This window comes from Phoenix dactylifera, chromosome 12 (assembly GCF_051530095.1).
Source record: "Phoenix dactylifera cultivar Ajwa chromosome 12, Ajwa_hap1_PhDact_Kaust_v1.1, whole genome shotgun sequence".
In the NCBI taxonomy this organism is placed as follows: domain Eukaryota; kingdom Viridiplantae; phylum Streptophyta; class Magnoliopsida; order Arecales; family Arecaceae; genus Phoenix; species Phoenix dactylifera.
The window spans coordinates 14,694,483-14,766,571 of NC_143201.1; the positions used below are offsets into that span (position 1 = coordinate 14,694,483).

At 39.1% G+C, this 72,089-nt stretch overlaps 1 protein-coding gene and 2 non-coding genes across 3 annotated transcripts; all 3 read right to left on the bottom strand.

Moving 5' to 3' along the window:
• Positions 1 to 14,964: 14,964 nt before the first annotated feature.
• LOC120112060 (small nucleolar RNA R71) lies at positions 14,965 to 15,070 on the bottom strand. The gene has a single exon (XR_005513565.1). It is a non-coding gene; the product is annotated as a small nucleolar RNA R71 (small nucleolar RNA).
• An 11,978-nt stretch (positions 15,071 to 27,048) lies between these two features.
• LOC120112076 (small nucleolar RNA R71) lies at positions 27,049 to 27,154 on the bottom strand. Its single transcript, XR_005513572.1, has one exon. It is a non-coding gene; the product is annotated as a small nucleolar RNA R71 (small nucleolar RNA).
• A 30,273-nt stretch (positions 27,155 to 57,427) lies between these two features.
• On the bottom strand, positions 57,428 to 59,333 carry LOC103723911 (NAC domain-containing protein 83-like). The gene is made up of 3 exons (XM_008815003.6): positions 58,828 to 59,333; positions 58,027 to 58,313; positions 57,428 to 57,760 (listed from the first exon to the last, which is right to left on the bottom strand). The coding sequence occupies exons 1-3, from the start codon at positions 59,009 to 59,011 to the stop codon at positions 57,503 to 57,505; spliced, it is 729 nt and encodes a 242-aa protein (XP_008813225.2). The 5' UTR covers positions 59,012 to 59,333; the 3' UTR covers positions 57,428 to 57,502.
• Positions 59,334 to 72,089: the final 12,756 nt, after the last annotated feature.

Sequence of the window (72,089 nt, forward strand, 5' to 3'; positions counted from 1 at the left end):
CAAATAGTTGATCTTAAGAGCCTCTAATTTAATGAAAAAGGGGGAGAATAACGTGTTGATTTTTTCTTGAGTATCTCTTAGAAAATCTATTTTGAAATTCACTAATGAGTCCAAATTGGCTTGCTCTTTAGAACTTAAATTGTGTGCCAATTCATATTTTTTATGTATCAAATTGTGCTTATTTTCTAAAAGAACAAAAGAAAGTCTTTAAAAGAGCTCTGAGATGAATCATAAATTGCATGAATTCATATTTTGGTATTTGTGCCCCAATGCTCTTATTATCATAAAAGAACCTTGAAGTCATTAAGAATTAATGATCCAACATGATGATATGTCTTTCAAATATATAAGTTTTGATCTTTTACTCTGAAAATCAATTAAATTGCTCTCATGTTGATAAAATACTTAATAGATTGGGCAAAAGGTCTTAAATGAACAAGCTTCCATACTTATTAAAGAGAGGTTAGATTTCCACTCATGTGTTTCCTTGAATATCATTTGTGGTACTTCTTGTATTAACCTAAGGAAGATTCCACCTATACTTGATTAGAAAACTATCTGTGGTATCAAATTAGAAAACTTCTTGAAATCACATTCGATGTGTTCTGCTCTGAAATTATCTTAATTGGCTCTGATCTATGCTCATTAATCTGATTCTAATATTATTGCCTTGAGTTTTATGATTCATATCCTTGCAATAATTTGACATGCAAATCAGAGTACAATAAGGAAAAGAAATATTTGAGTATTCTTATCTTTGTGCTTAATGTTTCACTATCTTTTTGATGTTGTCAAAAAGGGGGAGAAATATCTAAGTATATGCTCATAATGCTTTGTGTTTTGTATTGAATACAAATCAGCTTAAATTGAAATATGTTGATTGTGTTAAGCTGATTAAATCTAAAGCATTATCATGAAGTATGTTCTTAAATATATATGTTTTTACTTCATGCAACTTAGCTATGCATTACTTCTAGAACACAATATATCTTATATTGCATATACTCCAAGTTTTGTCATCATCAAAAAGGGGGAGACTGATGACCCAAGGATTGATTTAAAGATTGATTTTGATGATCACAAAACCTTGAAGTATAATTACTAATGTTTGTGTTGCAAGAAGAAAGATATTTATTTTGCTAGAAACATAACAAGTTGGAAGAACACAAGAAGGCCTCCAAAGCTCTCAAGAAAAGTTGGAAGAAAGCTACAATTTATTGGCCCAAGTCTCAAGTTCAAAGGATTCAATTTAGAAGAGCAAGTTTTAAGAAAAATTCAAAGGAAGGGCACTCGAGTCGACTCCTACAGTTCCGAGTCGACTCCAAGGAGCAACAGACAGCCGGACAGAAAGATTCATCTCAGAACCTGTCAACGAGTCGACTCCTGAAGAGCGCGAGTCGACTCCGATGTTCACCGAGTCGACTCCAAGGAAGTAAGAGTCGACTCCAAGCAGTCACAGGCAGAAAAGTCAGAGAACAGTTTTCGGGTCTGAGATTCGAGTCGACTCCAGTGGAACGCGAGTCGACTCCGATGGTTGGCAAGTCGACTCCAAAGAAAGTGAGAGTCGACTCTCAGAGGAACACAAGGAAAAAGTCAGAGAACGTTTTTCGGACTCTGAGATTCGAGTCGACTCCCGCAATACGCGAGTCGACTCCTAGACACCGCGACCCCAAAGAAGACAGAAGACCAATCTGCTGTGTCTGAGAGCCGAGTCGACTCCCGCAAAATCCGAGTCGACTCCGAGGCAGCGCAACCCCAAAGACAGAAGACGGTATTTTCGTCTCTGAGAGGCGAGTCGACTCCAAGATAGTTCGAGTCGACTCTAAGGCAGCGCGACCCCAAAATACAGAGGATCAGTTTTCGGGCTCTGAGAGCCGAGTCGACTCCAAGAGAATCTGAGTCGACTCGAGGAAGAAAATCAGAAAATATGTCCTCTGAATTCATGGGATGAGCCGACTCCGAAGATGCCAAGTCAGCTCCAGATGTTGGCGAGTCGACTCCGGGTTAAGACGAGTCGACTCCCAGTCGAGGATGCACAATAATTCAAATTTGGAACAGTGGCCGAGTCGTCTCCAGTAAAGCACGAGTCGACTCCTGCAACAGACGAGTCGACTCCTGATCGCGCGAGTCGACTCCGATCCCAACGGTAATATTGTCAGGAAGTGCAGACTGTGTCCAACGGCTCTATTTTTGTCTCTAACGGCTATATTCTTGTTTCCACGCCATCTAAAGCTATAAAAACAAGAAGAGGGCTAGGGGAGAACTTATGGAAGTGGGAGAAAACATTTAGGAAAGAGATTACAAGAGAAATCTCCCATAAGCACAAAAAGGGCCATTCAAAGTGAAATAGAGAGAAGAAGAGCATCCAAGTGAATCCCAAAGCTTCCTCTTCATCCGTGTGCTGCCTCGGTGATCCTCTACTTCGTGCCAAATCAGAAGAGGGTCAAGTAAAGAAGAAGCCGAGCTCCTTCATCTTCAAAACTCGGTTGAGGGCTTCTCTTTACACTATTTTGTTTATATTGTTATATTTGCTTGTATAAGAAGCTTTGATTTGTTTTAAACTTTGTTTTTAATATCTTGTAACTTGATTCAATCAAGGGATTGAATCAAGGGGTTAAGGTTTGTTGGTGAGCCAAAGGAAAAACCAACGGTGAGAGGTTTGTTGGTGAGCCTAGGTTGAAACCAACGGTGTAAGGGTTTGATTGTGATCCCGGAAAAACAATCGGGGTGGTTCTAGTTGGTGAGCCTGGAAAAACCGACCGAGTTCGTTGTGCGCTCGTAAAACAACAAGTTGGGTTGTGAGCTTGTAAAACAACCGGCTGTAATCTGTAGGATTATAGTGAAATTTCCAAGAGATCTTGGGGAGTGGATGTAGGTGCTGGGGTGCACCGAACCACTATATGTTTGTTGTGTTTGTAATGCCTCTTGTCATTGTCTAACTAACACACTTACTTACTTAGATAGATTGCTTGCTTAACTGTTATCCGCGCATCCTTTAGTTGCAAGCATATTCAATCAAGTCACATTCTATACATCAAACTGTTGCTAAGGTTGACTTTCACTGTGCATCCATACAACTTAGCATAATTAATGAAAAACTTTCAGAAGTAGGTTAAAAGTTTTAAAAGACCCAATTCACCCCCCCTCTTGGGTTGTATCTACTGGGCAACAAAAAAGATAGAGCTTTGTTCTACTTGGAGTAGGAAACCGACTTCTCCTCCATCTTAATTTCTTACAGAGTTAGGAAACCTACCCTCCAATGGCTATTTAATGACCATCATATTCTCTTTCACCTCACTACCGACAAGTTTTGTCGATTACCACCGCTAGATGATCGTTGGTTCCTTCTCCTTCTCCTCTTAACTTCCAACGGTCTTGGCTCACGATGCTTCACAACCAAGAGATCTCCCTCTTTCCCACTCTTTTCTCCTCTTTCTTCCTTCTACTTCATCGTTCCCTTTTCTTGTGCCTACCGGAAGTTGGAACCAGAGAGATCGCTGGAGCTTGACGTAAGCCTTGATTCTTCTTCCTCTTTCTTTTTCTCTATGGTAGGATCCTTTGTCAGCCAGACTCCGCCACTAAATCGGCTATAAATTGACCAAGTTCACATCCCATGTTATTCCGACACTTCTTTCCCCTTTTTCGGGCACCAGCGTTGCCGTCTCTTGATGTTTGACTCTTGTTTGAGTTCTTTGACCTCCCATCAACCCTTGCTAATAGAGCCATGGCAGTCGGTGAGCAGCCAATGGCCAAAAACAAGAAAATATTTCGATTCTCCTATTTTTTTAGTACTTTTCTATTTTATTTCTCGCCGGCCGATCACTGCACCGGCTATCCACCACCTTCGCTCGTCGACCATACCCTTAGGCACGATCCCCAATGATCTTGGCCTCCCTTTCCTCTTCTAAGAGAGATGGTGAAGATTCTCTTCTTCTCTCTCTAATATTTCTCTCTCTTGTTTATCCCTCTTCTCTCTCTTTCTCTCTCTAATCTTTATCTCTATCTCTACATAATCTAGGGGCTCAATGGAAGGCCATATGTCTTTACTTTGTGGACCCCAAATTAGCCCAAATAGGAGGTCCGGGAATGGCTCAGTTGTGACTATCCAACATGTTGACTTTACCCGACCTTTGTTGGCATCCTAGTCATTGTTGGATCCCCACTAGATCTGGCCATCCTCGATCACTATGAGTCACCAATATTTTGATTTGATCTTTGATTGGATAGAATGAACTTGACTGGGCTGACTAGATTGTTGGGCTTTACTGCTCAACTAGCCATATCCTTCTTCATCCTTGTCGAGCATAAAGCCCTATCTCTCTTTATCCGGATCCAAGTTGACCCAAGTTCGGAGGCCCTGAATTGTCTTGGTATCCGAGCAGCATGCCAGTCTAGTACCTCGATCCTTGCTAGATCTCTCTGAAATTCGATCATCATTGATCTTCATTGAGCACTTAAATCATATCTGATCTTGACTAATTGAGTCACCTTGTTCAGATCAACCCGGGCAGTCGGGCATCGCTACCTGGCCAACCCTGTCCTTTCTTTACCTTGGTTTAGATATGAAGCTATACACCTTGCACTATCCCAAATTGAATTAGTTTACCCAATTTTAACTCGTTCTTGGTTTTTTTCCATATTTCGAAGTTGTTGATGTTGTATTTTAGTCGCTTTGAATAGGTGAAGCTGACCTATCCAACTAATGTGAAATTTTGAAGCAAGAAGAGGTAAGTAATGTTTCAAAGTATTTTCTAATGACCTTTGAAAAATTATAATTAGTTTATTAAATTTAATTATGATCTCTATTTTATATTTGATTCAATAGATTAAGCATGCTATTATTATTGTTCTAATTGTTCTAAAATATATATTTTAATACTCTTGTAATTTAGAAATTATGATTAGGTAATTTATATTTTTTTATATATATATTTTTAGCACCACTATGATCTTTTTGCACTAATGAAGATTATTCGTTGGTCCTATCGATTTGTAATCTGAGAAACTAGTTTCGACACTGAGCTACCAATGATTAGTATTTGTTATCCAACACTTTGTCCATATTGTATCTGCTATCTAACCCATGTTACTAGGTTACGTAGCTATAGCCTGATGTTGGGTCTAATACCAGTTTATGAAAAATAACTTTTGAAAAAAAATTATGTGTATTATTCGAGATTCAAATGATTCTATGTCAGTATCATACTATTTGATTATTTATTTGTTTGGTATGCTTAAATCCTACTTTGATATATTATGTTACTTAATAGGTTGGTATGGCTCATAATTCTTTTTTTTTTTAGATTCTGAATCATGATTGTTTGGGCTTGAAAGAGTGCACTAGACCTTCTGGAGATACTCATGATTATTTGTTCGTCTAGATTAGTTCAGTTTAGTTTGGATATTTTATTTGATTTGAATAATAATAATTAGTTAGAATATTTTGATTCATATTATTTTGGACTACTTGTTTATGAGAATAATTAGATTAGATTTTGATTAAATTAATTTTTGAGGATCGAAGAATTATTATTGCTCTGAAGTTAGTATGATTTGATTAGTCATCTTGCATACTTATATGGTCCGCCCTGTAGGTATATGGCATCTGTCACGCTCTAGGTTCGAGGCGTGACAAATATGTTATCTCACTCATCAGGAGCAATTAACGAGATTAAGATGGATGTTATTTTTAATATGGTGAAATAGAACTTGACCCATTTTGTAACTACTATAAATTAACTATATTGTATCACCATGCCAGAGGTTTCTATCTTAAACAAAAAAACACTAATGAAAATAAATAAATAAAACAAATCTTTTATCATACTAGTGTGGGCCACGTCTGGATATATTTAAATCGGATCGAGTCCAACGGTGCCGAGTTGATAAGAGTCCAAGTTTAGGATGTCCATTCCTCTCCTCTTTCTATCTACAAACTCACTTCTTGTTGGCCAAACAAGCGAGGGGACAGCGCAAATATTGGGTTTCAAACAAATAAAGAAAAGTTAATCTAATTTGCTGATGAAGGCTGATTACAAAGAGGTTTACAAGGGCCATCCAGTAGACTATTTGGGGACTCTCATCTATAAAAAGGGATTCAATCACCAAAGGTGTACCAGAATACTCTCTAGTTATTGAATATATGTTCAATTTTAATACCTTCTCATTCATATAAACTGTCTACCTAGAGACCTCCAAAACCTCAAGGTTGGGAGCCCAAAATTGACCATTTGAAGCCTTCTAAAGTTCTTCAATTGATGTTGGCAGGTGAGTAAAGCCGGGCAATTTGGCTTGATAGCTACTGGCTGCATGGGTAGCCAGCTAACTGTTAGCTGGCTGCACCATTTCTCCCACCAATCAAAAGGAACTCTTCCTCGAGTTGAGTTGGTTCTCCATGTTTTGATACAAATCAGACATTTTGAAGGTTGGACTAATTCGCATTCCATTGATAGCTCAACTCAATAAGCATTTGGACCAAGCTACTTAATGGCCCAATCTTCCTGTTCTTGAGCTTGCAATAGGGTCCAATAGACAATTTCTCCTTTCGTAAGTGCACCATCATCAAGTTGTAGAGCCTGGTGTGTCACTCTTCACATGAACCATATGATCGCCACAAGACTATTGGCCGTCGAGACACCTCTTTCTGATTGCGAGAAATTGATGTAGGTTCTTCTTCCTGAGGTCAAAGCATGCTCAGCCCAAGGTGGTCTTCATGGGTGGTTGCAAAAGAAAACAAACCTTTCAGAATTAGACCACAAGGGTGTAGTGTATGTAACATTCAATGCATGCATTGAAAAGAAGGTATTACCATTAGTCAATTTATACACAAAGGGGGAAGAAAGAATTATGAGAAACTTGCTCCTCCCCCTAATTAAAAACCCTTCAACAAAAAGAATAGGTAGATTTAATGCCTACTCTAAATGCACGCATTGGAGGCATGGATAATGGAGTAAAAGATCAAGACGAGAGTAAAAAGAAAGAGAGAGCATAGCCCAGAAGTGGAGGATGCCCACGCAATTCCTGGAGCATCCTCGCAGGCTTAATTACCCTCCCTATAATGCAGCATAACTCTCTCTCAGAGCTTGCTGTCACTCAAGAATCAGAACGAAGCACGAGGGACTGATCATAGCTTGAAAGAGGGGGAGAAGTGGCTAATTATATGGGCCTCAAGGGTGGTAAGTTTGACAAAAGTGAGTCAAAAGTGAAGTAGACTTGTTTTTTGAGCATCATGAAGAATGAAACCCCCCCAAATTGTGTGTAGGTGGTTCAAAAGCGGGTGTCTATATTTACCCCCGCCTCGATTGATTATTCGAGATGAAATTTTAGTCAAGGTTCAAGACAACCCTTGGCTTCGGACCCAATATTAGTAGCGAGCGAAGCAGTGTGGCTTTTGGTGACTTAAATAGGATCGCTATGATGATCTTAAATCACTAATGATCTTCATCCCGGAATAATTTGATCCTTGATGATTTAAGATCGCCACATCTGATATGCTATATTCCAGTGATAAAAGATCTTAAGAGTATCCATGATTAATCAATTTCTATGCCATGAAAATCCATGATCACTGATCATGAAATACCAAAACGATCCTTGATATATATATATATATATATATATATATATATATATATATATATATATATATATATATATATATATATATATATATATAATGAAATAAGTAAAAGCATCAGTTGTGTTGCATCTAAAGTATTGCGTTACTATTCATTTTTGAAGGTAAAAGATCAATATATATACTTTTGAGTATATATATTGACCTCGGCAAAGGCTGAGCAAAAAAGGATGCACAATGACCTAGGTAAAAACCGAGCCAAAGGCAAACTATATCAAGCTTGGTCTATCCGAGCAAAAAGTATAAGAAAAAGAAAAAAGGACTTCATTCTTCGCCGCCACTGCCACTGCTACCTTTGTCGACATCATTATCGCCCTCGCTGAGGCAGGTTAGAGGCCGGAGAAGTCCATCCCTAAGAAGAGCCGCTGAGTTTGAGCTCGGCATTCCTCGAAGCCCTTCCCAAAAGACATTGATCGCATTCTCGATGATCTCCTCCTGGAACTATTCTGAGGCAAGGTACTCCTCGACCGTCTTAGTGGCCTTCTCCTTGGTGCGAGCGACCTGCTCCCTAGCCCCGGCAGCCTCCTTCTCGGCCTTGGCAGCCCACTCCTTAGCCTCAATTGCCTCTTGCTCAGCCTGAGTGAGCTTTGCGGAAAGCTTTGTGACCTTCTCCTCGGTAGCTAGGAAAGCCTCCCTAGCTATGGTTAGGTGACTGTTCGAGATCATTTTTTGAGTCTGCGCAGCTGAGGCCTCTGCTTTTCGTTGACTCGATCTTATCCTCGACTACCTTCGGCCTCTCCTCGGCCTGCTGGGCCTGCTCCTTAGCAGCCTCCAACTTTTTCCCGAGCTCCAAGCCATGCCTCTCAAGTGCCAAGATTGACTCATTCATGTAGCTGATCTCGTGGGTATGCTGAAAAAAAAGAGGAGTTAGTAACCGAAGTGGATGACTTAGCAAAAAAATTTGCTAAGCAGAGACTTACTCGACAACCAATGAGAAGGCCTTGTTGATCCACTCGTGGATGTTGAAAAGCACATGAGCTCGTTGTCGGCTCAGATCTGCATAGCTTGGACCATCTTCTTTGCCACTCTGAGGGTCATCAGGCCTGAGTCGGACTCTTGGACCGACCATCTTAGAACGTAGGTCTTGGAGGCATGGGTCGAGGCTGAAAGACCCTCCTCAACTGGGCGGAGGAACTCGGGCTGGAACGAGCCAAGGCACAAGCCTCAAAGGATGACCGACATGAAGTCGCGGCGAGGACGGAAGATTGAGGATGACCCCTTTGGAGGGGCCGACCTGATCGGCGACACCATCTCAACCCCGAGGCTGAGATTCACACTCTTCGCTTGAGGTATGGGCACCTCAAGAGTGACCTCGGGAATTGAGGCCTCGGCAGCTTCGACAGTGGGGGCAGAGGAGGATTCTACTCTCGCCACCCCCAAATGTGGCGGCTGACCTCTTCCGCATTTTCTTGTGGATCACTGCCAAGTCGGTCTTTATCATTGTGATAGCCGCAAAATCGAAGACAAGGTTACACAAGAATTATGAGGAGAAAAGATAGAAAAAAAATATCCCGAGGGTCGGTTGGGCTCAGACCTATGTTGATCAGCGTCTTCTCAAACAACAATTCTTACAAAGCAGAAATCTTAGATATATACTTAAGAAGTGTGTCCAAGGACTCTTGATCGTTGCTAGACAACCTCGGGGGTCGATTTAGAGACCTTCAAGATGTCCTCTATAGGGTTTCAAACCGCTATGGTTGCTCGGAGGTAACAAAGAAGAATCTCTCTTTTCACCCATGGATGGAAGAGGGGGCTGAAGCATGAGGAGAGTGGTGAAAAAGGCATTGACCTTGGCTCGAACTGAAATATAGTTTGGCCTGGAAAGTGGAAGGTAAGTGATGGAGAAATTATTAGACACCTCGACCTCGGACCAAACCAATGTCATTGACCTCCGTATAAATTGAGGTGAACAACTTCGGCCCTAGTTGAGAAGCCAATCAGTTGAAGAGTTGGTTAGTCGAAGAGCCAATCGGCACGTGTTGATGAGAACTGACAGCCCTGGCCACTGGCAGATCCGACAGTGCTGCAGTCAGCGCATGATCAGCACCATACGTTGTCCACACAGAATGATGCCCACGTCGTAAATATACGGTTGGCCATTACCACACGTTGTATCAACTTAGATAACGACAAAATAAACTACTCTATATAAAGGGGCAGTCCGGGAGACCTGAGGTATGTCATGTTCACCTAGAGCACACTACTCTGCTGAAATTTTTTTCTTCCATATTGTTGCCTCTCTCTCCTAACTTGGGCATTGAAGAGATCTTCTTTCGTAAACTCTCTAGCAAGTGGACTTCTTGCAGGCTAGTTCTTGAGGAGATCCACCCCTCTGCACCTTGGACGCCTTGCCCAGCTCGGTTCCTACCATCCTCAAAGTCATCCGAGCCGCACTTTGACCTCAGTCCGTGATGTAGTGGCAACAACACCTAATGAAAGCTCATCATGAGATGTGCACCAACATTACCATAATGAAGCCAGCTTTTGAGAAACATCTGATTAAAATAGAAACAACCTTTTCATGCATCTATGAATTGAAATTATTTTTTTTCTAGAAATTGCACCCATCTCTCACAATTCCATTCCATGGAGGTGTTATTATGCTCGATGGGATCGTGCCCCTCATGGTCACAAGACCACCGGGCAACCTCTAAACCACCTCTATTTCGGAATAATCAAAAGTGAAGTAGATTTGTTTTTTGAGCATCATGAAGAATGAAACCCCCCTAAATTGTGTGTAGGGGGTTCAACAGTGGGTGTTTATAGTTATCCCCACCTCGATTGATTATTCGACATGAAATTTTAGTCAAGGTTCAGGGCAACCCTTGGCTTCGGACCCAATGTTAGTAGCGAGCGAAGCGGTGTGGCTTTTGGTAACTCAAATGGGATTGCTATGATGATCTTAAATCACTAATGATCTTCATCACATAATAATTTGATACTTGATGATTTAAGATTGCCGCATCTGATATGCTATATTCTAGTGATAAAAGATCTTAAGAGTATCTATGATTAATCAATTTGTATGCCATGAATATCCAAAATCACTCATCATGAAATACCAAAACGATCCTTGATATATATATATTTTTTTATGAAATAAGTAAAAGCATCAATTGTGTTGCAACTAAAGTACTGCATTACTATTCTTTTTGACGGTAAAAGATCAATATATATACTTTTGAGTATATATATTGATCTCAGCAAAGGCCGAGCAAAAAGGGATGCACAATACCTAGGTAAAAACCGAGCCAAAGGCAAAATACATCAAGCTTGGTCTATCCAAGCAAAAAGTATAAGAAAAAGAAAAAAAAGGACTTCATTCTTCACCGCCACTGCCGCTGCTGCCTTTGTCGACGTTGTCATCGCCCTCGCCGAGTCAATGATAACTGCTAAATAATGAATTAATATCTTATTCATAGCACTTATCATTATTTTAATTCAAATATTTTGTAAATTCAACTAAAAAAATTGTGTTACCTTCATCATTGCATTTTAATAAATTATTCAAGTTTGACTGATTTTATTAGTCGAACCTAATCTATGCAGGTCGAATTTAATCTATGCAGGTCGAGTCAAACTTATTTGGGATGATTTCTGAACCCAAATCGCATGCAGCCCCGCAAATCAAGACCCTCTTAGATTCATCCCAATTCCCTTGTTTCTTCCCCATATTTGGCTCAACAAAAATTCCCTGCATCACATTTTAGTCTCCTAATTTTCTTCCCACACATGCTCCCAGCCAAATAGGATTAATTCCATCTTCCCAGCCAAACCAAATTAGAATCTTCAAACAAGCCACGTCATCATGCAAAACCCCTTCATTCCATCTCAACTTCGTGTTCTTCCCAGCTCCCGTAAGAAAGCTATTGATAAGTGCTTAATAATCTATAATTTAGTTATCTTTCCATAGCACTTATCAATGTTTTTAAACTGATAAATATATATTTTACCATAAAATTAAATAAACATTGAAATGAATTTAAAATATGGTAAGAGGTAAATAATTCTTTTCTCAAAATAGACTCTAAACTTGTCTCTCTCCTGGTTATAATCTTTCATGAAAATATATAAGGAGGAGATTGTGTTGACCCGATTTGGTAACCTAATGGAGTTGTAATCAAGCTAAGGCTATAATTAAATGGGTTTTGGTCCTGATTTGATCGAAAGTTATAATTAATTATGTATGGGGCAAAGGTTTGATTAACCCTTTTTATTAGGTCACGGTCCGATTTTTAGTCTTGTCTGGTCGAGTTCGATCTGAAGCAGCTTAGCAAGAATTAAATGACAATGGGCTCAAGGACAAGTCAACCATCATGACCCACCTCAAATCCAAAGTCAATTTCCAACCAATCACTATCTGCCTTCATATAAAATTTATAATAATAATAACTAAAAATTCACGATTCACTGTTCATATAAACAGTGTCCCGTTAAAACACTGTTCATATGAACAGTGTTAAAAAAAATAAATAAAATAAATAAATAAAAACATAAATAAATAAATAAATAAATAAATAAAAATATATATATAAATAGATTCCACTGTTTATCTTCTTCCTCCCGCTGCCAAACCTTCCCGTGATCCCACCTCGCTCCCAACAACTCGATCCCCATCATCCGCGCGCCAAACCAAGAGGGAGATCAGCCGGGCATCTTCCGCATCCGGCCATGGCGTCGTCTTCATTCCCGGATGCTCCGCCGGCGATCACTCCTCCGCTGCAATCAACGAGCCGCTCCAACCGTCGGGAATCAAATGCTCCGCATCAGCCCGTTCCAGCACGAGTTCCACGGGGTGCAGCCAGCGACCGGATCCCCCGCCTCTCCTTCCGATCGTAACGCTTCCAATTCATCATTCGCACATCACCCGGACACCTGCAACATCTTTTCGTCCGGATTCATCCCTAGCACCAAGCCGTGATCGGCTCCCAACCGCCGGAAACCCAGCTCGGCATTCATTTACAGCTCAGTCCCCGGCTTCTCCGAGATCCAGATACTCCACATCAGCACCTCCCATCGATCCCGCGGCTATCTCATCTTCTTCCCTCCACCTCCCGTCGATCCAGCGGTCGGCTTCATTTCCGGCCATTACAATCAAACGCTCCACGGATCCCTCCCAAGATCCAGCCACGCCATTGACGCCATTCATCCACTATAAAAGGAGGAGGGCGTTCGGTGGCAGGGGGAGGGCTCGGTTTGAAGAATAGAGGAGGCTCTGTTCGGGAGAAGAAGAAAGCCGAGAGGGAGAGAAAAAGAAATAAAAAAAAAGAGAAAGGAGGGAGAAAGAGAATGTTTTGTGATATTTTGGGAATGATGGGAGGTGAAGGCTTTCATTTGCAGATGGGAGGTCATCCGGAAGCCATGCTCGGCTAAACATCTAATCTAGGGCTGGATGAAGCCCTATCAATGTATCAGGGCATTGTAGTTCTTATTTTCTTTATTATTTTGGAGCTTGTTTAAATTCTTATCTTCAATGAAATATCTTTTTATGATGTTTAAACTTTAAGCATGCCATTTACTATTCATGTTTGCTAAAGTAGTCTAAGATGATCCATGCCTAGGAAGATGAGGTGTGCTGCATCCTAGATTAGCATACTTAGGTAGACACTTCATGCTATACCAAAGATGGATTTTTCTAACACTCTTTATGTTTTTATTTTAAAAGGCTTGTAGCCAAAATTGCATGCCTCTCCAAAAGATAAAAATTAAGAACACAATCCTTGATGCAATGCTATGTGGTGGATTCCAAACCCTAGATCTATTTATTCTGATAAATTCCAATCCGTACTCATAGTTTAATTTAGTTAAATCAAGTTAGCAAATTCTTCTTTTTGATTTATTTTTTTTAAAAAATAGCCTATTCTTCAATCCCTGTGGACCGACACCCGTAATCACTATCCTACAGGATACGTGCTATTGCGTGGTTTATTTTCAAAATTGAAGGAACCGATCAATTTTTGGCGCCGTTGCCGGGGATTGCTAGCATAGTTATTTTTCCTATCATTAAAAAAAATTAATTAATTAAAAAAAAACTTTCAAAAAAATATATAAATAAAAAAGTTTATTTTCTATTATTGTTACTTTTCTTATCTTTTTTTTTCTCTTCTACTATTTTTTTTAAAAAAATTTTCTTTTGATTTTATTTGATCAGAAATCGAAGGAAAAATCTGGGATGATCAAAAAGAGAACTGCTGGAAAAGAAATGTTGTAGAGGTTTGCCTAAAAAGAAAATTAAATTGCTGGAAAAATTTCCTTTGGTAACCTCTAAACCTTTCTTATTTAAATTAAGTATTAGCTTGAAATTTTGTGGTGATTGTTTGATTTTAATTTCAGCAAAAGTGTGAATGCATGCCTGATACACATACACCAATTCATTTGCACTTAGTAAGGGCAATCACCCCAACAAGATAAGAGCCGGATTTCATCATCGGACTCTTGCCCAACTTAGGTGAACTCAATCTCACATAGTGTCACTTTAATTAAAATCAATTAGCGTTGGCTCCTAGGGACATTTAAGCTCAATAGGATGAAGATCACCGAAAGTTGCACCAATTTCACTCTGTGGCTTAGTTGATGTCTAGGCAAGCTTTGTCCCTATAAGGGAGACAGTTCATCTGTTCGAGGCAAGTGGGTTTTAAGTGGGACCTTTGCGAACGCATCGTGACCCCTCCACTTACCTGGGAGCTTACCTGGTCAACTCGGTTCATTAGACCGGATTGGAGGCTTAGGTGCCCTCTTCAAACCAGTTATGAGCTGTCTAGTGATTTTAGGACAAAGACTAGGATTGATATGCTTTTCTCTTTTATTGCATGCTTGATTGATCGAGTACTAGTGTATGCACGGTAGTCGTTCTAGAGTACGAAACTTATTACCTTTTGACCCTGAAATAGAACGAACCCTTAGGAACATTCGAGCTAAGATTAAAACATTAGGATCATCCCCACCTCTTAAGATGGCTGAAGAACAACCCAAACTCCTGAGGAAGTACTTTACTCCCACTATTTACACTTCCCCATCTTGCATTCGATTACCTGAGGTAGTAGCTGTATAATATGAAATAAAGTCTAGTGTGATCCAAATGCTCCCATCTTTTTATGGGCTCACCAACGAAGACCCCTACAAACATTTAGATGAATTTCTTGAGATTTGCACCACTGTCAAGATTCAGAACTTCACTGATGATGCCTTGAAACTTAGGTTATTCCCCTTCTCCCTTAAAGATAGAGCCAAACAATGGCTGAATTCTTTAGAAGCTAACTCAATTCGTTCTTGGGATCAAATGCAACAAGAATTCCTTAAAAAATACTTTCCCATAGGAAGAACGAACCAGTTTAGACGTGCCATTACAAGCTTCTCCCAAACTGAGGGAGAAGAATTTCATGAAACTTGGGAGAGATTTAGGGACCTAATCCCTAAATGCCCTCATCATCAAATACCTAAGTGGCAACTAGTGCAATGTTTTTATGACGGATTGACAGAACGAAACCGTCAGATGATCGATGCTGCATGCGGGGGCACTTTTATGCTTTAAAATGAGCATGAAGCATGGAAATTATTTGAAAATCTTAATGAAAACTCCCTCCACCATGCTTCATGTTCTCGTCAAGCACCCCCGAGTTCTCAAAGAAAAGGGACCATTTGTGAGATTAGTCATTCTATGGACCTGTCTAGCAAGGTAGATGCTTTGTCCCATAAGATTGACCAACTGATGATAGGTGGGCATTACATGAACTCTTCCCAAGCACAAGTGTGTACTATTTGTTCTAGCCCATCCCACCCTATTCATGAGTGCCCCTCAGCGCCCCAATTCCCCGAACTCGTGCAAGAACACATCAATGCTGCTCAAACACAGCCCAGACCGGGTAATGACCCATTTTTCAATACATATAATCCGGAATGGCGAAATCATCCAAACTTTTCTTGGAAGCAGCAAGCTTCGAACACAGCCCAACCCTAATTCCAAAATTTTCAAAATCCTCAGAATTTTCAAACCCCACAAAATATTCATCCCTACCGTCCCTCGATTCAATTTCAACACACTCCTCCTCCACCCCAAAGAAACACAGCCTTTGAGGAGAAAGTGTTGAACGCCCTTCAAGGTTTGGAAACCATTACACAATTGGTGCACTCTCACACGCAATCAATCGCCAAGCTAGAATCCCAGATGGGGCAACTAGCTAATGCACTGAACAAGCGAGAGGAAGGAAAGCTTCCAAGCCAACCACTAAGTAATCCTAGGGGACAATACATGGCTCAAGAAAATCAATTAAATGCAATTCATCATGAACAAGCCAATGCTTTGACTACCCTAAGGAGTGGACGTATAATAGACAATAAGATTGGGGAGGACAACAATAAGGAAGGTGAAGAAGAGGATAGAAATGTGTCAAATGAAAATCTAAAACCTTCTTCTTCTTCTTCAGCTAGTCCATCTTCTGCCAAAACTCACATCCCAAAGGCCCCATTTCCTGAAGCTCTTACTTCACCCTCTCCATTTGGCAAAAAGGGAACTTCATTAGAAGAGATGATAGAGGTCTTCAAACAAGTTAAAATCAACCTCCCACTCCTTGATGCCATCAGACAAGTTCCCTCCTATGCCAAATTTCTCAAAGACCTTTGTACACAAAAGCGAAAATCTAGGACACATGTGCCTAAAAAGGTCTTCCTAACTGAGCAAGTGAGTTCTATTCTCCAACACAACACCCCTCCAAAATTCAAAGATCCTGGTGCTCCCACGATCTCCTGTGTCTTAGAAAATAATTTCATTGATCGAGCACTCTTAGATCTAGGGGCAAGTGTCAACCTTTTATCTTATTCAGTTTATGAGAAACTTGGTTTAGGTGAGTTAAAACCAACCTCGGTATCCCTTCAATTGGTTGATCGATCTGTAAAAACACCACGTGGAATAATTGAAGATGTTCTTGTCAAGGTAGACAAATTCTATTTTCCAGTAGATTTCATTGTCCTTGATATGGAATATGAGCCCAATCCTAATAAACAAATCCCCGTGATCCTCGGGCGGCCCTTTTTAGCAACAGCCAATGCATGCATCAATTGTAGAACAGGGGTAATGAACATATCATTTGGGAACATGAAGGTAAAATTAAATGTGTTCAATGCGGCCGACCAACCCGCGAGGGAAGTTGAGTATTTTATGATAGACAAAATAGATGACCTCATAAAAGGAGATGCAAAAACTATCTCACTGTGTCTGGCCGAAGACAATAAACTTAGCGCTTGTTGGGAGGCAACCCAATTCTCTTAGATTTCTTTAAACATTGAGGACAATGTTAGGTTTAGATTTGGGGGTATTTTTAAGTATTTTTTCATTTTTTGTTTTGTTTGCATCTCTTGCATTCGTTTTCACTTTATAATGTCAGGTTTATCAAAAAAATAAAAAAATAAAAAAATAAAAATATCTTTTTAAAAAAATGTGTTCATTTTCATTTTTTTATAAAATAATAATAAAAAAATTAAAAAAAAAGAAAAAGTTTTCGTTTTTTTTAAAAAAAAACCTCATTTCTATACATTAATGCGAGAATGCTAAACACACAAGGAATAAAAAATCTAAAAAGCCCAATGACTAGTCGGAAGTAATACAAATTTAAGTTCTTTTTATTAAGTCTCTCTTAGGGAGTTGTAAGCTAATTAATACTTCGAAATTTTACTACACACTGGCCGACACTTCTAAGGTCTAGGCTCGACATTATATTGATAGTATAGTAGAAACCTTGGACCCTGATGAATCATACTTATCTAATCCAAAAAAAAAATAAAAAATAAAAAATCATCAATAATAATGGATTTAGTCAGGAACATCGAAAAGGGTTACCTATTGTCAAAGGTCAAGTGGGCTTGTGATGAGAACTCCGAGCATAAGTCCGTAGGGGAGTCTTGATGCCCGACACCTTATGCCAACTGGTGTGAGAGTTGTCGACTGATTGCTCGTTACACGGAGAAATCACCACAAGAGTAAAAGTGCACAATATATATATAAAAAGGAACAAAAAAAAAACTCTGTATTGACCTTGAAAAAGACAATAGTGTGAAAGCCGTCGTTGTAAAAATTCGAGTAAACTGGAATATTACAGATAAAGCCCGTGAGGTACTAAAGTAAATATCCACAACTCTCGAAATCCTGCAGATAAAATGATTTTGAATCAGTGAACAGGTCCTTTCGACCAATCCTTGGAAACTACTAGTTTGCAATATTTTGTTGATCCGAACCCTTAGCTTGTGTATGGCCCAGATTTCACCAAGCACTCCAGTATAAATAAATCTTACAACTCCCTAACGGAAACTTAATGACTTCAACTTGAATTGCATCTTGACCTAGGATTTGGGCTGACTTAGTAAATAAAACCATGTGTGCTTTGAAATTCTTATCATTTATGTATCTTTTATTATATTTTTTTAAAAAAAAAGAGATTAATAATAACAATAATGATAAATGATTTATTGAAGTTTGTGGGTATCTTCACTGAAAATCCTCACGAGACTACAACTCGTCCACTAGGGTAACCTAGGGGTTTAAAGCCTTGTTACATAGGGTAAATGTAACCGCGATGCCTGCAAAAGTGAGTTAAAATTCTTCTTTTCTAGTTTTATTTTGCTCGAGGACTAGCAAAACATAGGTTTGGGGGTGTGATAAGTGCTTAATAATCTATAATTTAGTTATCTTTCCATAGCACTTATCAATGTTTTTAAACTGATAAATATATATTTTACCATAAAATTAAATAAACATTGAAATGAATTTAAAATATGGTAAGAGGTAAATAATTCTTTTCTCAAAACAGACTCTAAACTTGTCTCTCTCCTGGTTATAATCTTTCATGAAAACATATAAGGAGGAGATTGTGTTGACCCGATTTGGTAACCTAATGGAGTTGTAATCAAGCTAAGGCTATAATTAAATTGGGTTTTGGTCCTGATTCGATCGAAAGTTATAATTAATTATGTATGGGGCAAAGGTTTGATTAACCCTTTTTATTAGGTCACGGTCCGATTTTTAGTCTTGTCTGGTCGAGTTCGATCTGAAGCAGCTTAGCAAGAATTAAATGACAATGGGCTCAAGGACAAGTCAACCATCATGACCCACCTCAAACCCAAAGTCAATTCCCAACCAATTCGTTATCTGCCTTCATATAAAATTTATAATAATAATAACTAAAAATTCACGATTCACTGTTCATATAAACAGTGTCCCGTTAAAACACTGTTCATATGAACATTGTTAAAAAAATAAAATAAAATAAATAAATAAAAACATAAATAAATAAATAAATAAATAAATAAATAAAAATATATATAAATAGATTCCACTGTTTATCTTCTTCCTCCTGCTGCCAAACCTTCCCGTGATCTCGCCTCGCTCACAACAACTCGATCCCCCATCATCCGCGCGCCAAATCCAAGAGGGAGATCAGCCGGGCATCTTCCGCATCCGGCCATGGCGTCGTCTTCATTCCCGGATGCTCCGCCGGCGATCACTCCTCCGCTGCAATCAACAAGCCGCTCCAACCATCGGGAATCAAATGCTCCGCATCAGCCCGTTCCAGCACGAGTTCCACGGGGTGCAGCCAGCGACCGGATCCCCCACCTCTCCTTCCGATCGTAACGCTTCCAATTCATCATTCGCACAGCACCCGGACACCTGCAACATCTTTCCGTCCGGATTCATCCCTAGCACCAAGCCGTGATCGGCTCCCAACCGTCGGAAACCCAGCTCGGCATTCATCTACAGCTCAGTCCCCGGCTTCTCCGAGATCCAGATACTCCGCATCAGCACCTCCCATCGATCCTGTGGCCATCTCATCTTCTTCCCTCCACCTCCCGTCGATTCAGCGGCCGGCTTCATTTCCGGCCATTACAATCAAACGCTCCACGGATCCCTCCCAAGATCCAGCCACGCCATTGATGCCATTCATCCACTATAAAAGGAGGAGGGCGTTCAGTGGCAGGGGGAGGGCTCGGTTTGAAGAACAGAGGAGGCTCTGTTCGGGAGAAGAAGAAAGCAGAGAGGGAGAGAAAAAGAAATAAAAAAAAAGAGAAAGGAGGGGGAAAGAGAATGTTTTGTGATATTTTGGGAATGATGGGAGGTGAAGGCTTTCATTTGCAGATGGGAGGTCATCCGGAAGCCATGCTCGGCTAAACATCTAATCTAGGGCTGGATGAAGCCCTAGCAATGTATCAGGGCATTGTAGTTCTTATTTTCTTTATTATTTATTTTAAATTCTTATCTTCAATGAAATATCTTTTTATGATGTTTAAACTTTGAGCATGCCATTTACTATTCATGTTTGCTAAAGTAGTCTAAGATGATCCATGCCTAGGAAGATGAGGTGTGCTGCATCCTAGATTAGCATACTTAGGTAGACACTTCATGCTATACCAAAGATGGATTTTCCTAACACTCTTTATGTTTTTATTTTAAAAGGCTTGTAGCCAAAATTGCATGCCTCTCCAAAAGATAAAAATTAAGAACACAATCCTTGATGCAATGCTATGTGGTGGATTCCAAACCCTAGATCTATTTACTCTGATAAATTCCAATCCGTACTCATAGTTTAATTTAGTTAAATCAAGTTAGCAAATTCTTCTTTTTGATTTATTTTTAAAAGAAAAATAACCTATTCTTCAATCCCTGTAGACCGACACCCGTAATCACTATCCTACAGGATACGTGCTATTGCGTGGTTTATTTTCAAAATTGAAGGAACCGATCAGCTATGTGCCCCTTCCTAATCCGAAGTCTTCATTCGGACCCAAAACAGAACAAGGAACACAACCACAGATCGAGCTTCATCCCGCATTTAACCAGATCTCCCAGCTCTCTTCCCTCTTCCGAACCAAGCAATCATCCGAGATCTTCCCAACGTCTCTCACCTGCATCCAATAGATTCAGCTTCATCTCCAACTAAAAATCCTTCATCCCAAACTTCCTTAACTTCTCTTCATCCTGCATCGTCCACGGATGTGATCCATCCTTATCCAAGCAACCTCACACGTTCACCCATCCTCCCCTGTTTCGAGCTGTTTCTCTGCTTCCGGAAGAGATGGAGCAACCGTACGCGTCTTCCCCGCATTCACCTCCCCTGCTTTATGTCCGCAGCCAACTTTATGAGACCTTCCACATCTAAAGAGCCGTTGGCTTGTTCCCAGCCAACTCCACGAATTCCTAGCCAATCCCGTTCGCGATAACATCGTCCAAGATTTTCTTCCAATCTTCTTTCAGCCTAATTCCCATCAACTGTCCGCATAAGGTCCCAGCATCCCAACAGCTTCCGGATCATTTCACAGCCATTCCCAAGCTTCCTTTCTTTCGGATTGAGTCCAGTATCCACGGATAGCTCCAAATCCCAGCAAATCCCGTCTTCCCAGAATTTCTCCCAACCGTGAACATCATCCAAACCTTATCATCCCCTGCTTCAAGATTAGCTCAAATCCTCCGCACCAGCCGCGTCCAAGATCCTCTCCGCGTTGAAGAAGCGCCGATTCCTTCCATCGCCCACGGATGATAACCAGCAACCACTGCCAGCTGCTTCCCTTGCGGACTCAAATCGACTTCCGGATCTCCTGAGAATAGAGCTTATCCTCTCCGGAAAGCAAGCATCGTGAGCTCCCTCCACATCCGTTCCAGCTCCCCTGTTACGCATATCCCGTCTTCATCGCCTACCGAACTCAGGATCCATTCGATCCCAGCATCCCATGCTCTCTATCCGTGATGGATCCAATGCGTTCAAGCTCAAATCTCAGCATTCAGCCGTGATCCAACTCCAACGCGTCCGGAGATCAAGCCTCATCATGCTCTGATCCGTCCTTATCTCAACATGAAATGAAGAAGAGGAGAAGGAGGTATGCAGCCTATAAAAGGGCCAGGCATGAAACAAAGAGGGCATTCTTCTCTTCGGTCTCATAATAGAGTTGGGCAACGGGCCGTGCCGGGCCGGCCCGGCCCAGGCCCCCCGGGCCCAAAGACTAAACGGGCCGTGCCTGGCACGGCCCGTCCAGCACGGAACTGCAGCCCGGCCCGGCCCCAGCCCCTCTATTGGTGGGCCGGGCCGGGCACGGCACGACACGGGCCGTGCCAGGCACGGCCCGTAACGGGCGCAAACGGGCGGCCCGCAACGGCTCCGAACGGGCCGTGCCGGCACGGCCCGTAACGGCTGGAGAGGGGGAGGAAAATAGCCGTTTCCAACGGCTATTTTCGGGAAAAAGACGCTTTTACCCCTCCCAACAGTCCAATAACGGCTGAATTGAGGGGTATTTTGGGAAAAAAATTTTGGGGCTTCTATAAATAGCCCATTCCTCCCTCATTCTCACCACACCAAACCTCTCATTCTCTCCTTCTCTACTGCTATTATTTCTCTCTTCTAAAGTGCTCTTCTAGCAATTTAATTTTTAGTTTGTTCAAGTGCTACACAAGAGGAGGTTCCTGTTGAGAAGAGAAGGTCGCTTCTGTTGAGAGCACAAGAGGAAGCTCGGAATCTCGGCTCTGCCTCTGCCCTCCGACCCTCTACTCAATTTCTCCTTGCGGTTAGTTTTTATTTTTTGAATTAATCATAGATATGTCATCTTTTGAGGAAAGTCAGTTTGGCATTCCTGTTTCTGAGGGAGAAGAAACTAATCCCCAACCCCCTGTTCCTAGTTCCTCTAGAACTGGTGAACCGAGTGAAGGTCAAACCTCTTCTCGTAAGAGGACTAGTACTGTATGGAATGAATTTGATAGAGTTATGGTTGAGGGAGTCTGAAAAGCTAGATGTAAAAAATGTGCCAAACTTTATAGTTGTAGTAGTAGTGGGGGAACAGGGCATTTAAAAAGACATCAAGAGAGTCATAGGATGCATGATTCTCATGCTCAAACTCAAAGTAGCCTTAATATACAAGGGGGATTACTTGTAGGTAATTTTGCATATAATCATGAAAATCAAAGAAAAGCACTTGTAAAATGGATAGTTAAGGATGAATTACCTTTTAGTTTATGTGAATCTTTTAATTTTGAAGAATATGTTCAATTAAACCTACAACCTGCTTACAAAAGAACTAGTAGGCGTACATTTAGAAGAGTAGCTATGACCAATTTTTTAGCAATGAAACAAAATTTAATTGAAACACTTTCTACTTTAAATGTAAAAATTTCATTAACTTCTGATATTTGGTCAGCATTTGTAGGTAGTAATTGTTTTATTGCCATTACTGCTCATTATATTGATAATGATTGGCAATTAAATAAACGTATTCTTGCTTTTCGTGCTTTTGATTTTCCACATTCTGGGCAACAAATTTCAAATATAATTTATCAAACTGCATGTTCATATAATATTAATGAAAAAATTATGTCTATTATTTTTGATAATGCATCTAATAATAATTCTGCTGTTGTATTATTAAAAGACTCATTGCATCCCATATTAGATGGAAATTTACTGCATATTAGATGTGCATGTCATATCTTAAATCTTTCTGTTCAAGCTGGCATGGGCATGATTCAAGATGTGATTTCAAAAATTAGAAATGCAGTTTCTTTTATTCATGCTTCTAGATCAAGACTTCAAGAATTTAAGGAATTATGCATAAATCATGGTAAACGTTTTAAAAAATTTAAACTTGATGTAATTACTCGTTGGAACTCCACATATAGCATGATACATGATGCATACCCATATAAAAATTTATTAAGTGCATATATTAATAATCGTGGATTAGGATTTACATTGACTGAAACTGATTGGAATAAAGGAAAAATTTTGGAAGATTTTTTGCTTAGTTTTTATAATGCTACCAATGTTCTTTCTGGTATTTATTACCCTACTTCATGTTCATTTTTACAACAAGCATATATAATTAGTCAAAAATTTGCAGAACATAGATATGATGATGTTTTAATGCCTATTATTGAATTAATGGAATCTAAATGGAATGAGTATTGGGACAGGATATGTCCTATGCATAACTTAGCTGCTGTATTTGATCCTAGAGTTAAATTAAATGGCGTGCTAATTTTACTTGATGCATACTCTGAAAATATGAATCAAGATGCTGAATCTGCTAAAGATGAGGTAAGACAACTTCTTTATGATATTTATGCTATATATGATGAAAAAATTCGTGGATCTAGAACACAAATACAAACCTCTATTCCTCCTTCTAGTAGTTCTCGTTCGTCATCTATTTTTTCATTCATTGCACAGAGAAGACACACACATGCTTCAAGTTCCTCTTCATCTTCTTCATCTTTAAGTAGTGAACTAGAATTTTATTTACGAAATGATCTTCATTCTGCATATGATGAAAATCAAATAGAGAATCTTGATGTATTATCTTGGTGGAAGAGTGTTAGAAATCAATATCCTGTTATGTCTGCAATTGCACGCGATATTTTAGCTGTGCCGATGTCCACGGTAGCATCGGAATCCGCTTTTAGTGCAGGTCGGCGTGTTCTTGACGAAAAGAGAAGTAGGATGACGGGCGAAACGGTGGAGATGCTTCTCTGCTTCAAGGATTGGCTGGATGCTGAGGCAAGACTTCAAGATAAAGGTGGACATAATACAACATCCTCTGATGATGATGATACAAACACTACTGAAGACTGAAGACTGAAGACTGAAGACTGAAGAGTGAATACTGATTCACTGAATCACTGATGATTAGTAAGATTTCTTAATTTTTTATAATTGTACATTTTTATTGTATTCTGGAGGTCAGACCAAGGTCCAAACCTCGGCCCTTTCTTAGTTTCTTATTGTATTCTAGAGGTCAGACCAAGGTCCAAACCTCCCTTCATGTACCATTTTGATTTAAATTAATAAACTGGTAGGGGTCTATGCCAAACCCCCCACCATTAAGGTGGCTTTATATTCATAAATCAAGATTTCTTAGTGTTCAATATTTATTAATTTATTAAAAAAATTTATGAAGCATTAATTTTTATCGGGCCGAGCACGGCCCGCTGGCCAGGACCCTCTAGCCCAGCACGGCCCTATCAAAGGGGCCGTGCCAGGCACGGCCCGGCACTGTAGCTTGCGGGCCGTGCCAGGCACGGCCCACTTCGTGCCGTGCCGTGCCGGGCCGTGGGCGGCCCGGCCCAGTGCCCATCTCTAGTCTCATTCTTTCTCATCCGATCCCATCTTTAGTTCTTTTATTTGGGAAGTCCCACGGGAAACAGATGAGAGGGAGAAGAGTTTGGGTACTTTGGGAATGATCTCCCAAGGAAAAAAATTAATTAAGTGCTGAGAGGAAGTTTTCGATGGGAGTCGCTAGAGGAAGAAAGGAAGAAAAGCTAGTCGCGATGGAAGCCAAAAATTAATGAAGTGCTGAGAGGAAGTTTTCGATGGGAGTCGCTAGAGGAAGAAAGGAAGAAAAGCTAGTCGCGATGGAAGCCTTCTCCACTGCTGCGGCTGTTCAATTCTCCATGGAAGGCTGATCTCCTCTCCAGGGCTGGATGCAGCCCTAACAAAGGGATACGGATTTTATGTATTTAATTTTATATTCTTGGAGTTGTATGAATTCTCTTACTCTTAAATGAATATTTTTTCTGCATCTCATATTTAATCTCTGTGACTTTAAATATGATGTTCGTACAACTGCTTTCATGATCACGAAGTAAGTATAAAGATCAGCCATGCTTAGGAAGATGCAGTGTCCTGCCACATTAGTTTAGGGTAGACATTTCATGCCAACCGAAGATGGATGTTCCTAAATTACTTTTGTGAAAATTTATTTGAATGCTTATTAGGCTTGCAGCCAATTTGCATGTTAATCCAAGAATAAATTAAAATACAAATAACCCTTGTCCGATGTTAGTGGTGAATTCCTTGCCCTAGGTTTTTTCCAAACTGATATCATTTTAATTGCATTTCTTATTAAATTATTTAGTTTAATAGTCTTCACAAATTTCTTTTTTCAAATATTTTTTTTAAAAGAAAAACAACTGTACCCCAATTTCTGTGGATCAATACCCGTAATCACTATCCTACTAGATACGTGCTATTGCATGGTCTTTAAAGTTGACTATCAATTTTTGGCGCCGTTGCCGGGGATTGCTAGTATAGTTATTTTTCTTTTCATTAAAAAAAAGAAAAAAAAACTTTCAAAATATATATATCTAAAATAAAATAAAAATATTTTCTATTTTTGTTACTTTACTTATCTCCTTTTTCTCTCTTACTAATTTTTGATTTTTTTTTTGGTATTATTTGATCAGGAATCAAAGAGGAAATTTGAGACGATCAAAAAGGGAACTGCTGAAAAAGGAATGCTGTAGAGGTTTGTCTAAAAATAAAAAAAAAATTGCTGGAGAAATTCTCTTTGGTAACCTCTAAATATTTCTTATTTAAATTGATTCCCAGTTTGCTTGAAATTTTGTGGTGATTGTTTGATTTTAATTTCAGTAAAAGTGTGAATGCATGCTTGATACACATACACCAATTAATCCGCACATAGTAAGGGCAATCACCCCAACAAGATAAGAACTGGATTTCATCACCAGATTCTTGCCCAAATTAGGTGAATCAATTCTCACATAGCCATCACGTTAATTAAAATCAATTAGACATTGGCCCCTAGGGACATTCGAGCTCAATAGGACGAAGATCACCGAAAGTTGCACCAATTTCGCTCTATGGCTCAGTTGATGTCTATGCAAGCTTTGTCCCTATAAGAAAAACATTTCATCTGTTCAAGGCAAGTGGTTTTTAAATGGGACCTTTGCGAACGCATCGTGACCCCCCCACTTACCTGGGAGTTTACCTGGTCAACTCAGTTCATTAGACCAGATTGGAGGCTTAGGTGCACTCTTCAAACCAGTTAGGAGCTGTCTAGTGATTTTAGGGTAAACACAAGAATTTGATGTGTTTTTCTTCTTAGTGCATGCTTGACTGTACTTGACTAACTAGAAGAGTATTAGTGTATGCTAGGGTGTCGTAACAGATCTTCTGAATTAGTACCTTTTGATTGTGAGATAGACCGTTCTATTAGGGTCCTTCGAGCTGAAATCCGCACCTATAGAACCATAGGATCTGCTCCATCTGTCGAGATGGCTGAAGAACAACCCAAACTCTTGAGGGAGTACTTTACTCTCACCATTTATACTGCTCCATCTTGCATTCGATTACCTGAAGTAGCAGCTGTACAATATGAAATAAAGTCTAGTATGATCCAAATGCTCCCATCTTTTTACGGGCTCACCAACGAAGACCCATATAAACACCTAGATGAATTTCTTGAAATCTGCACCACTGTCAAGATTCAAAACTTCACTGATGATGCTCTGAAACTTAGATTATTCCCCTTCTCCCTTAAAGACAGAGCCAAGCAATGGCTGAAATTTTTAGAAGCCGATTCGATTCGTTCCTGGGATCAAATACAACAAGAATTTCTTAAAAAATACTTTTCCATAGGAAGAACGAACCAGTTTAGATATGCCATCACAAGCTTCTCCCAAACTGAGGGAGAAGAATTTCATGAAACCTGGGAGTGATTTCGAGACCTAATCCATAAATGCCCGCATCATCAGATACCCAAGTAGCAATTAGTGCAATACTTTTATGACGGATTGTCTGAACGAAACCGTCAGATGGTTGATGCTTCTTGTGGGAAAACTTTCATGCTTAAAAATGAGCATAAAGCATGAGAATTATTTGAAAATCTCATTGAAAACTCTCTCCACTATGCTTCTTGTTCTCGTCAAGCACCCCCGAGTTCTCAAAGAAAAGGGACCATTTGTGAAATAAGTCATTTTATGGACCTGTCTAACAAGGTAGATGCATTGTCCCATAAGATTGACCAACTGATGATAGGAGGACATGTCGTTAGTTCTTCCCAAGCACAAGTGTGTGCTATCTGTTCTAGCCCATCCCACCCTATTCATGAGTGCCCTTCAGCACCTCAATTCTCCGAACTCGAGCAAGAACACATCAATGCTGCTCAAACACAGCCCAGACCGGGTAATGACCCATTTTCCAATACATATAATCCAGGATGGCGGAATCATCCAAACTTTTCTTGGAAGCAGCAAGCTTCGAATACTGCCCAACCCTACTCCCACAATTTTCAAAACCCTCAAAATTTTCAAACCCCACAAAATATTCATCCCTACCGTCCTTCGACTCAATTTCAACACACTCCTTCTCCACCCCATAGAAACACAGCCTTTGAGGAGAAAGTGTTGACCGCCCTTTAAGGTTTGAAAACCATTACACAATTGGTGCACTCTCACATGCAATCCATCGCCAAGCTAGAATCCCAAATAGGGCAACTAGCTAATGCATTGAACAAGCGAGAGGAAGGAAAACTTCCAAGCCAACCAGTGAGTAATCCTAGGGGACAATACATGGCTCAAGAAAATCAACTAAATACAATTCATCATGAACAAGCCAATGCTTTGACTACCCTAAGGAGTGGACGTGTTGTAGACAATAAGATTGGGGAGGGTAACAATAAGGAAGGTAAAGAAGAGGAGAGAAATGTATCACATGAAAATCCAAAACCTTCTTCTTCTTCTTCAGCTAGTCCACCATCTCACATTCCAAAAGTCCCATTTTCTGAAGCTCTTAATTCACCCTCCCTCTTTGGCAAAAAGGGAACTTCACTAGAGGAGATGATGGAGATTTTCAAACAAGTCAAAATCAACCTTCCGCTTCTTGATGCTATTAGACAAGTTTTTTCCTATGCCAAATTTCTCAAAGATCTTTGTACCCAAAAGCGAAAATATATGACACATGTGCCTAAAAAGATCTTTCTAACTGAGCAAGTGAGTTCTATTCTCCAACACAACACCCCTCCAAAATTCAAAGATCCTGGTGCTTCCACCATCTCCTGTGTCTTAGGAAATAATTTCATTGATCGAGCACTCTTAGATCTAGGGGCAAGTGTCAACATTTTACCTTATAGTTTATGAGAAACTTGGGTTAGGTGAGTTAAAACCAACCTCGGTATCCCTTCAATTGGCTGATCGATCTGTAAAAATACCACGAGGAACAATTGAAGACGTCCTAGTCAAGGTAAAATTCTATTTCCCAGTCGATTTTATCGTCCTTGATATGGAACCTGTGCCTAATCTTAAGAAACAGATCCCTATGATTCTAGGTCGTCCCTTTTTAGCTACAGCCAATGCGAGCATAAATTGTAGAACTGGGGTGATGAATATATCTTTTGGAAATATGAAGGTCAAGCAAAATATATTTCGTGCCTCTGATCAACCCGCAAAGGAAGTTGAGTGCTTCCTAATAGACAAAATGGACGATCTTGTAGAAGAAACCCTTCCCTATATGTTGGCAAATGACCCTCTGAAAACATGCTTGGCCCATTGTAACTTTGATATAGACAAGGCCATAGAAGCAGTCAACTTTTTGCCCGACAATCAATCTTCCACAAATTTTCTTCCTTGGAGAACTCGGCATGAACCCGGTATGATTTGATAAGGATGCGCTGCGTCTGGCTGAAGACGTTAAATTTAGCGCTTGTTAGGAAGCAATCCAATTCTCATAGGTTATTTTTGCACATTTTCTTATCGTATTTTTTTCAGGAGTCCTCATATTACTGATGCAACTACGGTACAATGCTTCTATCCTTCATATGCATCATATTTTCATCCAACATAAAATAACCATAAAATAAAAAAATTATAATAATATAATATTTAAAAAAAACATTGAGGACAATGTCTGATCTAGGTTGGGGGTTATAAGATTTGAATTTTTTTAAGAAATTTTTCGCATTTTCGCATTTTTGAATAAGTTTTCATCTAAAAAAAAAGGCCCTAATTTCTATGCCTTAGTGATGAAATGATAAATACACAAAGTATATAAAATCTAAAAGCCCAATGACTAGTCAGGAGTAAGATAATTTGAGTTCTTTTTATTAAAAGTTCTTTTAGCGAGTTGTAAGATAATTTTTACTTTAGAATTTTACAACACACATGGCCTGCACTTTTAAGGGTTAGGTTCAACATTATGTTGTTAAGTCTGGTAGCAACCTTGAATCCTGATGAATCATACCTATCTAATTCACTATATTTATTTTTTAAAAAAGAAGAAAAAATAAAAAAAAAGAAAAGAAAACTGAATTTAGTCAGGTACATCGAAAAGGGCTACCTATCGTTAAAGGTCAGCGGGCTTATGATGATGAACTCGAGCATAGGTCTGTAGGGGAGTCTTGATGCCCAACACCTTATGTCATCTGGTGTGGGAGTGTTAACTGAATGCTCGCTATAGGGAGGAATCATTACAAGAGTAAAAGTGCATAATTTATTTATAAATACAAAATAAATTTAAAAAAAGAAAGAGAAAATAATATTGACCTTGAAAAAGATGATAGTGTGAAAGCCATCTGTTGCCCAGATAGACAACCCAAGAGGGGGGGTGAATTGGATTTTAAAATAATTATTGCAATTAAAAGATTTGTGGATAACTAATTAATACTTTTTGCAAGTTGATTAATTAGATGCTATGTGCAGTGAATGAAATGAAGGTAAGAGACAACAAAGCAATCACAAACACAAGAAATTTATAGTGGTTCGGAGCTAACCCTTGCTCCTACGTCCACTCCCCAAGCCTCATTTGGGAATTCACTATAACCCCTCGGATTACAGCCGGTTGTTTTACAAGCTCACAACCTAACTTGTTGTTTTACGAGATCACAACGAACTCGGTCGGTTTTCCCAGGCTCACCGACTAGAACCACCCGATTGTTTTCATGGGATCACAATCAAACCCTTATACGTTGGTTTCAACCTAGGCTCGCCAACAAACCTTTACACCCTTGATTCAATCCCCTGATTGAATCAAGTAAGGAACAAACGGTTTGAACAAAGACAAACAGAAAAATAAAGCTTCTAAACAAGCAGATATACAACGATATAAATAAGAGAGAAGTTAAGAGTCCTCAAACAAATTTATGAAGATGTAAGGGAGGGCTTCTGGAACTCGGGGTCTCCTCTTGAATGTCTTGAAGACTTGAAGACTGAAGGAGACTTCTTTAATGCTGGGAAGAGTTGGTTGATAGAGTTAATGGCCCTCTTCCTTCTTTTCCTTTGAAATCCTTTGGTAGATGAAGATTTCTTATTTTCTTTGAATGGAATGTCGCTTCTCTACCTTGCTACAGTTCTTTGTGGCTATTTAAGCCATTTCCCACGGAAACTAGCCGTTAGACACAATCTTCTAGCCATTCTGCACATTCTGCACATACTGACAATGTTTCCGTTGGGATCGGAGTCGACTCGCGCGATCTGGAGTCGACTCGGCTGCAGCAGGAGTCGACTCATGCTTTTCAGGAGTCGGCTCGGCAACTATTCCAGATTTGAATTATAGTGCTCTTCTCGACTGGGAGTCGACTCGACTTAACCCGGAGTCGACTCCCCAAAGTCTGGAGCTGACCTGGCACTTTTGGAGTCGACTCATTCCAAGGAATCCATAGATGTATTCTCCAACTTTGCTCACTCGAGTCGACTCAAAAATTCTGGGAGTCGACTCGGCGCTCAGAGTCCGAGCTTCCGATCTTCTGTCTTTTGACTCGTGCCGTCCTGGAGTCGACTCGAACTGTTTCGGAGTCGACTCGGCTCTCAGTATCCGAAAAATAGTCTTCTGTCTTTTTGGGGTAGCGCTGCCTTGGAGTCGACTCGAACTGCCTTGGAGTCGACTCGCCTCTCAGAGACGAAAATACTGTCTTCTGTCTTTTTGGGGTAGCGCTGCCTTGGAGTCGACTCGGACTTTGCGGGAGTCGACTCGGCTCTCAGTGTCCGAAAGTTGCTCTCTGACTTTTGCCTTGTATCACACTGGGAGTCGACTCTCGCTTCCTTTGGAGTCGACCTGCCAACCATCGGAGTCGACTCGGCTCTCAGGGTCCAAAATAACTTCTCTGTCTTTCTGTCTGTAACTCCCTGGAGTCGACTCGTACTACCCTGGAGTCGACTCGTACTACCCTGGAGTCGACTCGGCAGTATCGGAGTCGACTCGCGCTCTTCAGGAGTCGACTCGTTGAAGGATTTTGAGTTGGATCTTTCTGTTCGTCTGTCTGTTCTCAGTCGGAGTCGACTCGTAATGTACAGGAGTCGACTCCAGCCTGTGCCAGTGCTTCTGATACGCTTGGAGTCGACTCGTAATCTCCCGGAGTCGACTCGAGTCTCAGACTTTGGTTCAAATTGACTTCTTAACTTATCCAAAATGTCTTGAACCAAATCTAGAGACACTTAACCATAAATTTACAAGAATTTCACTGAAATACTAGATTGAATTCATTAGTAAACATAAGATATACTCAAATGCTTTGAGCTCATCAAAATCAAATAGGGTTATAATCAATCACTCTACAATCTTCCCCTTTTTGATGATGACAAAACATTGAGTATATGTAAAGTGAATTGCTCAACCAAAAAGGAAATTTATAGTAAAATTTCAAAATGAATTCAAGTGTCTAGTTATTTAATTTATCCAAAACTGAAAGGTGTGAAACAGTAAATTTTGAAGTTAAAGCTCCCCCTTTCATTTGGAATTATATAAGCCTTCATGTCATGCAATCAATTGTTTGGCTTATATATATTTAATGAGTTTGCTTTCTTAAAAATTTAGATTCTCCCCCTCAACACATGCATTTAACTTTGTTTTGATTCTCTGAATTTTCTTTTAGTGCATTGAAGCTTTTGAACTTAAATTTTTGGTTTTTAGAGAAAAAATCTGCCAATTTGTTCTTGAGTATGATTCAACTAATCTCCGAATATCCCTTAAATAGATTCTGGAGATTACTCTGTTAGGAGCCCCAACAGAGAGATAATGAGCCTCGAGGTATCGAATCCACTAAGAACAAACGAATCCACTAAGAACAAATTATTGTGTGTTTTAAAAGTTTGCTTTTTATTGATTTTCATTGATTCCCTTTACATGTCTATTCAATATATTTTCTCCCCCTTTTTGTCATCATAGCAAAAAGGAAGAAAGCACATCACACAAGCAATTAGAGATTAAATTTGCACAGTATTGAAGAAAATTGTCTACTCATTGTATTGATTGTATATGTAGGTATACTTGTAGATACAAAGAGTAAAGCAGTAAGTACATGTCAAAATGAAAAAGCAAGCTAGGGCTTCTTTGAGGAGGATGTGGCTCCCTTGCTCAGTCTTGATTGTTCCATAAGTAGACTGACCCCATCTGTGACGTTCCCTAGCTGCGTGATGATCGCCGAGGTGGCCCTACTGTGGATCGAGGAGAGCTCAGTCAGACTCGCCTGAAGGGTATCCAACTTGGAGATCAACACATTCGCCAGACGCTCGGCCCCCTGACTCTGGCTGCCCTTGTCGTGTTGGATGTCATCTCGCATCTTTCTTGTGTTGCTTGTGACATCGCTCATATTGGAGAATTGGGCTTGTATAAGGCTTCTGACATTGTAGATCTCTTCCCTCAGATGAGCCGTCATCTCGGTCACGGCTGACAAAGAGGGAACCAATGCAGAAGAGGGGGCAGTGGCTGGACCTCGGAGCTCCCTCAGTAGGTCGTCCCGAAGATCCCACACGATCTCCTGCTGCAACTTCCGGAGCTGCTCAGGAGAGATCCGGACCTCTAACGGCTGAGTGGGTGGTGCTGAGGAGGAGGGTCCGGCCGAAGTAGATGGTGCTGAGGTGGAGGGATAAGTGGGAAGATCAGAATCATGGTCAGGGCTGGGGGAGTGTCGAGTAGTAGGTGTGGAGGAGGATGGTTTCCTGACCCAGACTCCCTCTACCTTATCAAATCCCATCCTGTGAAGGGTTCCCTCACCCATGCGATCTGTGTATCGCAGTGCGCGAGAGGGTTCCCCCTCAGGAATGGGGACCTCGGACTCCCTAAAAATCAGGGTATACAACATCCCATATGGAAGGGTGAGCCTAGGTTTGTCTAGTGGCTCACATAGGTATTTGTAGATCAGTTTAGGGAAGTTAATTGGGGTATCTTGGAGAATATAGTACATTAGGGCTAGGTCCCTCTCGGATACAAAGTCAAAGCGGCCGGTCTTAGGAAAGAGGGTCCTAGATATAATACTCAAAAGGAGCCGCATTTCAACGGATAGCTGACTAGCGGACACCTCATCTAGTGGAGACTGGGGTGGACTCCCTAATATGGCCGTAAGGGCCTCAGTCCTATCGGCCAGGTGTGTGGAAAATACCCCTACTTGGGGAAGATGAAGGATTTGTGCAATGAAATCCTCTGAAATGAATAAAGGGACACCCGCTATGGTTCCCTGTATCCCCCCATGACCCCTAGACACTGTCCCGTAAAACTCCCTAACTAGCCCTGGGTATGTAGGGAGATCTAGGGAGCAAAACAACTCTAATCCTTGGGCCCTCAACCTATGCCCTATAGTGAAGCCTTCTCGGGAGAGATAGTCGAAGTTGACATATCTCCCGGTGGAGACCGCCTTCCCGGCTCACGGACGTGAGGGAACCGGCCTCGGCGGGGAACGAACCGGAGGTTGTGGCCTCACAGGATCATTCCGAGCCTTGGACCGTCGCTCGGCGCCGCTCGCGGATTGGGGCCTCTTCCGGCTCGGGACAACTACCTTACGAGGCATAGTAGACCTAGAGAGGGGGAAAAACCCTAATGGTCGGAAGAAGCTCGACGAAAAAACCCTAATGGAGGCCAGAGACGAGGTCGGAGATGGCTCTAGGGTTTGTGAACAGTGGAGGCGGTGAATAGAAGTGTCGATTAAACGCTTCAATTAGGGTTAAAACATCATATTTCCGACCGCGAGTCGACTCCAGTAAGTCGCGAGTCGACTCGACCTCGAGTCGACTCCAAAATATGCGCGAGTCGACTCCCCATATGTTGCCATCGAACTCTGGCACGCACCTAAAAATCATGCTATTTTCGTGCCAAACAAGGGATAATCACTAAGTTTATGATCTGATTTGATAATCATCGATGAGAGACTCTATATTTAACACAACCTAATCATCAAAATCAATGAACTAGAAGAGAACATCACTAGGATGGATCAATCACTCCTAATCCTCTCCTAAGCATACTAAATCTCTCTTCACTCAAGGATTTTGTAAAGATGTCAGCTAGTTGATCATCAGTGCAAATAAATTGAAGTGTAACATCACCATTCAGTACATGATCTCTTATGAAGTGATGTCTTATTTCAATGTGTTTGGTTCTTGAGTGCTGAATTGGATTCTTAGTTAAGTTAATAGTACTCGTATTGTCACAATTAATGGGAATTTTATCTTGTTTAATTCCATAATCTTTCAGTTGTTGTTTGATCCACATGATTTGAGCACAACAACTCCCGGCAGCAACATATTTAGCTTCAGCAGTAGATAATGCAACCGAGTTTTGTTTCTTGCTAAACCATGAGATTAAATTTTCTCCTAAGAATTGACATGACCTGCTGGTGCTTTTTCTATCAAGTTTACAACCAGCAAAGTCTGAATCTGTGTATCCTATTAAGTTCAGGCTAGATTCTTTAGAATACCATAAACCTATATTTTTTGTTCCTATTAGGTATTTAAAGATTCTCTTGACTGCAATTAAATGAGATTCCTTAGGATTAGACTGATATCTAGCACACATGCATACACTAAACATGATATCAGGTCTACTTGCAGTGAGATACAATAAAGATCCTATCATACCTCTATACATCTTTTGATCTACAAATTTACCTGATTCATCTTGGTCTAGTTTGCATGATGAGCTCATGGGTGTGCTGATTGACTTATTTCCCTCCATATCAAACTTCTTAAGCATCTCCTTGATGTATTTAGCTTGATTGATGAAGATCCCTTCTTCAGATTGTTTGATTTGAAGCCCAAGAAAATAGTTCAGCTCTCCCATCATGCTCATTTCAAACTCACTCCGCATCAAGTCAGCAAATTCTTCGCAGAGGCGATTGTTAGTAGCTCCGAAAATAATATCATCAACATAAATCTGCACTACTAACATTTCTTTATTTTTCTTCTTTAAAAACAGTGTTGTATCTACATTTCCCCTAGAGAACTCATGATCTAGTAGAAATTTGCTAAGTCTTTCATACCATGCTCTAGGTGCTTGTTTCAAACCATAAAGTGCTTTGTTCAATTTATACACATGATTAGGGTATTGATGATTTTCAAAACCAGGAGGTTGTTCTACATACACCTCCTCATTAATATACCCATTCAAAAATGCACTTTTTACATCCATTTGAAATAGTTTGAAATCCTTAGAGAATGCAAATGCTAGTAACAATCTAATAGCCTCAAGTCTAGCTACAGGAGCAAAGGTTTCATCAAAGTCTATACCTTCTTCTTGATTATAGCCCTTTGCTACTAGTCTAGCCTTGTTTCTAATTACAATTCCATTTTCATCAAGTTTATTTTTATATATCCATTTGGTACCTATAATTGAATATTCAGAGGGTCGTTCAACTAGGTTCCAAACCTTGTTTCTAGTAAATTGGTTTAGTTCTTCTTGCATTGCATTTATCCAATTTACATCTTTTTCAGCTTCTTCTATGTGTTTAGGTTCAAAATGTGAGACAAATGCTAGATGATTATTTAAGTTCCTAAGAGATGCTCTAGTCCTAACAGGTTGAGATGGGTCATCTAGAATTAATTCCTTAGGATGTCCATGAGCATACCTCCAAGCCTTAGTCAGCCTATGATCCACAATAGCCTCTTGGCTTGATGATGCATTTTCCATTAATTTTTGTTCATCTTCTTGTAATGTCATCTCATCAATCTTTTCTTCAAGAATTTCAGCATCATCATCAAGATCAACTCTCTTGCTAGAAGAGATATCACTAGAATCATCAAAAACAACATGTATAGATTCTTCAATAACAAGGTTTCTTTTATTAAAAACTCATAGACTTTACTAGTTGTAGAATACCCCAAAAATATATCCTCATCAGATTTAGAATCAAATTTACCTAGGTTATCCTTCCCATTATTATGAACAAAACACCTACATCCAAAAACATGAAAATAGTTTACTTTGGGCTTTCTATTTTTTCAAAGTTCATAAGGTGTTTTCTTTATAATGGGTCTCAATAAAACTCTATTTAATATGTGACATGAGGTATTAATGGCTTCTCCCCAAAAGTACTTAGGGAGGTTACTTTCACATAGCATGGTTCTAGCCATTTTCTCTAGGGTTCTATTTTTTCTTTCTACAACTCCATTTTGTTGTGGTGTCCTAGGTGCAGAAAAATTATGAGTTATTCCCTTTTTACTACAAAATTCATCAAATAGATGATTTTCAAATTCCGTTCCATAGTCACTTCTAATAGCTATGACTGAAGTATCTTTAGCATTAGTTACTTCCTTATGAAATTTCTTAAATACTGAAAATGCTTGATCTTTATGAGCTAAGAACATGACCCAAGTATATCTAGAAAAATCATCTACAATAACAAGACCATATTTATTTCCACCTAGACTTGTGGTTCTAGTTGGTCCGAATAGATCCATGTGTAGTAGTTCTAGAGGTCTAGAGGTAGAGACACAATTTATGGATTTAAAGGAGTTCCTTGATTGTTTGCCATATTGACAAGCTTCACATATTTTATTCTTCTCAAACTTTAGTTTTGGCAGACCTATCACGGAATCTCTTTTAACTAGTTTTGATATTGTGTCCATACTTGCATGACCTAACTTACGGTGCCATAACCAACTAGCATCATTATCCTTAGTTTCATTAACAACTAAACATGGGTTATGTTTGGCAAGATCCTCAAGGTCTACTACATACACATTTCCACGTCTTATTCCTTTAAAAACTAAACTATTGTCATTTGAGTTGGTTATGATGCATAAAGATAGTTTGAACAAAACATCAAAATTTCTATCACACAATTGACTAATGCTAAGTAGATTATGCTTAAGACCATCAACATATCGAACATTATCAATAAAGGTTGAAGGGGTGATTTGTACTTTACCTATACCAATGATGTGACCTTGGTTATTGTCTCCAAATGTCACAGCACCTCCCTTCTTAGGCTCAAAGGTGAAGAATTGGTCTTTGTCACCCGTCATGTGTCTTGAGCAGCCACTATCCAAGTACCAACAATTTTTGTCGACCTTGGCTGCAAGACACTCCTACACAAGCAAATCATACAATTTTAGGTACCCAAGTTTTCTTGGGTCCTTCATGGTTAGTAATGTTGGTTTCTTTTGGAACCCAAACCCTTTTAATTTTTCTTTTAGTTTTTCCTTTTCTATAATCACACACATTTGCTTTATGTCCTAATGTTCTACAGCAAAAATATGTTAATTTCTTAGTTTTGCTTTTCCCTGCTTTAACAAAGAAATTACTAAGGAGCTTTTGCTTATTTTTAGGTTTATACCCTAAACCAGCTCTATTGAACACAGCTCGTTGACTATTAAGTATCATTTCTAATTTTTCTGAGCTATATGTAAATTTTTCTACAAAAGGCTTGTACTTTTCAAGTTCTAGTGCTAATTTTTGTTTTTTTGTTTTTAGTCCATTTAGGTCTTTTGTGAGACTCTCTTTTAAGATTTGTTTATTATTTTTAAGTTCTAATATTTCTTTGGTCAGTCTTTCGTTATCTTTAATTAAGATATTAGTCTTTTGAATTAAGATTTGGTTGCTTGTCTTAAGTTCTGAATTTTCTTTAATGATAACATCTTTATCCTTAACTAATGTATCATACTTACGGAGGTGAGTTTGGTTAGTTAGTTTCAGTTCTTTGTTTTTAAGGTTTATTGTCTTATACTCGTCCATTAATTCATTGAAAGCATCATACAATTCATCGAAGGTAAAGTCTAAATGTGTTTCGGAAGTTACCTCATAGTCATTAGCCATAAAACATAGGTTGGCCTTTTCTTCTTGTTCCTCATCCGATGATGATGATGATGTATCGGAGTCCGATAGGGTGGAGACGAGGACTTTCTTCTTCTTGTACTTGCTCCCCTTCTTCAACAAAGGACACTCAGCTCCGAAATGCCCCGGCTTCTTACACTCATAACATCCGATCCCCTCATTTTCTCTTTCCTTACCTTTATCCTTGTGATAGGAACTTGAGGGGCCTTTCCTTTGATGAGAGGACTTCTTCCGGTTGATGAATCTACGGAATTTTCTTACAAGGAGAGCCTCATCATCATCTCCCTCATTGTCTTCCTCTTCACTGCTACTGCTGCAAGACAAATCTTTGTTAGTAGAAACAGATTTTAGTGCTATTACTTTTTTCTTGTGAGAGGACTCTTCTTCATTGTGTTGTTTCATCGTTAGCTCATGCGTCATGAGGGATCCAAGTAGCTCCTCGAGTGGTAGCTTGTTTAAGTCCTTGGCTTCTTGGATTGCCGTCACCTTGGCTTCCCATGACCTTGGTAGGCAACGAAGAATCTTCCTGACAAGCTCACTGTTAGTATAATTTTTGCCAAGGCTTTTTAGGCCATTGACAATGTCAGTAAATCTAGTGAACATGCAAGTGATTGTTTCATTAGAATCCATCTTAAATAGTTCATACTTATGAACTAATATATTTATTTTAGATTCTTTACTTGATTTGTGCCCTCGTGGGTCACTTCAAGTCTATCCCAAATCTCTTTTGCAGAAATGCAAGTAGAGACTCTATTGAATTCATTTCTATCTAATGCACAATAAAGCACATTCATTGCTTTGGCATTTAGTTGTGCCTTCCTTATGTCATTGTCATCCCAATCCTTTTCAAGTTTGGGTACAGTGACACCCTCTACATAAATAGATGGGATGTATGGTCCATTTAGTATGGTGGTCCACATCTCATAGTCTGGGCTTGGATAAATATTCTCATCCTAACCTTCCAATATGAGTAGTCGGATCCATTAAAGAATGGAGGTCTATGGGTGGACTGGCCCTCAATGTGAGAAGATCCAAATGGGGTTGTCATTTTGATCTTTTACTCCTTGGGTAAAAGAGTTCCGGCTCTGATACCACTTGTTGCCCAGATAGACAACCTAAAAGGGGGGGTGAATTGGGTTTTAAAATAATTATTGCAATTAAAAGGTTTGTGGATAACTAATTAATACTTTTTGCAAGTTGATTAATTAGATGCTATGTGCAGTGAATGAAATGAAGGTAAGAGACAACAAAGCAATCACAAACACAAGGAATTTATAGTGGTTCGGAGCTAACCCTTGCTCCTACGTCTACTCCCCAAGCCTCACTTGGGAATTCACTATAACTCCTCGGATTACAGCCGGTTGTTTTACAAGCTCACAACCTAACTTGTTGTTTTACGAGATCACAACGAACTCGGTCGGTTTTTCCAAGCTCACCGACTAGAACCACCCGATTGTTTTTCCGGGATCACAATCAAACCCTTACACGTTGGTTTCAACCTAGGCTCACCAACAAATCTTTACACCCTTGATTCAATCCCCTGATTGAATCAAGTAAGGAACAAACGGTTTGAACAAAGACAAACAGAAAAATAAAGCTTCTAAACAAGCAGATATACAACAATATAAATAAGAGAGAAGTTAAGAGCCCTCAAACAAATTTATGAAGATGTAAGGGAGGGCTTCTGGAACTCAGGGTCTCCTCTTGAATGTCTTGAAGACTTGAAGACTGAAAGAGACTTCTTTAATGCTGGGAAGAGTTGGTTGAATGAAGTTAATGGCCCTCTTCCTTCTTTTCTTTTGAAATCCTTTGGTAGATGAAGATTTCTTATTTTCTTTGAATGGAATGTCGCTTCTCTACCTTGCTACAGTTCTCTGTGGCTATTTAAGCCATTCCCCACGGAAACTAGCCGTTAGACACAATCTTCTAGCCGTTCTGCACATTCTGCACATCCTGACAATGTTTTCATTGGGATCGGAGTCGACTCGCGCGATCTGGAGTCGACTCGGCTGCAGCAGGAGTCGACTCATGCTTTTCAGGAGTCGGCTCGGCAACTGTTCCGGATTTGAATTAAAGTGCTCTTCTCGACTGGGAGTCGACTCGACTTAACCTGGAGTCGACTTCCCAAAGTCTGGAGCTGACCTGGCACTTTTGGAGTCGACTCATTCCAAAAAATCCATAGATGTATTCTTCAACTTTGCTCACTCAAGTCGACTCGAAAATTCTGGGAGTCGACTCGGCGCTCAGAGTCCGAACTCCCGATCTTCTGTCTTTTGACTCGTGCCGTCCTGGAGTCGACTCGAACTATTTCGGAGTCGACTCGGCTCTCAGTATCCGAAAAACAGTCTTCTGTCTTTTTGGGGAAGCGCTGCCTTGGAGTCGACTCGAACTGTCTTGGAGTCGACTCGCCTCTCAGAAACGAAAATACTGTCTTCTGTCTTTTTGGGGTAGCGCTGCCTTGGAGTCGACTCGGACTTTGCAGGAGTCGACTCGGCTCTCAGTGTCCGAAAGTTGCTCTCTGACTTTTGCCTTGTATCACACTGGGAGTCGACTCTCGCTTCCTTTGGAGTCGACCTGCCAACCATCGGAGTCGACTCGAGTTCCTCAGGAGTCGACTCGGCTCTCAGGGTCCAAAATAACTTCTCTGTCTTTCTGTCTGTAACTCCCTGGAGTCGACTCGTACTACCCTGGAGTCGACTCGGCAGTATCGGAGTCGACTCGCGCTCTTCAGGAGTCGACTCGTTGACAGGTTTTGAGTTGGATCTTTCTGTTCGTCTATCTGTTCTCAGTCGGAGTCGACTCGTAATGTACAGGAGTCGACTCGAGCCTGTGCCAGTGCTTCTGATACGCTTGGAGTCGACTCGTAATCTCCCGGAGTCGACTCGAGTCTCAGACTTTGGTTCAAATTGACTTCTTAACTTATCCAAAATGTCTTGAACCAAATCTAGAGACACTTAACCATAAATTTATAAGAATTTCACTGAAACACTAGATTGAATTTATTAGTAAACATAAGATATACTCAAATACTTTGAGCTCATCAAAATCAAATAGGGTTATAATCAATCACTCCACACCATCGTTGTAAAAATTTGAGTAAACTGGAATATTACATATAAAGCCCATGAGGTACTAAAGTAAATATCCACAACTCTCAAAATCCTGCAAGATAGGATGATTTTGAATCCGTGATTAGGTCTTATCTGACCAATTCTTCAAAATTACTAGCTTTAGCAGTATTTTGGGGATCTAAAGTCTTAGCTTGTGTATGGTCCAGATATCACCGAGCACCCAAGTATAAATAAGTCTTACAACTCTCTAACGGAAACTTAATAACTTCAACTTAAATTGCATACTACCTAGGATTTGGGCTGACTTAGTAATTAAAACTTTTTGTGCTTTTGAAATTTTTAGCACTTATGCATTTGAAATTAGATTTTATAAAATAATAAAATAAATTGGGTAGAGACTGCAGTTTGTGGGTATCTGCGCCGGAAACCCTCACGAGACAAAAGTCGTCCACTAGGGCCACCTAGGGGTTTAAAGCCTTATTGCATACGGTAAATGCAATCGCGATTCCTGCGAAAGTGAGTTAGTTTTTTTTATTTTGCTTGAGGACTAGCAAAATATAAGTTGAAGGGTGTGATAAGTGCTAAATAATGCATAAATTAGTATATTATTCATAGCACTTATCATTATTTTAATTCAAATATTTTGTAAATTCAACTAAAAAAATTGTGTTACCTTCATCATTGCATTTTAATAAATTATTCAAGTTTGACTGATTTTATTAGTCGAATCTAATCTATGCAGGTCGAATTTAATTTATGCAGGTCGAGTCGAACTCATTTGGGATGATTCATCACATTTTAGTCTCCTAATTTTCTTCCCACACATGCTCCCAGCCAAATAGGATTAATTCCATCTTCCCAGCCAAACCAAATTAGAATCTTCAAACAAGCCACGTCATCATGGAAAACCCCTTCATTCCATCTCAACTTCATGTTCTTCCCAACTCCCGTAAGAAAGCTATGTGCCCCTTCCTAATCCGAAGTCTTCATTCGGACCCAAAACAGAACAAGGAACACAACCACAGATCGAGCTTCATCCCGCATTTAACCAGATCTCCCAGCTCTCTTCCCTCTTCCGAACCAAGCAATCATCCGAGATCTTCCCAACGTCTCTCCCCTGCATCCAATAGATTCAGCTTCATCTCCAACTAAAAATCCTTCATCCCAAACTTCCTTAACTTCTCTTCATCCCGCATCGTCCACGGATGTGATCCATCCTTATCCAAGCAACCTCACACGTTCACCCATCCTCCCCTGTTTCGAGCTATTTCTCTGCTTCCGGAAGAGATGGAGCAACCGTACGCGTCTTCCCCGCATTCACCTCCCCCGCTTCATGTCCGCAGCCAACTTTATGAGATCTTGCACATCTAAAGAGCCGTTGGCCTGTTCCGAGCCCACCCCGCGAATTCCCAGCCAATCCCGTTCGCGATAACATCGTCCAAGATTTTCTTCCAATCTTCTTTCAGCCTAATTCCCATCAACTGTCCGCATGTAAGGTCCCAGCATCCCAACAGCTTTCGGATCATTTCACAGCCATTCCCAAGCTTCCTTTCTTCCGGATTGAGTCCAGTATCTACGGATAGCTCCAAATCCTAGCAAATCCCGTCTTCCCAGAATTTCTCCCAGCCGTGAACATCATCCGAACCTTATCATCCCCTGCTTCAAGATCAGCTTAAATCCTCCGCACCAGCCGCATCCAAGATCCTCTCCGCGTTGTAGAAGCGCTGATTCCTTCCATCGCCCCCGGATGATAACCAGCAACCACTGCCAGCTGCTTCCCTTGCGGACTCAAATCGACTTCCGGATCCCCTAAGAACAAAGCTTATCCTCTCCGGAAAGCAAGCATCGTGAGCTCCCTCCATATCCATTCCAGCTCCCCTGTTACGCGTATCCCGTCTTCATCGCCTACCGAACTCAGGATCCATTCGATCCCAGCATCCCATGCTCTCTATCCGTGATGGATCCAATGCGTTCAAGCTCAAATCTCAGCATTCAGCCGTGATCCAACTCCAACGCGTCCGGAGATCAAGCCTCATCCTGCTCTGATCCGTCCTTATCTCAACGTGAAATGAAGAAGAGGAGAAGGAGGTATGCAGCCTATAAAAGGGCCAGGCATGAAACAGAGAGGGCATTCTTCTCTTCGGTCCCATTCTTTCTCATCCGATCCCATCTTTAGTTCTTTTATTTGGGAAGTCCCACGGGAAACAGATGAGAGGGAGAAGAGTTTTGGGAATGATTTCCCAAGGAAAAAATTAATGAAGTTTTGAGAGGAAGTTTTCGATGGGAGTCGCTAGAGGAAGAAAGAAAGAAAAGCTAGTCGCGATGGAAGCCTTCTCCACTGCTGCGGCTGTTCAATTCTCCATGGAAGGCTGATCTTCTCTTCAGGGCTGGATGCAGCCCTAATAAAGGGACACAGGTTTTATGTATTTAATTTTATATTCTTGGAGTTGTATGAATTCCCTTACTCTTAAATGAATATTTTTCTTACATCTCATATTTAATCTCTGTGACTTTAAATATGATATTCGTACAACTGTTTTTCATGATCACGGAGGAAGTATAAAGATCACCCAAGCTTAGGAAAGATGCAGTGTCCCGCCACATTAGTTTAGGGTAGACATTTCATGCCAACCAAAGATGGATGTTCCTAAATTACTTTTGTGAGAATTTATTTGAATGCTTATTAGGCTTGTAGCCAATTTGCATGTTAATCTAAGAATAAATTAAAATACAAATAACCCTTGTTCCGATGTTAGTGGTGAATTCCTTGCCCTAGATTTTTCCCAAACTGATATCATTTTAATTACATTTCTTATTAAATTGCTTAGTTTAATAGTCTTCACAAATTTTTTTTTCAAATATTTTTTTAAAAAGAAAAACAACTGTACCCCAATCCCTGTGGATCGATACCCATAATCACTATCCTACTAGATACGTGCTATTGCGTGGTCTTTAAAGTTGACTATCAGTCATGTTGGAGGCCGGAGAAGTCCATCTCTGAGAAAAGTCGCTGAGTTTGAGCTCGGCATTCCTTGAAGCCCTTCCCGAAGCTATCAGTCGCATTCTCGACAGTCTCCTCCTGAAACTACTCTGAGGCAAACTACTCCTCGACTGCCTTGGTGGCCTTCTCCTTGGTACGAGCGACCTGCTCCCTAGCCCTGACAGCCTCCTCCTCGGCCTTGGCAACCCACTCCTTAGCCTCAACTGCCTCTTGCTCAGCCTGAGTGAGCTTTGTGGAAAGCTCTGCGACCTTCTCCTCGATAGCCTGGAAAGCCTCCCTAGCCATGGTCAGGTGACTGTTCGAGATCATCTTCTGAGTCTGCGCAGCTGAGGCCTCTGCTTTTCGTTGACTCGATCTTATCCTCGACTGCCTTCGGCCTCTCCTTGGCCTTCCTGGCCTGCTCCTTAGCAGCCTCCAACTTTTTCCTAAGCTCCAAGCCATGCGGCACAAGTGCCAAGATTGACTCATACATGTAGCTGATCTTGTGGACATGCTAAAAAAAAGAGGAGTTAGTAACTGAAGTGGATGACTTATCAAGAAAATTTGCAAAGCAAAGACTTACTCGACGACCAATGGGAAGGCCCCGTTGATCCACTCGTGGGTTTTGAAGAGCGCATGAGCTCGTTGTCGGCTCGGAGTTGCATAGCTCGAACCATCTCCTTTGCCACTCCGAGGGTCATCAAGCCTGAGTCGGACTCTTGGACTGACCACCTTGGGACATAGGTCTTGGAGGCATGGGTTGAGGCTGAAGAACCCTCGTCAGCTGGGGCGGAGGAACTCGGGCTGGAACAAGCCGAGGCACGAGCCTCAGAGGATGACCGGCATGAAGTCGCGGCGAGGATGGAAGGTTGGTGATGACAACCCCTCTGGAGGGGCCGACCTAATCGACGACACCATCTCAACCTCGAGGCTCAGATTCACACTCTTCGCCTAACGTACGGGCACCTCAAGAGTGACCTCGGGAGCTGAGGCCTCAGTAGCTTCGACAGTGGGGGCAGAGGAGGATTCTGCCCTAGCCTTCTTCTTTTGGGGAGCCTCACCCCCAATTGTGGCGGCCGACCTCTTCCATAGTTTCTTGCGGATCACTGCCAAGTCAGTTTTTATCGCTGTGATAGCCGCAAAATCGAGGATAGGGTGTCACGCCCCAAGCCCGAGGCGCGGCAGACGCCGCACGCCCACACGGCGGACCGCACAGGCGTGTAAGGCAGCAGATCATATCAAAGCAATCACACATATTTAAAGATGACATAATTATTTAAGTTGGTCAAAAGCAGACTTATAGAGTTTCAAAATAACATTTGGTAACATAATTCAAAATACTCCAAAGTAATCTAACTGAAATGCCAATAACTGAAAAATCATCGAAAAATCTAACGCACTCCCTAATCCCGTGCGATCAAGCTTCTGGATTTGAAAAACAGAAAAAATAAAATAATGAGCTACACTAGCCCACCCAAAGTGGGGTCAGAGCATATCAGATCAAAATACAGGATAATGTCTGGAATAAATCATAAATAACATCGTTTTACTATTTTCAAAAATTATTATCATTTTTTCAAAAACTCTGATACCAAAATCGCAACATGATAGGCTACGGCCACGTAACCCAGTGGCATGGGTTGCACAAAGTGCCAGAAACGACTATTGTTAGTCACCGGTGGAAACGGTGTCCAGAAACCACTATTCTAATCACCGGTGGCACGGTGTCGAAACCGGTTCCTCACAGATTACAAGTCGACAGGTCCAACATATAATCTCCATTGGCGGGGCCAGAACAGAACAGAACAGATCATAGCCATGCTGAGAATACATATATATAAAGACAGATTTCATAAATTTTCCAATCATAGTTTACGGATTTCAGAGCATACAACATAATTTTCAAATAAAATTTAACATGCCTGACCCATTTTACAGAATACAAAACATTCATCAAAATTTAATCTATTTATCAAATAATTTGGAAATTATACTTGAAGTATTAAGTTACTTACCTCTTCTCGCTTAATTCCTACTTCAGGCAGGCGGATCAGGTTCACCTGTTAACATTTAATTAATTTCTTTGTAAATTTTAGAGCTAAGCGAAAATCCAAAAATAATACTATTGGGTTTCGGGTTCGGTTCGGCGTTGAACTGGATTTCGGGTTCGGATTTCAAATAGACTCAAATTGGGCCCATATAGGGTATGGCCCAACTGGGCCTAACCGGGCTGAACTGGGCCCAAGTTGGGCCTGAAATGGATGGGGCCCAACAGGCCCAGTTTGGCCCGTGATGGGCCTCCTTCTTCCCCCAAACTCCCCATGGACAGGGGAGATGGAAACCGAGAGAGGAAGGGGGAAACAGCGGGGTGGTCGGCCTGGGTGGCCGGCCTCGGCGGCTGGGGGCCGTCGCCCGATCGATGGCCAGCCGATCACGGTGGCGGCCGGCGGCCACTGCGGCTCCCGGCGTGAAGAAACAACCGAGAATGGTCTCGGTTCATGGGGCCAAAACCAAGGGATGAAGCATACATCGGTTAAGATTGAAGAGCACAAGAGGAGGGGGGCTCACCGGTGGTCGACGGAGGTGGCAAATCCCAGCCGAGGAAGGCTCGGTCCGGTGTCAAGCGGCGGCGGCGATGTTTGAAGCCGAGAGGTTGGATCTCGAAATAGGGGATGGCCGCGAGGGGGATCCGGACGGCGCTCGGTCGGGAGGGCACGCCGGTCACCAAGGAGAGGAGGAGGGAAGGAGGGAAGAGGAGGAGGAGCTCGGAGGTGGCCCTAGGGAGGAGGGCTTGGGGGGTTTTTATCACCCCCCTTGTGATGGCTCTCCGCCGCGAAGATCGCGGCGGCCGAGCGAAATCCACAGCCGCGGATTAGCTGGAGGAGGGGAGGGTGCCGCGGGACTTGCGGCATCCTCGCCCCGACCGCCCCTGGAAGAGCCGGAGAGGATCGCAATCGCGATCCTCTGTTCCGGTCTTCCCAAAAGAGGGAACGGGACTGAAGTCGGCAGGGGCTGCCGACTTCAGCCCGTGTCTCACATAGGGTTACACAAGAATTATGAGGAGAAAAGATAGAAAAAAAAATTATCTTGAGGGTCGGTTGGGCTCAGACTTACGTGGATCAGCGTCTTCTCGAACAACAATTCTTGCAAAGAAGGAATTTTGGATATATACTTAAGAAGTGTGTCCAAGGACTCTTGATCATTGCTAGACAACATCGGAGGCCGATTTAGAGTCCTCCAAGGTATCGTCCATAGGGTTTCAAACGCTATGGTTGCTCAGAGGTAAAGAAGAAGAATCTCTCTTTCCACCCATGGATGGAAGAGGAGGCCGAAGCTTGAGGAGAGTGGTCAAAGAGGTATTGACCGCGGCCCGAACTGAAATATAGTTTGGCCTCGGGAGTGAAAGGTAAGTGATGGAGAAATTATTAGACATCTTGACCTCGAACCAAACCAATGTCATTGACCTTGCTATAAACTGGGGTGAACAACTTCGACCCTAGTTGAAAAGCCAATCAGTTGAAGAGTCGGTCAGTTGAAGAGCCAATCAGCACGTGTTGACAAGAACTGACAACCCTGGCCACTGGCGGATCCAACAGTACTACAGTCGGCGCATGATCAGCACCATACGCTGTCCACGCAGAATGATGCCCACATCGTAAATATACGGTTGGCCATTACCACACGTTGTATCAACTTAGATAACGACAAAATGAACTACTCTATAAAAGGGGCAGTCCGGAAGACCTGAGGTATGTCATGTTCACCTAGAGCACACCACTCTGCTAAAAATTTTTTCTTCCATATTGTTGCCTCTCTCTCCTAACTTGGGCATTGAAGAGGTCTTCTTTCATAAACTCTCTAGCAAGCGGACTTTTTGCAGGCTATCCCTTGAGGAGATCCACCCCTCTGCACCTCGGACGCCTTGCCCAGCTCAGTTCCTACCATCCTCAAAGTCATCCGAGCCGCACTTTGACCTCAGTCCGTGATTTAGTGGCAACAACACCTAATGAAAGCTCATCATGAGATGTGCACCAACATTACCATAATGAAGCCAGCTTCTGAGAAACATCTGATTAAAATAGAAACAACCTTTTCATGCATCTATGAATTGAAATTATTTTTTTTCTAGAAATTGCACCCATCTCTCACAATTCCATTCCATGGAGGTGTTATTATGCTCGATGGAACCGTGCCCCTCATGGTCACAAGACCACCGGGCAACCTCTAAACCACCTCTAGTTCAAGAAAAGAGGGAAAACAAGGTGATACACGGCTTACAAGTGTCCAAAAGGCTAGGAAACTTGTAGATTAGATGAAGTTACGATGATAGGTCTAATTTAATACATATAAGTCCAAAATATGACTTCATCCTAGTTAGAATTGAAGATCGAAACACTTCCAACACCACTTGAATGACCTTAACCAGAGCTTGGATGAGGAAGCTATGTTTAGAATATAGAAATAGAGATACTGCAATCTAGGATAGGAAATCAAAAGCCGACGACAAACTTATTTGATTAGATGGCAAGAACAAGACCTTCAAATTCAAATTTAGTCCTAGATGCCTTGAAGTTATACCAGTTCGAGTTCAACTCAAATAGGAAGCTATCTGATGGTAATTAGTGCGCCACTATACCATTTTTTAACATATAAACTTTGCTATTAGATCCATTTTTGCTTCTAGAATGACCTTAAGATGAGTATTACCTATTTTAATGGATTTATGACCATGTTTTGAAGTTTCTATCGAGCTCTATGGGTATACACTTGTCTCTATCAATATAAAAGGCCCTAGAACCTCTAGATATCACCTTTATATATATCTAGTTTTTCATATGAATAGAAACTTGTTTCTCTTAAGTATATATTATGATCCAAGCGAATCTTCAAACATGATGTGGACTGCTTTAGCTACTACAAAGAGGACTGGATGTGATGGAAAAGCGAGATCCACCACATCCAGAAGCTGAATTGTGTGCCAAACTTCTGAAGAATATAACTTACTTGTATGATGTACAACTAAAATACTTCTTTTCAAAATTGAATCACTTTTCAACTTTTATGGTGTGGTTCTACCCTTTAAAGGTGTAGCACAACAAGCAATTAGGGCCAAAATTCATTATATAGGCCCAAAGCAAAAATTTCTATTTTAAAAATATTTTGATGAGACATATCCTCTAATTTGTGAAGAATTAAGTAGATAAATTTGAAGACAAAGTCCATGAAGAAGTCATGATTAACCTTCTGTAAGATTTTAGCTTTTCATGATTATTTCTATTTGTCATGTCTATTTTGAAAAAGTTGTATCCTCTTTTTTTTTTTGATAATCATATACCCTTCCAACTAAAATAGGAATCTAACCCAAATTCTACAAGGGCATAACTCACTAGTATACATAAAGGCTATAAAACGCAGTTCATGATTCATTAATAAAAGAAAAAAAATCTAGACCTTATTTTTACTAATTTTCTAACTTTTCTAAATTTTCTTAAAAGATTTAAGCTGAGCAAGTTGAGAAAATTACTTTCTTCTTTTCGATCATACCAAGTTAGTATTAGAGCTTCAGTGCTCTACATCTATGGAGGCTTTAATTTATGGTCCAAACGTATGGACAATGCTTGAAGTATATTAAAGGACAAAGGAGAGTATGGCTACTATTCTACCTTAATGGATGATGAGATAAAGGAACACCTTACACAATTAGAGGTTATGTTTGCCTAACTCGCTAAGATTGTATCTCGACTAGTGACTCCTTCAACACAAGTATTACCAACTCTGGTAGCACAGCTGTCTCCCACATCTAGAGATGAGAATATAGTATCTAGTAGGAAGATGAGCAATATGTGGGCACTTAGAATCCTTCTTTCAATCTTTTAAAGTTGACTCTCGAATTGAGATCCCTGTATATGATAAAATTGTCGATGCAGAGAAGTTGGATAATTGGCTAGACCGATTAGAGACTTATTTCACTATTTATGATACAGTAGTATCTAGAAGGTAGCTTTTACTCATCTTAAATTTTCTAACTATACTTAATTCTAGTGAAATTCATAATTAGAAAATAATGACATTTCTAATTTGACATAGAGCAAATTCAAGAGCTTAATTAAGAAGCATCTCTACCTAATTAGCCGCTAGAAAGATCGATGTATTGAGTGGCAATACCTACAATAAGTATGACCAATCTATTTTGGACTTCACCAATGAGTCTCATTGTAAGTTATCTCATGTAGGATCTCTATCGATGATTATGCGGTCTTTATAAAGTATGTCAGAAGTCTCCATGGGAGCATCTATAAGAAATTAAAACTTTTCAAAGTTGAAGATATCAGTAAAGCTAACATGAAGGCCAAAAGAATTAAGAAAAAGAACCAGCTTAATAAGGGCAAGAAAGGTGATAAGTTCGACAAAGGTGACAAAAAATCAGGGTAGGAAGGGAAGCAGAGTAAGAAGTAAGCTAATATGACTTCAAAAAATTATTACGACCATTGTGGGATCAATAGACATAACAAAGAGGTGTTGGTAGCTTCACCTTAGATGCAATTAAAGGAAAATAAGTCGAAGGAGAACAATCCAAAGAAAAAAGGAATGGTGGTCTTCAGTGTGACTAAGGTTGAGGAGCTGCATGATGTTGAGCAAGTAGACTCAAAGTTATGTATGATTGCGAGAAAGCCTAAGGTAGCAAATGAGACAGACCCAAAATGTGACACTTTTCCACTTGAAGGTCCAAGAAAAGTAAAATATCGTTAAAGCTATCATAGATCTCGGAAACCAAAACAAACCAAAATAATCACATTTTTAAAGGTTTGGTTCAAAATCTAGGGTTGCAGATCAAGTCTCATCCACGTTCCTACCCTCTCGATTAGATTCAAAAGAACATTGAGCTGAAAATTATCAAATAATGTATCTTTAAATCCATAATAACTAACAGAAATTACCAAACAAAGTACCTTAAATCCATAATAACTGAGAGGTGTATTAATGAGGTAACATACGAAGTAGTTTCTTTGCATGTTTGCTAGGTCATCCTTGAAAGTCGCTACCCTTGGAACCAAGATGTGGTCTTCTTTAGGCAGCATAGGAAGTATTGATTCATAGGTTGGAAGAAGTTTAGGATCAATGCTTTCAAGCCATAAGGAAATATAGACTTTGTGATCATTGTTTGAGCAAAGCAACTTATTAATTCCTGCAATAAGTTCACGTTGATAGTGATATGAGAAGTGGATGCTACTCATAAAAGGCCATGCTCTCATCTCTAGCTCCACTAATCAATTGACCGAGATCAAGATCGCAAGTGAGTCATTGTCACCATCGTCATCAAGGAAGGATGGTAAGAAAAAGCCCTATTATGGAGTTCATGTGCTGAAGTGAGGCAAGGGGGTCACCAAGATTTAGGAGTAAAGAAAATCACGACCAAGAACCAGTGCTACCAGCTATGGTGGAGTAGTAAATATCACTAGACTTTGTTATCAAGAGGAAGGTTCTAGAAACCAGATGTACGAGGACTGAATTTTTTTTGAATATGCTGGAAGGATCAGCTTCTTAATAAAGCTAAGTGGCTCAAACTTAGATAGGGAAGCAGGCATTTTTAGATCTTTGGTTCTAATTTATCATGAGCTAAATAACCTAAATAGGGACAACCTTGATTTTTCCTAGACTTGATGTGGACCATTTTGCTATGACAAGAAGAAACGGATAAGATTTAGAAGTGAGATTTGCTACATGAGGTAGTTGAATTGCATGCCAAACTTTCTAAGGCCATAATTTGTTTGTACAATATCCTATTAAGTTTTTCTTTTTTGAAATCAAGATAACCTTTCGAGCTCTACTTATGTGCCATTATTTTTTACAGGTGTAATGCACCAAGCAATTAGAGCCAAACTCCATCATAACGGTCCCAAAATAGGCTTGTCAAAGAAAAATTTTCTTTTTAGAAATTATTTTGACTGGGTATATCTTCCACTTCGTGAAGAATTAAGTGGAGTGACTAAAGACAAAGTCGATGTAAAAATTCAATATTTTTAGAATTTTAACTTTTCATAATTATTTTTACTAGTCATTTCTATTTCGGAAAAGCATATGTTCTTTTTAAACCAGAAGAGGAATCTAATTCGAATTATATATGGATGGATCTCACTAGCATAAATCAAGACTATGTAGCTCAGCTTATGATAGATTAGTGGAAGAAATGAGGACTTAGATTCTACTTTTATCAATTTTTCTACTTTTTTTTATTTTTTTTAAGATATTCGAATTGAGTAGGTTGAGGCAATTATTTTCTTCTCCTTTATCGGATCATGTTAATTCGTGGATGGTTTCATATTTTCACTACATGGTGGATTCTAAGCAAACTCTAGTGAATCTTTGAATGATCATGGTAGATACTTGGGATTGGCGATTACAGATTCTGGATTCCAACATATCTTAGTCTTCCTGAAAAGAGCTTGGTATAATCTGGGCAATGATGAGGGCCTTCAATCGTAAGGTAAGCTACTTGTTATCTTGGTTAGCCTCTAGTTTTGCTTGGTTATTTTTCTATCTTCAGTTTTGAAAATTTTATTTACTTTCTTTACTTCTACTGTAGTTTAATTTCTGCTAAGAGTAGTTAAATTTTCTATGTCACTCTAAAGCTCATGCTAGGCCTTATAGCCTTCACATTTTCTTGAAGCTTTTGGAGATGTTTTCCGAAGTTTTGACTTTGGTGATTCTTATTTATTTGTTTATCTATTGTTTATTGTTAAAGTCTAGGGTAGGAGAAAATCCTTAGGATCGAACCCAGGTCATTGGTATCTAATACCCACTCATCTTACCAACTCAATCAGTTGGTGCCCTCATTTCTATAATTATGCCTCTGAAGTTGTTGATGGTGCTCCCACCACTATTCTTAAAATATGTTGATGGCTAGAACATATAGTATCTGCATACGAATACATTTATTTAGACAATAGAGGCCAGTGTTTAATAGGCTTCCAAAATATAAGTCATACAAGGATTCATATTCATGCATTCATCTATCATGATGAATTGCAAACTTTAAAGTCGAGAATTTTTTTGACTTTTTTTTTGTGGTTATTCTAGTCTTAGTTGGAAACAATTTAATTCTATTGGAAAATCATTTCCCAATAATTTCAATCCAAGAACACAACAAGCCTATTCTTAGCATTGCAACTAATTTCATTATCTTAATAAAACTATGAAAGTGGTTTAGGTTTTTCCCACTCTTTCTCAGAAAAAAACAAGCATATCATTTGAGTTTTGTTCTTAATTCAGCTACCCTTGATTAAGATTTCATACCATTTCAATATGTGAAGTAATTAAACTTATAAAGCTTGACATGGTCTGAAATGACGTTATAGTAAACATTTACTGGTCAGCAGGCAACGTTTCCTAGACTCTTTACTTCTTCTTTCTTTCCCTTTGATCAATAGAGGTTTTCTACGAGCTACGATAGTACATACTTTGTGAACAAAGTGCTACTGATGATATCCTTCCAATGCTCTCAAGTTTCTAAACGTGTATAGATTTATGACAGTCTAACAACAAAATGGCCCACGAAATTATCTATCAAAGTAAAACCTATACATATCTAATTTGTCCATCTTCTTTGTCGAATATCTATAGATCACTGTAGACAAATGTTTTCAACAATTCAGTTGAGCAGTCCAAAGCTTGTAGGTATTTGGATTCTTTCCGAAGAAATCCCTTCCAATGGTTCCAATAGGAGCCTGACTCAGTCCAAGGAAAGTTTGTTCTTCTATTCTACCTATTCCTTATTGCTGGATTCGAAGTAAAAGCCTTACTTTCCCTACCTACGAAGCCGCATGTGCTCCTCACATGCAGTGTTCTCATGCTCCTTCAAAAGACCATGGTGGTCACCACCCTTCTTTATGATCAAACCAGCTATTTCTTTCAACTAGACTATTGATCCGTATGATGTGTTTCTTTCTTGCTGTGCTCAAATTCCCTCATCTGGTGGTAGTTGGGAAGAGTGTCTCCGAGCTCTAAACAAATGGGGCAGCCTACCATGACGGCAAGCCGACGCCACCAGTGACAAAGAAAACCAAGTCAGCCATCCATAATACATGAGACTTTTGGGTGTTTGGAACTTGGAGAGGCCTCTAAGAGAACCTTCTTTAAACTATTGAAAAGGAAGTTGAGGTGGTGCCGTGAGTGGCCTCCCAAACCTTTAGTTGGAGAACTGATACCAATCCCACACTCACAAGTCACGCTGGTCGGTAGTTTTTATAGCAGCATGCTATGGCAAGCACGTAAGAGCTTGGTCATATATATTAATTGTCAGGCTGGAAGAATTGTAGGTATTATGGTGCCAGATTGCACCGTAGTGGGTCATATAATTCAGGAATCCACGCTGCTAACCATGATTTGCACGCCTTTTTTTCTTCTTTATCTCAAAGATCAGAATTTAGTTGGTAATTAATTTGTATGCTTCTTATGGAGAAGTTGATTGAATGATTAATCATGATTTGCTGGGGAAAGGAAAAGGAGGAAAAAAAAATCTATCCTGGTACTGAAAAGTTGACCAATTTACAAAGCAATTTGGATGGAAGGATCCTCCAACTTTTTGAAGTCATGTTATTTGGGCATTGTAAGTGATCACAAGGGATCATGTATAATTATTTCTGCTATGAATATCATCTGTAAGATGCATTTTTTTTTAAAGAAAAAAATCATTTCCAATGTATGAGCTGCAAAATCCTAAACTTCATCAATTGTAATTGAGAGAATCCCACATTTAAGATCTCCTTTAGTTGGACAGCATAGTGTCAGTACATCCATATTTCGAACAACACATGAGTTAGTTGAAAATAAAAAAATTGGAAAAAATTATGAGGAAGAGCAGATGCATTTTGCTAATCATTCTGTTTTGCACAATGCTGTAGCTTTGGCTTCCAGTGGGTAGGTTTGGAGAGTAAGATAATGGCCATTACATCAATGACATTTTCTTTAGTTTTAGTTTAAGCTAATGAGTCTTTGCCTTATGGAAAACAATTGTCTTATGAGATTCATTTAATTTATTCATATCCCATGTGATTCCACCTTCCACAGTTTTGGAAACTAGTTATTTATTTTGTTCAGCCCCACATATTAATTAGGTTTCATATTGTACAGAATTGTTACCAGGGTCATGGTACTTTCAATGGAGTAGCTCCATCCTCTGCATTTGTTTAAGAATACGTTGCAACTTCTCCAAAAGAGATCCTAGATTAACCAGAATTAGGTATTGTTGGTTGTGATTACAATTTTTTTTTTTTTTTTACCAAGCATCATAATTGAATAAATTGAGTTACAAAAACTTGTACACTATCATGGAAAATATGTTGCAGGGTATGATTTGAAGGTTAATATAACTGAATTTGAACTCATTTACATTGGCAATAAATTTATAAAAACTTTTATCACTTTGGAATTTTGCTATAAAATGTCAAATTTCTTGGTTTTATTTGAAGACCTTCTTCGAAGCTTGTCTTTGTTGAGATCACAGACAATATTGATGGACAGATAAAATCATGTGACTTTAGGGAGAACAATAAGAGGGTACATTCTATTGCTCAAGGAGGCATTGGAAGATCTGATGTCTAAGGCTTTACTCAGGTTCCCCTGGAACCCACTGTTTAATCTTTTGAATCTTACTAGTCTTCTTCTATATTACATGCTCAGAAAAATGAAGAAAAAGGTTAGAAGTGAAGATTGTTCTTCTTTGGAGTCCATAAAAGAATCTTGCTACATCCTACATGTTGGAAGATATGATCTTGAATAGGAATTAATGATGACACAACAATAATACCTTCGATATGGTCATCAATACGCTAAAGCTTACGCCAACTCGACGGAAAGGGCATCATAGGGGAATCTTAAAAGCTCCTCCAATGATTATATGCGTTCCAATCGAACAATTCGACCACTGCCGGCACAACTTGCTCTCAGGTGCACTAAATATTTTGAGTGCAAGTGGCCCTCAAATGACACGACGAGTTTGGCACAAGACATTAGGATAACAAATGAATGCAATTTTCTCAAAACTTCACAAAATTGAGTTTCTTTCAACCTTTCAGAACATCATGTTCATTGTTTCACTTGTGATAACGTGCTTCCTAGTTAAAAAAGAGCATGCATCCATATGACAAGAATATGCAGGCAAGTGTCACCAAAAAACATTCAAGAACATGGAGGCAACATCTTTCGATGATTCGTGATTTCTCTTTTTCTCTCTTTACCTTAAAGTGAAAGTAATTATCGTCATGTTAGTGACAAAAGATTCCTTTCTGTGGTATCGATTAGGGCATCTTATGTTATTTAGATAGTTACTTTTTGTGGCTATAATTGAAGTCCTCAGGGGGCAACAAATCATTGTCTATGTGGTGGCCAATGCGCTCAGTCAGAGTAGCAACCAGAAATTAATCAAAACTGGTGCTATAAGTCTTTGTCTTGGTGTGATCTTTTCCACTCCCATATCAAAGCAAAATCTTGTGCTGATATTCTTGGCCAAGATGGGTACTTATCAAGGGACCCAAATGCCAGTGACAAACTCTTCTTCACCAAGTTCTTATTCCTCAGCTGCCCCCCCAAGGAATCTCTTTCTCAAACCACATGGATATATGCCTTATCTTTCCCTGCTCTCCTTTCCTTTTCTTCTCCCTGCACTGGATCCTCTTTTCTGCTCATAAAATCTCATGACTTTTCGTTTTATCTCTACTTTCTCCACTCCTTTATGAATTATTATTTGATTTAGGTCTTTAAAGGATTGCTCTGAACTTGCAATAAGAGAGATTAGACGCTGGTCTCAACTATGTGCCGATAAGTACTTCTGCTGCTCTGATTTCTCAGAGTCCTAAACCGTTCAGGAGAATTTCTTTTTTTCTAAAAAGAAGAATAACTGTTAATAAAAAAGTAATTAAAAGAGTTGCACAGGCCACAATTGCCAGAGTTCAGCTCGAAGGTTATTCGAGTTGGATTGTTCTGAAATGAAGGTAGTGATACATCGAAATGAAAGAAAACCATTCTACATCTCTCTTCCATTTGGAGATGAAGCACTGTCATTGCTGCTGCAGCCTTCCTCTCCATCCACTGAAAGATTAGTCACACAGCTTGAAGAAGAGGAAGAAGAAGATAACGAAGGGCCCGGATCGATGAGCTCGACGTTGTTATTTCGTATCCGGCTGTAGTTATAGTATGGTGTGGTCTCTGCATCTATCCTACTTGCTCTTCTCTTCTTAAAAATCCTGCACACCACCCAATGTTTGGAGGGAACCATGGAACTCTGCATGACCAAAAGCATTGCAGGATAAGCAAGCTATCGGAGAACTATGAAAGACATATCCAAAGCTAATCTTTATTTACTTCCTTTTAACATATACTTGTATCTACCCAATAGTGATTGTTATCGAAGCCAAAATTAATGATCTTGATTTGTGAGTAGACTATAGTGGTAAGGAGATGACTCGCATGAAACAATTACTTCCAAAGTCGTTTTGTTTTCTTCCTGATCTTAGAAGAAACAAGAAGATATGAGATTGGAAAGCTCACATGAGCTGAGATTTTTCGTTGTGGAAAGCTGAAGGTAGTGGTTTCAGGAGCAGCAAGGCAGTATTCATGCATTATCCAATCAGTTCGAGATCCATGTGGAGGCTTTCCCCTATAGAAGACTAAAACCTTCTTCAACCCCACAAGCTGGTTGCACCGGGAGGCTATAACTGGTGTGTTCTTTCCTGTGGCCTTCCAGTAGCCGGAGATCGTTGCTCTGTTGTGTCTCTTACCAGTCAAATATTTTGCTTCTCGAAGGCTGAAAAAATACTGCTCTCCCTCTTTTCCACCTGAGCATCAGAAGTCCAACTTATTGGTACAAGAAAATGATACTAAATCATCGTCGAAAAAATTGAAGTGCATCATTACTACCACATTCAGGGGCCAAAAAAAAAAAAAAAGGGTGAAGCAAATGGTGGACCTCCAAAGAAAAAGATAGGGAAAATCAAATAAAAACAACCTGATTTCCCAGTTCATAGTGTCTTTAAAACTTTTCATCTTAGCAAATGATTTCACACAAGAAGTCCTCATGGACTCAATCATAATACAAAAAGATCAGAAGCCAAAACTAATTCCATATTATATCTATCTCTAACTTCTAAATTGTATCAGCCTCAAATATAATAGCACTTGATAAACTCTTCTGATATTAACAAATTTCGATCACAGAATAGAATTTTGATACTATGGAAGTGTGATAGCTGACAGCAATATGCTTTGGTAAGGATGTCCTCCAAAACATATTTCTTCAGAGAGACCCAAAAATGAAGATGAGAAGTACTGCTAGAAGTACGAAAAAGTTACCACCAGGCAAATCCCAGGGGTCGTACTTCCCGAGATCGATCTCGGGAATGACAGCGGCAGGCAACGGCCAGGAAAAGGCCTTCCTTCTGAGGTACTGCACCACAAGCTCCTCATCGGTTGGGTGGAACCTAAAACCGGGAGGCAGTCTCGTCACACCATACTTCATGAAGTCCGGCTTCTCCATGCCCCTAAAAACCTCCACTCCCCCCTCAAAGGTCGCAAGTTTGGGATTAAACTGAGCTAAGAGAAGCCATATTCTATTTCTTATATAATTCCCAGAAAAAAAGAGGACAAGAGCATCTAAGAAAGAGAGAGAGAGAGAGAGAGGGAGAAGCAGGGGGTGGGTTTCATGAGGGAAAAGCAACGGTTCTTTATAGCAAAGGTTGTGAGCAGAAGGGGACGAACCGTGTGGCGTGAACCAGACTCAAACTCCTCCACCCTGCCTTCTTTGACGAGTTTTTAACCAAGGAGCGGTGATGAAGTTCGGAGAGGAACTTTCCCTGCATAAGACCTCTCGATAACTTTTACTTTCTAATTAAATGTTTTTTCCTTTTACACTTGTCCTCAGCATTGTCAAAATTATATAAAGCAAAAAAAAATTATATAGATTTCTGAAGTGAAGGGGTCAAACTCAAAAAGAACATTCATCTTTGACCTTGGATGTGGTTAAAAAAGACGCACGACACTTCCGCCGCTGCAGATCTAGAGAAAGTCAAATATATGCAATTTTGTCCCTGCATATTTAGATATCATAATATACAAATCTTACAGTAGTTGTGCCAAAGTCTGTTCTTCAATACTTGAATCAAATTCCAATCATGTGCTTGGAATGCTTATACAAATTTACCATTTACTCGCTTTTATGCTACTATCAAAAATTGTCTCTATCTAGCTTCTAAACATTCTGTCCTGTATCTCTCCATAGAGCTCGTAAATGTTTACCTAAATAGGTGATTATTTTAAGCTCCTATGCTATCTTAATTGTATCTAGAAAGAATAAGTTAAATGAGAGAGAAACTAACAACAACAATCATAAGAAAAGTAGTGTAGAATATACCTATAGAGATGCAACTAGTAACTATTTGACATGAATGAAGGGAATTGGGTTTGCAATTTTGTTGGTGGTGGCAAAGATTATACACGAGTTAATATCGATTTCATGATTGAATATGTATATAAACAATATTATTTGATGAGACCATATATATCTCACAACAATAAAGAAAAAGAACTGGATCATCTTTAATTTATTGTTTGGTAAGCTAAAAATCAGCGGGATTTAACCCAATATTGTATTTTGACTTACAGTAATCAAATATATATGAAATCAAAATAATTACATATAATTTCTATCGCCATAATTACAATAGTTTAAATAACAAGCAATGATTTGCTTGCAATCTTATCTATTAAGGCAACATGGCAAGAGATTATTTTCAAAATTCCTCATAATCAAAATTGGTTGTCTATTAATTTAAGGTGCAGTATTACAATGTATCCAAATTTTTATAAAACAATTTCAAAATCGGCAGTTTTATTGTAAACACACTCAGAAAAGATAAATCTTCATAATTGTTGGGGGTAAAATGTTAAATAAGTCGGTCTCCTATTTGAGAAAAGATAAAACTTCATATTGGAGGCATATGAAGAGAAGGAGGGTGCAACTGCTAAAACTTCATAATTGTTGGGGGTAAAATGTTAAATAAGTCGGTCTCCGATTTGAGAAATATATTCACTTAGATGCCCTCATTTCCATCATATTTACTATATCGCTGGACATGCAATTCATCTACTACAAGGGCAGTTTAGTCATTTTGTTCATGAATACTCGACGGCCCCACGTACTTCAGGAAGACGACGTCATGCTTACGGCTGAGCCGCATCAACATTTCCAATAAACTCTTAGATGACGAATATAGCCTCGGTGGTCACATCTAATAACCGTGCCATCCACTCTCTGGCACAATGACAATTCTACCCCTGGGAGGTCCCGCGGTCTGGGCTGGAGATTCGGTTGGAAAGAAGGCTATTATTGCCAGCTTTCGCACTTTATTCCACTGGAAGGTATAGAGGGGTTTTTAATTTTGATAGCGTTGAAACTGTATTGAGACTGTAAGTTTCCAAAAGCCAAGGAAACAAAACAATATGGCTATTAAGCTAACCTTCATGGCCTCCAAAAGAGACTTTGTCTTTTTTTTTTTGGCCCCTCTTCATTCCAAAAGCTATGATATAGGTTTGGCATTCCAAAATGGTCTCTTTCTTTCCTTCTTGGCATCCGTGAACAATTAAATAAATAAATAAATTGTAATTAATTAGATAGCCTTAAAATATCTTTCATAGAGACATCACAAACTATGTATGGACTAAGATTGCAACATTTTCGCTTGTATTTGAGCGATGAGTAGACCGTGAGAATCTCCAACAGAGCAGCAATTGATTTAAATTTAGGATTGGTTGTAACTTCGTGCAATGAAAATATCTAAAAGGCAGATCGCGATCTTATGTACATTCTCTAGCCTAGGGTGCTTGAATGTGTAAATCGAGATTTTCAAATCATGTAATGATAAGCAAGATAGCATGAATGCTCAAAGTTGAAAAATCACTAATTATGCCAAATTTATTCTATTGGCATGACAAAGTACGTTGATTTTTGAAATATTTGATGCATAAATAAGAAGTCCCCAACATATATAAAATTTTAATAATATTTTAAAATTTGCATATCATGTCTAATAGTTTGTATTTTCAAATCAAATAGAAAACTTTTGATCTAGATAAATAGCCAAATTCAATTACAGAGAAACAAAAGAGTTCAATTGACAAAAGTTAGAGATTGGATTCCTCAAGAATGATCCTAAGAGAGATATTGAGTTTGGTCTGCTAACTCCAAATTTGGCTGACTTTTCCTGCTGTTTTTTTTTTCTTGAAACAAGATTTGATTGTACTTTCTTCTTCTCTTCCTTCTCTGTTATTTTCTTTCTATCAAGGCATGCGCACATTGGTTCTATTATTTATTAATTTAGAATACTTCTGGTCAAAGGGTTTCGTGTGAGGAGGGATTTAAGGAGTAAGTGATTATTATATTTTGAGCAGATTTTCGTTTTCATTGTCTTTTTTGTTTGGCCTTGAATCGTCTATTTCTTTCGCTATTTCCAGTTGATTGAGTGGAGGAAGAAAGGCAAAAGATGAAGCTTGCATGCGCTGGGGAGTGTCTGCTATGGTACAAAGTCCATCTTGGCTTCTCTCTTTTCTCCCTTTGATGGGGGAATAAGCTGTTTGAGTTCATGTGGGTAGTACTAATAGGTTGGATGGAGACAATACATGCATGTCTCCCTCGATCATACCTAAAACTAAAGAAAGATGAAAGCACAAGGCTACAATGGTAACCATCATCATCATCTGTGAGTTATATGTAAAATATTATTTTAGAAATTTATATAGTAACTAATATTATAATAAACTATTTGACACAACTAATATAGTTTTAAGCTTTGGGATCTAAAATTTATACAATATTCTTCATTTGTGATGCTATTTATGAAAATGATGATGATGCTCAACCAACATTTCCTAGAAATGATAGAAACAATATCCATATCACATATTTGAGGAAACACCCCAAAAATCAAATGTGAAAGTACAACTACTGGATCATAGCTATATTAATTTGTATGCAACTAGTTTTAGAGTTACATTTATGCTGCATTTTGAGGCTCTTTTATAATAGATGTCGCCTTATCTTGGCCAAGTAGATGGAGCTCATTAGGCTTTAGATGGCAATAAAGTACCATAATGTGTAGACAATGTGACTTAGGGCTGGAAAAGGCTGTTTTTTTTTTTTTAAGCTACCAATTCTAAGGTCAATGTATGCGAAAATGATTTGTCCTCCTAATTTTTCTATGCTCCAAAATTTTGGAAACAAGAGAATCTTGGATATCTTGCCGGTGATAGTGTTGCAATAAGAACAACAAAGGCACTGTTGATGGAGGTGGTAGGCAATGAAGATGACGCATTTGATAGGAATTGGGTTGCAATAGATTTTATTTCAAGATTCTTTTAATGGTTCTCATCATTAAAATTTTATGGAACTTAATAAAGATAAAGACTATTTTTTGCATTCTAGGAAAGGTTCAAGGTTCCAACCTTGGTGGTGGGATCTCCCCGCCACTTGAAAACAAAAGGAGTAATTTTATGCATCAACAGGGAATATGAAAATACAGTATATATAGTAAATATAAATGCAACAAGTATATATTTTTTGTTTTTCTTAGTTATAAAGTTATCTCCAACCAACAACAGTAACTACTCCATGAACTATTTTGAGACATACAAAAGCATTCAAAATTCCATTTGATGACAATAGAATAATCTTCATTTCACCATTAGGTTCAAAGAAAGCTAAAACATGTAATATCGTCTTTGCCTTGTTTCCTATTTGAGAACAAATTAATAATATTCTCTTGAGAATAGTATTATGTATTATGAACTGGAGCTTGCTCTAGTGGTCACAACTCTCTGTTTAGCAATCAGAAATTCTCTTGGTGGCGTATGCTTAAAAATTTGTACTTGAAAAATTATAGTAAAGCTAGGTCTCCATCCCTTTCACTCAAAAAAGACTAAATCGATGTATACCTACATGACACAGTCTTTGATTTAAACCTATCATTTTGTCCTAACTCATTTGAAAATGACTTGGATAAGGGTTTCATACAATCATGTGGCATTTGAGTTATTTGAGACTAAATAATTATAGATAGGTTTGGTTTTGTTTTGGCTTGAGCACACAACCATTACCATGTAGAGGATAGGGCCACAAACTTAGATCTAGGCTCCTATAATGATAGTAATAGTGTGGTGGGTCATAGACTAGCTATATGACTTGCTTTTGGATAAGTGCAAAGGCCACGCAATTCATGGTCAAAGAAAAATTATCAAAAGAGAAGTGGAGCAATATCATATTTATATTTTAGTATTCCATGATGTCCTTTTTATATTTTAATTTTTTCTCTTTTCTTGCTCTATTTAGATGCACAACTCTAGGTTCTCTCTTCATAACCCTATTTCAATTTTGTTTCTTATGATGCAAAATGCATAAGGGAAAAAAGTTTTATTTGAGTTGGCCAGTTGGATATGGATCCATATAAAATAAATGAATTAGGTATAATTTGTTAATCTCAACCCAATTATAGGTAGGTCATATATTAGTTATGAATTTGTGATGAATCAAATTTGATCAAATCTCAACTCAATTAGACACGACTCATAGTGATTTTGCAGGTATACAAAAGCAATATTGTGAAACAAGCCATAGCTCAAGGACTAAATGCTAATTATGATCTATTTCTTTGAGTAATGGTTAGAGCAACATCTATTAAGATTACCTGGGCTAAATGCTTGGAAACAAGAGAACCAACATTCAAATGCAGAATCTCTTCTTCTATGAAAGAGGGATTAAATTATGGGCTATGTCTTGATTTGTACATGCCATTATAGTTGGATTTATAATGTGGTCAAATATTTTTCTGTTTTATGAAAAATGGAGCTTGAAACAACACCATTATCTCTTCTGAAAAAAAAAACATATCAATTGGAAGCAAGGTTGAGAACAGATTAGATATAGATCTATTATCAGTATATTCATATCTATATCTATTTTAGTTTGGCAAATATAGATATAGATATGGATGTTAGTCGAAAGCAAAAATTTATATCTATATTTATTTTAAACTGATAAGGATATAAATAGGATACTGAAAGTATGAAAATAGATATGGATGTAAGTTGGATAATTCAACTTTTTGACTACAAAACCAATGATATTGTCACGCCCCAAACATAGAGCATGACATGGCCGTGCTACCGAGGGGTATAGCCCAAGAGAATACGAAGCCAATGTTATATTTATCTTTCAAATCCATATCAAACAAAATATGATAAATAAAAGTTCAATTTTATTATCCATTAAATGCAACCAACACTGGTCAAGAGCGTCTAAATCTAAACATAAATGCTAAACTCTTAATCCTAAACATTCAGAAAATCATTAAATACAAATTTATAGAGAATTTAAAATACTAAAATTTGTCTACAAAATCACCATGCTTGCTAATGCGAACTCCAAGCTTGAACTATCCTTCATCGTTATCGACCCTATTCATCTAAAGAAAAAAAATAAAAATAGAGATATGTGAGCAACATGGCTCAGTAAACAAACTTACTTTGCCTTACCAGATCAATCACAAGTTTTTTCATGTCAATGTATCATTTAAGAAAAATAAAAGATATTCCAAAATAAGCATTTTATAGTACAGTATATTAAAACAAGTCATAAAATAAATCATGCATGAACAAATCATCCATTTTTTTATAAATATAGTTTAAAGTTTATATTACAAATAAATTCATAAATCATTCTTCACGTCATTTAATCCAATCATGGATCAAAATATTGCTTATAAATATTTATGCCATTGTCACTATAACTTGTGACAGGTCTATTTTCATTAGATGCTAGATCTAGGATGTCGATTGGCCCCTATTTCTAGAGGCAACCATAGCAATCTGAGAACCTTTAGCAAACTTATATCTCTTACTTAAAATGTACACATAAATAGATAAAAAATACTAAATGGCATGAGTAGATTCATATCTCACAAACAAAGCTATTTTCATAAAAATGTTTATGAAATTATTTTTTATAATAAAGCATGATTTTCATAATACATGCTGATAGATAAGTTTAAGAAAAGTATGATATTTTCATAAGCAAATTTTATGCATGAATAACATGATCATTTCAAAAATAATAAAAAAATGTAACATTTACTTACCTCGTTCGTCTTAGACTGTCAAACTTCATTAGGCAATTCAGTTAACCCTATTAAAATATTAAAAAAAATAATTTTTGTTTCATGATTTTAATCAAATTAAAATAATAAAAAATAGAGACGATTCGTCGGACGATAGTGTTCAACTATTCTGGGTGGGTTAGGCCTAAGCAATTTAATCAATAAATAATAGAGCATAGACTCAATCAAGACAAAGGTCGTTTGACATAGTTTATCATCAGTGGGTCCTATGGACACTTGACAAGGCCGGATGATCGGTCTAATAGACGTCCTAGGCACCAGAGCAGTTTAGGGTCTCTTTTCAAGAATCTACTTAAGGTCATAGATTAGGTTGATAGAACTCGATTCGAAATTTCATAGATCTTCTAGAGAGAAAGTAAAAAAAGTAGAAAGAGGAGAGAGAGAAAGAAAGAGAAAATAGAGAAGAGGAAAGAATCCTTCTTTCCATCTCTCTTATTTCTTCTCCCTCACTGGCAACAGGTGGCAGCTTGGCTTCCCCCTCGCCAGCAACAAGTGGCAGTTGCGATGGCCCAGCTGCCCACCCAACGGCAAGCCCAGGCGACCACAACCCAGGCCAAAATAGGGGTGCTATGTTTCGGATGAATCTCCAGCGATTGCCGGCTCAAATCTAAAAAAACGAAAGCCCAAAACTTTAAGGAAGAAAAAGAAAGAATGAAGAACTTATACCTCAGTCCGGCGAGACTTTCTAGCGACTCTTTCTAGCGACGAATCGAGGAGAAGGCTCAAAAAAGGATCATCAAGATCGGTGACGATTATTCGATTCATTGTGGACGGCTTTCAATGAAGGAGGAAGAGGAGTTAAATAGGCGAAATCTTAGAGTTCTAGTCGAACTCGAATTGCCTGGATAACTCCATTTTCTGCCAAAATTGGAGGAGGAAGAAGACTCCTATCAAAGTCTTCTTCTCTGTTGCATCATGCCACAGGGCACGGTGGGCTTGGGCGTGGCCTCTTCGGGCCGGCTCACAAGCCCAAGGGCTGGGCACTGTCGGGCTAGGCCTGGCCACTCCGGGCCAGCCCACAAGCCCTAAAAATCAAGGTTGTTACAGATATCACTAGTTAGTGAAAGCTAATGTGGTTAGTTATTTTTTTAAAAAAAACATGAGTGCCATATAACAATATATAGAATAATGAGATGAACAAAATTTTCGGATATGGATTGGATAATTTCTTACCCATATATGTATTTTTTTTTTTTTTTACGAATATGGATGTAGATATGAATATTAGTCAGATGTTCAAATTTGTATCCACATCTAGATAGGTTTGGATATGAAAATGGATGTAGACGACCTGATCCTCTTTTGCTCTTAATTGGAAGCGTCGATGAGAATAAAACTAATTTTTTTAATGCAACTGTTGCTTAGAAATCTTTCTAGAATAAAGTTTGATAAATATTATGAAGTTTGCATTAAAAGATCAACATTTGTGAAGGGTTGTTGATGAAAATGATTGGTTACCTTAAAGGTAAACCATGCCATATTAGGTCACTGATTTTCAAACATAGCCATGATTTCCTGCTCATACTTGGGTTCCACTGTATGAAGAGAGTTTTGCTTTAACTTTTCCGTCTCTTTTTCTTCGGTTGTTCTCTTAAGAAGCATCTGCTTATCAGGATGGGTCACTATCTCAGCCTCCCACTTGTCTGTGAGTGGTTTTGAAACCGTAAAGCTTGCAATTTAGATGGTTGGCATCAAAAGGTGACGTTGAAAGAATCCTTAAACCTCATCACAAAAGGATAAGGATTTCAAAGTTCTCCCTTCCAAGAGGAATTGGAAAATAAAAAAGAGATGAAGGAAGAATTTTCCGATTGTAAAGGAAATGCAAGTGGGGAACAAATGCTCCTGTTCCTTATCTTCTCCCTCTACATGTATAATAAAGTAATATGCTATCATTTACTCATAATTTTTTGTCATCTTTTCTTGTTTTCATGTTTCTAGCAGCCAAGTCATAAAATCACTTTGAATGAGGCCCATCACTAAAGGTCATGTAAACAAAAATTTCAAGCATATTTGGCAAGCATTTGTCCTTTTTTTTTTTGATTAAATGAATTGGGCAAATTTACACTACATTGAGGAACTCACAAGCAACCATCCCTAAATGTAACCAGAACTACATGTAGTCGCAACTTTTAGTCATTTACAGATGTTCCATATTATATATAAATGATTCATGTCATTAGGAAGAGTCTTGATGCAACGATAAAATTACTCCATTATGATCTACAAGCCACGGGCTCAAAATATGAAAACTTCCTCTCTGCACATAGAGGTCAGGCTGTGTATAACTGACCCTCTCTAGACCTTAAAAAACATTACTAAAGGGAATGTTTAATGGGATGCACAAATAACTGTCCAAATTGGGAGTTAGTTCAATCCAATGTAGAATGTTGAACTTGCAATATGCAAATATCACAATAATCTTCTAAACACAATGGAAAAATCAATCAGAATGCTTTAAAGTTACACTTCATTTTTACAAGGGGCTATTAGAATTGATGATCAATTTTCCAACAAATGTTCTTGTGCCGACTGGAGAGACATGCCAATATCAACAAATCGGCAGGTCTGCTAAACTATAAAGAAGGGCAATTAGTGATCAAGTATCTCAGGTTGCCCCTACCAAATAGAAGCCCTAGAAGGGAGGACTAGCCTCCATTTGTGGACAAAGTAGACACGCGGCCGGCTAGATGGAAGGGAAGGTGGTTATCTGCAACTGCAAGAGGTAGACTCCTATTTGTGAATTCACTTCTTTTGGCACTCTCCAATTATTACATGTCATTCTTGTTACTCTGATGGAGTCATTCCCAAATTGGATCAATTTTTTAGAACATTTCCTCTAGAGGGGATCTGCGGATTCCAGATAAGCATTTGTGTTGGTCAGATGGGGAGTAGTTTGCAAGAAAAAAGAATTCAGTAGATATATTTCTGATTGAGAACATGGCAAGGTTAGGGAGTTATTAACAGCTTGCCTAGTTCTATATTCTACTCATCATTTGTACTTAGAATGGAAGTTCAGACACTAGTGGAGTTTTTCTAGTTAAAAGCTTCTATCATTTTCTTAATGATAGGGGCGCGCTCTGCGCCATAACACATCACTCATGGAATTAAAAGAAAAAACAAAAAAACATCCCCAGAAGATTAAGATATTTATATGGTTGATGATTGTATAAACTTTTTCACATTAGAGGTAATGGCCAACATTGTTGCTTTGCAGGTGTAAAGAAGAAACCGTGAAGCATCTCTCCTTACAGTACTGGCTTCAGTGCATCGCCATGCACGGGAGATCCTTCCTGCAGCTGAGAGTGATTAACACCTGACATGGCCGTCGATAGTTATGGTTTAACTCCATTTCTGTCTCCCCTTCATATTAGTTAAGAAAATGAAACATGAAACGAAATCAAGCAGAACTTGGGTGTGGGAGACAAAGAAGAAAGCTGAAGCCCACCGCCCTAACGATCACCATTCGCCATCGACAGCATGCCAGTGATCAATCCGACACCATTAAATATGATATATGGGACTAAAGACCCAACATGCTCAAAGATCCGGATACCATCTTTACCTCGTTGTTTTCATTCTCTTCTGAATCTATATATCACATAAGCAGAAGTTATCATTTCGACTTCTTGCTAAGCCTTGTTTTCAGTCTATTTCTTTTGGCCACTTCTGCTGATATTTCCATGTTCTAGGTTTTGGATTATTCTATCAGTATTTCTTGAATGTGGATTTGTTATGCTGCTACTTTTTATGTGTTTGGAGATCCTACTGTAAGTTGAAGAAGACCATGAATGGCAACGCCATAGTAGCCACTGGCATGAAGATCGCAAAAGGAGCAATGATATATTTATCCTTTCTCTTTTTCTCAAAATTGTTCAGCTCGGCTTTTACCTAGTTCTTAGCTTTTTGGATTATTTTTATCAATGCAAACGAGTAGGAGACTCTTTTGATAAGATTGTTGTCGCAATATCGGAGTGATCGCCGGCATGGCAGCGATGGCGAATGATGACCCATACCTAAAAATTACTGTAGAAGTGTTGGAATTTTTTGAGCAGGCTTCATGCGGATGGAGAAAGGATTGGGTTATGTCACGTCATTTGATGGTGGTTGGCATCTATTAATTCAATCCTTCACTCATAATAATTTTATTTTAAAAATAAAAATATTAAAAGAAAATGGATTCTCTTAAAGGAAGTCTTTTTTTTTAGTAGAACAAAAAAAAATAAAAATAGTAGAGCAAAGATCTGTTCTGGATGGAGCCACTGAGGCATACTCCACCAAACTAAATTTGGTCAAATTAGCAATCAATACCATGATCATGCCCTAGACATCAATATTCTTGCATTCCTTTCTCCACCAGATAACCATAGGATAACCAGAGTTAACCCACTACGAAAGGAGTGAGTTGGGGTCCAATGAAAAACCAAGCTGTTGGAGGAAGAAGTTCCAAATTTCTCTGGTAAAAGAACAGCTGTAGAAAAGATGAAAGGCCATCTTTTCAGAGTTGCGAAGGACACAAGTTTGTGGATGAAGCCAGTTTTTGCTGCACATATCTACATTGTAACCAGAGCCCAGAAGCCACAGCAATCATGTGAAGATTGGTAATGGGACCAGCCCCTGGAGTTGAAAAGAGGCTCTGAGAGGGGGTTACTTGTTTCCAGTGACATTTGAAGTAGTCTTCCTAGTTTTATGGCCGAGCAGTTTATAAATGACTTTGGTATGTGAGGTTGGTGTCACCATGGGATCTTCTTGCCCATGAAGCAACACCATGACACCACAAACATATAAAAGATAATGCAAAGAAGAAACACAGCCCATCCAATGTGACTCCAAATAAAAAAGGTGGTGACTTTGTCGGCTGGGAAAGCTTGCATGGGGCCCCGGATTGTAGTGGTGAGTGATCTGATCTTTTTGGCCTGTCCGCTGACAAATGGCGCACTAGTAGGTAGGTCGCCGACAACGGTAGCGGCATTATTTTTATTTGTACATGAAATAAGAGGTCATAAGAGGGGTTCTATGTTTGCATGAATCTGTTGTTAAACTCCTTTAGATACTAAGGAAACATTAAGAGGAATGGAAAGATGAACTCTTGCTTCCACGCTGCCATTCTACAATGGATTTACCATTTGGGCCCAATGACCATGGGACATGCTCACTTTGGTATACGTATTACTAGGATCGATCCATTGGTACTTCCATATGTTTATTTATCCTACTGTTTCTATTATTTGGGGGAAAAAATAAGATCATGTGATTTCACAATAAAATGATAAACATTTTTAGACTACTTAGGATAAATAAAAATTTATTATTAAAATTATTGGATGGTAGATCGTGTCATGCGTGGAAGTCGGAAGAAGATATTTGAAGCAATATATGTGTCAAGAGTGCAGGGAAAATTTCTAAGAAATCACATCACTCGTTGATCTAAGAGGATCATTTGATCTGTCATGGATCACTTTGACCAGTTTAAGCATGTCTGGATTAGCTTTGGGAATAGGATATGCTGTATTTAAGACTTGATCGAGTACCAAAATTTAGAAAGCCATAATTTCTAATCCATAAAGAATTTGATGGTTTGATTAAACATAAAGTTGATATAGAAGCCATGATCTAGTTTATATATAAATTTGATAATTTTTAAAATATTTTTAATATTTTTATAATTTGTATCTTGTTTTAATTAGGAGAAAGAATCCAACATCATTTTTGATGGACTTTTCTAGCAAAAAAAGAGAGAAGTTTTCATTCTCTCCTATAAAAGAGGAATTTGAATCAAATAAAAGGAGATGAAAGAACTTGCACCTTCTCTTTTAGCAAGAAAGAGTATTCGACTCAAATAAGGAGGACTTCACTCCTATAAATAAAGGGTATATATCATACCTTTCGAGTATAGGAATAAAGAGACTAAAAGCAATAAGCATAGAATCTACTTTCCATCATGATATATGTCACAATTTATAAATCATAAAAAAAATAAAATAAATAATTTATAACTCTACCTTTTTAGAAACTTGTTATTTATTTTTTTATTCAAAAGATTCAAATTAAGCAAATTGAAAGAATTCCTTTCATCTTCTTGATTGGATCACTTATCATTTTCTTTTATGTATAATTAGACTAAACAAATATATTAACCACTATAAATATGTCTAGATGTTAAGGCATCCCCCATGAAACAACAAGTTTAGATAGAGAAAATTGCATAAACCTCCATATAGATATTCTTTTCTTTTTCCTTTTTTTTTTCTTTTTTTTTCTTTGTGAGAGATACAAACATGAAATATAGTCGAAGTTAATAAATTAATGTTCATCTATTTTTGAAATTTTCAATATATATCTTATCGCCGTTTTTTATGTAGTTAATAAAGTTTTTTATAAAAAAATTATTATTTA

Excerpts from the sequence above, each read along its gene's own strand:
- LOC103723911 (XM_008815003.6), bottom strand. The coding sequence starts at position 59,011 with ATGGAGAAGCCGGACTTCATGAAGTATGGTGTGACGAGACTGCCTCCC. Across the intron at positions 58,314-58,827 it reads CCCCTGGGATTTGCCTGGTG|GTGGAAAAGAGGGAGAGCAG; the intron begins GTAACTTTTTCG and ends TCTGATGCTCAG. Across the intron at positions 57,761-58,026 it reads AACGAAAAATCTCAGCTCAT|AGTTCCATGGTTCCCTCCAA; the intron begins GTGAGCTTTCCA and ends TTGGTCATGCAG.